This window comes from Labrus mixtus, chromosome 19, assembly GCF_963584025.1.
Source record: "Labrus mixtus chromosome 19, fLabMix1.1, whole genome shotgun sequence".
Taxonomy (NCBI): Eukaryota; Metazoa; Chordata; class Actinopteri; order Labriformes; family Labridae; genus Labrus; species Labrus mixtus.
This window is the reverse complement of record NC_083630.1, coordinates 3,603,820-3,675,908: the sequence shown is the minus strand read 5'-3', so window position 1 is coordinate 3,675,908 and position 72,089 is coordinate 3,603,820. Positions and strand designations below refer to the sequence as shown.

General features: G+C 43.5%; 1 protein-coding gene across 1 annotated transcript; it reads left to right on the top strand.

Moving 5' to 3' along the window:
• Nucleotides 1-37,847: 37,847 nt before the first annotated feature.
• On the top strand, nucleotides 37,848-45,612 carry klf6a (Kruppel like factor 6a). Its single transcript, XM_061065016.1, has 4 exons — nucleotides 37,848-38,210; nucleotides 40,200-40,782; nucleotides 41,583-41,706; nucleotides 42,770-45,612. Exons 1-4 carry the CDS (start codon nucleotides 38,109-38,111, stop codon nucleotides 42,819-42,821), a joined length of 861 nt encoding a protein of 286 aa, XP_060920999.1. The 5' UTR covers nucleotides 37,848-38,108; the 3' UTR covers nucleotides 42,822-45,612.
• The last annotated feature ends 26,477 nt before the right edge of the window (nucleotides 45,613-72,089 follow it).

Sequence of the window (72,089 nt, the reverse complement as noted above, 5' to 3'; positions counted from 1 at the left end):
CTGGGCCCTGTTTCGTGATATGTTTGGAATAAATGACCAAAAGGACGTTTGAAGGACCCTTAAATGGACAACAAAGACCTCAATGTCATCAGTGATCAGGCCTATCAGAGAATAGGCCTGATCACTGATGACATTGAGGTCATAAAATAAAAGTGCTGGTTTGGTGCTGCTTGTTATTTTAAAGGTCACATATTATTCAAAATACACTTCACGATGTTTCTCTAACATTAATATGTGTCTCTAGTCTGTCTACAAACCCCCCAATGATGAGAAAAGTCCATCCTCTCTGTCTTTTGCCTGCTCCACTCAGAAAATGTGTGTTCAAACAGGCCGTTTCGAGAGTTTCCCTTCATGACATCACAAAGGGCAAAGCCCCTCCCCCAGGTGGGTGACACTCCCACAGCTAGGTGTTTGTTCTGCCCTCTGAGTCTGCCATCTCACCGTAAACAATAGGACATGGTGGGAGAAAGCCCGAGACACCCAAGTCCTTCCAGAGAGGGGGCGTGGTCAGACACAGCTCATTTACATTTAAAGGTACAGACACAGAAACAGCCTGTTCTGAGCAGGGCTGAAATAGACTTCTGAGACTTATTTACACTGGTTGAAGAGGAGGAGAAAATGTGACCTTCAAGTGTTTGACTACATTACAGACAAACTGTACAGGAAGATGCCTTTTTCGAAACTTGAAAGAGCTTTAAAATAGTTCCTATTTTTTTGTTCCAACGGGCTCCTTTGGTAAGGAAAAGTCAGAGAGCAAGAGTTGCTGGTCTACCTTTTTCTTCATAGTTGTGCTTTTTGTATCATTGTGTGACTTTGGTGCTTTAAAGAGTTTGTTTTAATCCAAAACAATTTAAGTGTAACAAAAAAACATCCATATGTTTTATATCTTTTCACGCTCGCTGCCAAGCTCCTCTTCTGTTTATTCTCAGCAAACTTTTGTTGATGGTGATAAAAAAAAAACATAAAATGCATGTATCTGGGATCCACGCCATGAAGTGCTCTAAAAGTTAGAAGGAGGATTTTTAAAATCAATACTGGCAGGAAGGATGGCCTGTGTTGGGAAGCTGCAATAAAAGAGGTAAAGTGCTTCTGAACAAGAGTGGTCACTCACTCCTGGAGAGTCTGAAGTGAAAGATTTTGATCTAGCAGAATCTTCTAAAGAATCTTCATTTGTTGAGGCATTTAAGGCATTTGCGGTTGATTTTGTATTGATTGAAGAAATCAAAATGGGCCGATAATAGAGCCCTGTGGTACTCCATATTTAGAGCAATGCAAGATATTTTGTGTGACTCTGCACTGCATCAACCTTTTCTCGGTTAAAGCAAAGAAACTAATGATGATGACTATGATGGTTTTCATTTTGATAGTGACGATGAAGATATTAAGGATGGTTTAGATGCAAATTGGAACTCTCAAGAACAGCTTGTGGATGACGATATATTGACTTTATCATTTAAAAATATAGAAAATAAAAAACACTGCTCTGCCTCTGGTCACTTCATGTCAGCACCTGTGCTCTGCCTCTGGTCACTTCCTGTCAGCACATGTGCTCTGCCTCTGGTCACTTCATGTCAGAACCTGTGTCTGATCAGACTTAAAGCTGTTCGTTTGCACTTCCTGACGTCGTTTCCTCCTCTCTAGATCCATGATTGTGTTGTACTTACTGTCTGCATCTGATAAATGAATTGTAGAATTGTATTGAATTGCATATAAAAAGTTCCTTGTAATTATTTGAAAGAGGGGCGGGCATGGTCTTGTGCAGAAATTCACAAGAATCACAGACATTTCCTCTGGTTAGAAATTAAGCAATCAGAGGCCTATTCTCATGTTTGCTCTTTTCTGCTCAATCAGCGGACTTTCACACGTTTCACTCCAACAAAACAAAACCTTCAAACCTTTTGTGAGCTGATCCCTGTTGTCAAAAATGAATAAAAATGTTTATTTTCCCTGCTGCAATCAGCTTCAGCTCCAGAGTCAGATCCATGAGACCCACCTCCATCATTCATCACAATCATTTCAGCAAGATCACACGAAGCTTTCTTCCCACTTTTAGCTCTTCGTCTGTGCTGATTAAACAATCCTTACACAAAGTTTTCCCTGCCCAGCGTGTATTGTGAACATGAAGTGAAATTATAAACGACAGTACTTATTAAGACCTTTATCTGATACGATAGTTGTCATACATACTGGACTAAAAAAGCAGAGGTAAGGTTCATTACTGTTTTCTTCAGAGCGTTTTCACACCTACAGATCGTTTGCTCTGGTCTGGATCATGGACTAATTTCTTCCTTTGTCGCATAACTACCTCAAGTTTGGTCTGTGTTCACACGGGGACATTTGTCTGAAGTAGACAAAGTCTAGTCGACTCCTGATTGGCTGTGGCTGCTCAAAATTTGTAAATGGACAGACGACTACACAGATTGATGTCGGCTGATTAGGTCTGAAAACGCCCTTAAAAACAAAGATAGGTGCCTTTTATTACAACATTTAATTGGGCCAATAAAAATGTATTTGGCACAGTTTGATTTAGTTAAAACCTGCAGGGACACAGTGCAGTATCAAAGACTGAACAGAGCAGTGGCTCTACAACCCCCCCCACCCCCTACACACACACACACACACTCACGCACCCCTGCAGCTCAGATTCACTATCTCTGTTTGAGATGCATGTTTTCATCAGCTCCCCACATGTTTACATCACATATACATCTCTCAACCAGTGAGAGTTGGTGGGGGAGAGTTTGGCACCAGCTCAGATGTAAACCCCCCTCCTGCCTTCAACACATAACTCTCCCTCCCACAGAGAACACATTCCTCCTCCTCTTGTCGAAAGGATACCCATCTGCCCCGGAGCCAAATTCCAGCCATGTTTTCTGGGAACGCAGCGCTCGGCTTCAGTGAGCCTCCCCCTGAGAAGGCTCGGGCCTTCCCCCCACCGGGGCCGAAAAAAACGCTACAAATTATTGAGGGAGCAGACACTGAAGTCTTTATTTTAACCTCTGACAGGTACCGCTGGGCTATTATCAAGATGTTAATGGAAGAGACAGAGCTGTGTGACACATCGGGGAACAGGAGAGGCCTTCACAATGAAAAGGCTGTGTTACATCAGCCATGTTTTGACATGGTGCATTGTTGAATATTCATCAGAGGACACTTTCACTTAGCATCAAAACGACAAATAGAGGTGATTCTAACACTCGGGTCCCTTTGCGTTTAACTTCTGCAGATCTTCAGGTCCAAATGCTTCTTGTTCTCTTCTTTAGGGGCTAAAGATGAGCTCCAGAGACGTGATGTATTGGAGACATTCCTCCCAGCTGTATCAGGTAGCCATGAGAAGATGTCAGAGCTGGAGCCTGAGGGCTGCTCTGGTATGGTTCATTCTTATCTGTACAGATGAAGCCTTCTGGCTCCGACCTGGCAACCGTCAGCCCGCTCCGATGCAGAGAGCACACAGCCCGCTAATGAAAGGAGTGCAGATCAGAAGCAGAAGCACTCACATGCTGCCACCACACATTAAGGAAGCTCTCTGTGCGGCAACAGGAAACAATCGCTCATATTTACGTCCATAAAACCCGAGGACGATTTGAACGTCTTTTAGCAGGAATGATCTGTTGTTCTTTCTCCTGTGGTGAACTTGTGTTGAGTGCTTGTCACAGAAACAGAGTAACTACATGTCCTGCATGTTTGAGGTATTAGCTCATGCGTAATTCAGAGAGAAACTTCTTACATACTCCGCCATTCCCTGCCACTCTAGTCAATGCTTGTGTTTCCACAGCGAGCGCCGCGATCCATCTCCGGAGCGTGCCAGCAGTGCCACTACACTCTGCTCAGTTTCAAAAAAAGGCTGCGAGTCTATTTTCGACAGAGCACGCTTCAGGCACGGGTCAAGATGGACAGAATATGACATGGAAACTCACAGAGCATCCGGTCAATTTCAAAATAAAACACCATTTAAAGGCTTTATATGTGATTTTTCACTCTTAAATGTAATATTAATCAAGTATATCCTCTGAAAATAACTCTGTGAGTCATGACTGTCTACAATGGGTGTAACACCCGAGTCCCACTGTCTGTGATGTTTTCAGAGTTTTCAGAGTCCTATCTTCACTTTGTTTACATCGTCAGGACGGCCGGCTGACTCCTCCCCTCGAGTATAAAAGTTGTTTAATTGAGGGACTAGAGAAAAGAAGAATAACATACTGTACTCACTGCTTAACTGTGTTTCTAGATCACGCTCATTTCAGGTAAATTTACATGCAGTGTGAAGATACGAGCATAATAAAGATAACATTAGCATGCTAACCCACAATGCACCGCGAGTTGTTTTGGTTTCATGCTGGTGCTCAAGGGCGACATCTGCTGGATCAAAAAATCACATATAAAGCCTTCAAGGGACTCGCGTTCATATTTTTAATCATTTTATCAACAATACGTTGTTTGCACGTTTTTCTCTTTATTCCCGCGTCATCTTGTAGTTCTCCTGTGATGTGTGTACAGCTGATCATGGCTGTACTCTCACTCATATGAGAGCTGGAGACCGAACCCCCGAACACTGAGCCACATCCGCCCACAACCTTAAGGGCTTTCTTTTTTAACACTTACAGATTCCTTCTCAAAACTTTGTATGCTGGAACATTTCAATAATCATATGAGAAGAACTATTTATCAAGAAAAATTAAGATGAGAAAAATAAATTCAAAGAGATTGCAAATGAATGTGTGTCTTTCTTACCCCAATAATCATGTGTCCCCCCCCTCACAAAGAACTGGTGACTCTTTGGAGGAGGCCTGAGCCCTTACACTCTGTTGCATCAGTCTCTAAAACCTATAAATAAATACATTTCTATATGCATAATAAAGTCAAGAGCCAGTTTTTAGAATATTTTCTTACTGTCGGTTGGCTTTGCGATGACTTTCTGATTTCACTTGTTTTCGTCCAAGTACTCGTTAATTCCTAAAAAAAACCTGCAAAAATAAACAACGTTGCAATAAGTCTCCGCTCTACTTGGTGTTCAAATATTCAACGTTGGGATGCTTACAGAAACGGTGAGTGACAAAAACAAGAACTTTATCAGAGCTTATTTGATTAGCTGATTTGCTGAAACAAACTAAAATCCCGTTTTGTACATATTAGTGATTTGGAACCCAAACAGTCACACACAGTGCCTTGATTTAAAAGTGCTGGAATAACCCTTTAAAAATCATCTGTCTTCTTATTCCATACACGGTGCTGTCGGCCTGCTTTACCTCCTTAAAGTGATAATGTCAGTTACACTCAGTGCTTCTCATACTCGAGCAGTAGATGACGGCTCTGTGTCAGACCTAGAACAACATTTGTTTCCACACATCTCTCGTCAGTTTGCACACACTGCAGCGTGTCAGCTCCTGTTGTAAGTCTCAGGACAGAGATGATGAAATCACTTCCTGTTGTCGCCTCACTGTTTGGTTTCCCTGGCAACCGAACAGCGACATCGGAGAGGGCGACTTGTGAGCTGCGGCACTTTTGATCCCTGAACCCGGTCTCCTAATAACCCTCATCAAACACTGCAGAGGAAATGTTAGATTAACTCCTTCCTCATAATGAAAGCGTGCTGTCCAGCCAGACGCTCGCATTGATCGATGTAATGAAACATTTTGTCCTCCATCACTGAAGTCTCAGACGAATCAATCCGTTTTGAAGCCCATTAATCACAAATATCTGACGTGAGTCGCGTTTCTCATGATCATATTTGCATCTGTAAGCTTGTGCAGCATCTTTTCCCCAAACTTTAGTGTAAAAAAAAAAAAAGCCTCATGAAGCAATACATCCACTCAAACACACAATCTATGCTCAGTGACATCCATGTAGCGTCTCATACACATGGATCCATACGCTCAGTATCAATATTCACCATAGTCTCAGTGAAAACATCGTACAGGATCAATGAGTGCAGCCTCCAGGCCTGAGATGTTCTATTAACAGTTTCACACAGCCGTTTAAATCAGCGGGGAGCGGATCAATCCACACTCATCCTCTGTGTCCGTTACAGCTTCTATGGAAGTTAGTATGAACAACAGAAAACGGGCTGATCAGGAGCTCTTTTGTGGAGGGAAAGCTTGAAATAGTTTAGGATGGAGTGAAAAAATGCACAAGTGAAAGAGTTCACCATAAAACTTCTGATTCAACAAGGAGTCCATTAAGTGGTGGCAGCGTTTATAGGAGTCTTTTGTAAAGAAAGAATGCTTTTTAAATCTGAAAAAAACACTAAAAGCTGAATTATCTTTTTCATTTTCTTGGTGAAAAGTCTCAAAAATATGTTTAGAATATCACAAAGAGTTCTTAAAATCCTCATTGCTAACACGCGATCATTTGAGTCTGTACATGAAGTTCATATATTGGGCTTAGGTCCAGGACCAGGACTACGTCTAAACCAGACCTTCAATCAGCTGACAAGGTTTCTTATAATGAGCCATCCCAGTCCACCCTGTTTGTCTCAGTTCTTCGACCCGCCCCTCTAGGAACAGTCCGGGCCGCGATCAGCTCGGCCAGAATTACGCTCGAGACTGAACCCCCATCCTGAGTCTCCCTCGGCCCCTGCAGTCAGTCCGTCCTCCCAGTCCAGCCGACTGACGAGTGAAAATCGCTCTCACTCAGCATCACCGACAAACACAAGCTAACCAGCGTTTCTCTCAGGATGCGAGGGGAAAGACAGATTAAACAGGAACGCCTGCTGTTTCCACGGTGATTTCAGGTGTTGTCAAGACAGTTTGTGCGGGCACAATCAGTGAAAAAGTCCCGAGGTTTGGGAATCTGCTCGTGGCTCTGCTCTCACTGTGTGTAAACCAAAATATCAAACATGAAACATAAAACCATCCGACCGGTCGGGAGCAGCTGATTGGTCCGCGATCCTTGCTAGTGAATTTACCTTCAAGGGTTTTAATTTGCCTCGTCAAGCAACTTAATTCATGCTTTATTTGCGACATGCTTCACATAAATGAATCTGTGATGTTGATAAGACGTTGTCAGAATATGAGATCTGTAATGAGTGGTCATAACTGAAGTGTGTGAAGTCCGCTGTGACCACACACGTTGGGAAGGCGAGCTGACACACAGGGGAACTTGACTGTATGGGCCTAATGACAGTGCAGGAAGCAGCTTGTAGAAGAATAACTAGAGAGCTGAAAACAATGGACATCCAGCGAGCGAGAACACAGCAGTGACTTCAGCTTCTGTTTGTGCCGCCATCATTCCTCGTGAGCGGTAATTGCACAGCGAAACATCCTGTTTTGAGTTACCTAACTCAATAGAGGCGCTGCTGCAATAAACAATAAGAATATTTCCTCAGTGTGCGTAATGGAAGGAATAGCAGGGAAATGGCTTGTGACAGAAGAATGTGCCAATTGAAGTGAATGCAGTCGAACATCTTTTTATTCCCCTCGTATATATCCGCATTCTGTGTCCTAAATAAGAGGTCAACCCGAGCCGCTGTCGTGTTTATTCTGCTGTAAAGATGACAGCACCCAAAGGACATTATGGATGAGTTGATAAGATTCCAACAGAAAGGGGGGGAGAAAGGTGTGATTTATGCCAGGAACCTGCTCACAGGGTGGCCCGGGTCAGGGAGAAAACTGCTGGCCAAGGTTGTCTGTGAGAGCAGATTAAGTGTCCAGACTCGGCCTGTCACTGAAAATACGGCTCAACTGTGGGAGCCGGGAACTACGCCAGAGAGTCCCACACATATTTCCAGCTCTCGTAATCGTTGCACAAAAGGACTAAAACAAAATCTGACTCGAGGAAGTGATGTAAAGAAGCAGGTGCTGCTTCCTGTAGGCATGGAGACGGAAAGAGGGGATTTAAAGAGGAGGGGGGGAGGCAGATGGTGTTTCTGTGACTGTGGAGGGAAGTGGAGCTGAGTGAAGATACGAGGAGAATGGTAAAGAGCGTGGACAGAAGAGGAAGGATGTAAGTCGGTCCCGAGGGGAAGGGGGGGGGGGGGGGGGGGGTAGCGGGGTTATCCGCCGGCTGGGCTGGGCGTGCTCTATGCAGACTGAAACCATACGAGCCCAGCAGGGAGGGTCAGTAGGAGACTCTGAAAACTGCAGGAGACTGAAAAGCTCCAGTAAGACGCAGAGATTAAAAAAAAAAAAAGAAGAGTTCAGATTGTACAGTTCATGTCATGTCTGAGGACGTGTGGTGGTGTGCTGCCTTTATTACATATATATTTATAAAGAAACAGTTCTAACACAGTGGGGAAACGCATGTCTCCATAGAGTCAGAGGAAAAGTTGGATTACTCTAGCATGGAGAGTGGAAGTAGTGGCAAACCCAATTTTGATGGAAGAAAACGACTTCAAGACAAGATGACAACGAGCCGGGGATGTCTCACCTCCACATTTAAGGCCCCGTGTCCACCTAGCTTTTTTTTCCGGGGGGGGGGGGGGGGAGCGCTGGGAGTGTTAGTTAGCATGAAGTGTTTGTGCGCTGAGGAGAAAAGCGCTGCACGTCCGTCCTGTCTCCATGACAACAGCCTGTTGACAACGGCCGCTGTATGACCGACACTGCGCCGTCACTTTTTACTGCATGTTTTATATATTTCAGATATTTCAGTTTATTTCCTGATCAGACACAGAGCGAGGAGGACGTGGGCACAAGACACGATCAGTAGGAGGCTAAACTATGGGGAATATCATTAATGTGGAAAAGAGTGGCCGTGATGTTGAAAGATTTTCAATTTGAGCGCTCGGAGCAGCCGCACAAAAGCGACAAAACGCTTGTAAAAACGCTTGGGACAAACTTAAATAATGTCAAAGAATATAAAGGAGAATTCAATCGCAGGTGAGCAAGCAAGGGGGATTACTTTTTATATCCTGCGACCAGCATGAGACTCACGACTGGTGCCGTCTTTGTGCACTTCATAAAACTGCTTCACTTTTTCTCTGTTTCTCCGGTAAGTCCTTCTCTCCTCTCATGTTGATGCGATGAAAACACAAACCTACACTCGTCACAAAGCGTCAGACTATGTTGCTTCGTTCACCACTTCCTCATCCTCCTGCATCCTAAGACTTCAAAGTACAGCCTGCCATGCTCCCACATCGCTCTGAGGACCGTGATGCAGGAGGAAAGAGAAAGAGTGCAGATACTCTTCTATGACTTTTCCACTGATATACAGTGATCGACTTTTACTGGGCAGCCTCACTTCTTTCTCCCTGAAAACATCCAAATACTCCTTTAAAATTCTCAGCCCTGCTCTCTCTGGGATTTGCATAGTTACCTGACACTCTCTTATTCTTTCTATTCTCTCCACACGTCTTTTTTTTTTCTCGAGGAATAGCTGTGCACGAAAGTGTAATCAGCTTTGTGTCGAACAAAAAGCAGGTGTGCTGCTGCTAGCTGCGAGGGGAAGGAGCTGAGAACAGAGAAAAGGAGGCGGTGAAGGAGGAGGAGGAGGGGGGGGGTGAGAAGCTTCGTTTCTCACATCCATTTCACACACACAGAAAAAAGAAAACCTGAGGATAAATCCCTAAAATAGATTTTGGGCTCAAAGTGGCAGACTCCAAGCTGTTTCTCTTTGCCATACGGCGGCTGTCTTCAAACGTCTGCGATGACACAGCACGCATCCTGTTTATTGACTAGCAGCAGGAAGCGCTTTCAATGCTAACAATGTGCGCTACTTACAAGTCTCCTTGCTGCTGCTGCTGCTGCTGCCTGTGCTTTTTTTTTTTTTTAACTTCATCCCTCTTCCCCAAAAGAGAGAGGGGGGGGGGACTTGAAAACGAAGCACGGAGGGAAAGCCGTGCATCAATATTCATTCATGCAGAACGTGCATTGTCAAGCAGAAATAGAGACGGTGATGAGTGCTGCATTTATTTGTCATTTACCTCCTGGTATGCTAATATAATGAGGCCTGCACACCAAATAACCAAAGTCTGCATGAATACTGATTTCCAAATGCAACTGGAACACAAACACTGCCTTCAGGGTTCCTTTTTTTTTTTTTTTTTTTTTACATTTCCTCCAGAGGATACTTAGTGATAATAGTGGGCTGCTTTTTCCTTTGAGGCAGCGAACAGAAAATTATATTATCCCATCAGCATAAGGTTATTGCATTATGTGTTCCTTATGTACTTCAATAAGCAATAAATCTGAAGGCAGGGCAGCAGGGAAGCTGAACACGGCTCCAACAACTCTTAGTTTTATTGATGACCGCGTTGAGGAGGTTGGACAATCACGACTCTCGTTAGAGAGCGGATGAGCAGGACGGCAGGAAATATGAACGAGAGGTCAGAGAAGTACTTTAAAGTCTGCATAAGGAAGTGGTTGTGTTTGTTTGAAGGTAGGCGTTGTGTCTTTTAATATTCTCTCATTTATTTTAAACCTCTCTTGTTGTTCTTTTTACTCTTAAAAATTCAATAGCTGCATCAGGAACATGTTCATAAGGGAGTAATTCAACCCAGAGTGCAGTGAACAACATCTCTCTGTGCATTAGGCCCCGCAGCTTTCTCATTAACTTCAAATTCACTTCTTTAGTTTGAGGTCAGGTTGGTGGATTTCTGGGATTTTAAAGCCTACTTCTGCAAAAAAAAAAAATAAATAAATAAAAAATTAAATGACAAATAAGGTGCCAAAAGTCGTAGAGTCGCCCCACTGAGGGCGTCAAACACCTTACCTGATTGGTTCTGTTAAAACAAAACCTGAGTCCGTTTGTTCGTCTACGCTGATGGTGTAAAAGCTGTCAATCAAACCCCGGTGCAGACTAAACAACTGTACTGTCAGAAGGATTAACGTGCGCCTTCTCCTGAACCGTCTTGAAAAGAGCCTTCAGCGACTCCATCAACATAATTTTTTTTGAGCATCAGGGAGCGCTTCACCCCTGAAGTCCAGTCCGTTTGACTAGTGTGAGTGATCCGTTCAGATGAGCCGATCCTAGCCTAGCAGAGTTCAGATCCAGCCTCTTCATCACGTCCCGCATTCTTCAGTCACCACCACCAGGGTCCAGACTTCATAGGGGGGTTTCCTATCCTGCTGTCGACCTCGCATCATGGCGTTGTCTGTGGTGTGTATGTGACTTCCTATGTTCCTGCAGCCAGCCTCTAGTGGACACTCAACGTACTGCAGGATTTTGCACTTCTGCATCAGCTTCACCGGAGGTTTCCTCTTGGTTCAGTCACTTAAGTTGAGGAACACTAGTAGATGATTCATTGCCTTTAAGTCGCCTTCGTTAGTAGATTTTGATCCCGGGTTCTGCTTTGGACCGTGAATGTGTTTCCGTCTCTGCTGCAGCTGCGAGGTGCAAGAAAAACAGTATAATGAGGAGAACAGAGACGCTGAAACACACTTTAAACAAGCAGAAAACTGTTTTTCTTCTTCTACTACTCTGATCATTTGAACGTTTTCTGCATTAAGTGAACGCACAGAAACACACTGACATTTTAAAGATGTGTGTGTAACATCATTTACTGAACACTGGCACAGGTAGGCACCACTATCTCCGAGATGCACGATGTAAACAACATGGTTTGATAATAACATGTTTACTGGAGACAGAGTGAGTCAGGCCTCTCGGGGTTACACCAGGACTCTGCACGTCTGCGTCATCTCAACCATAATGGAGCCTTCAAGTGAAGCTGCTGAAAAAAAAACATGACACCAACTTTGACCTCAGGGTGCAGGGTCTTTGTGTCGGCTGACAGGGGGGGGGGGGGGATTGTGGCCTTGACACCTTGTTTCAGACGGGAAATTGGACGTCTTTGTTTGGAGAGGCGTATTTTTTAATCACTTTATCGAGGTTTAACGGCCATGATCGCGTCCTTTTTCCACATTTTACATGATTTTTATTCAACGTGACCCCTCTGACTGCAAATTCTTTCTCCCTCTTTCTGCTCCGGGATTCCTTCCTCAAATGTAAGATGAATGAAAAAGAAGAAAAGAAGAGCGTGGGCACATGGTTGTAATTAAGGCATGTGTCGGTGTGTCTCTCCAGGAAAGAATCCCGGACTCTCTCCCTCTCTCTCTTACTCTCTCTCTCTCTCTCTCTCTCTCTATCTCTCACTGTGTGAATGACATTGTTTATGTTTCACTTATCTCTGGCAGATGTTAGCTGAGTGAAATTGAATTCCTCAGGATGAAGGGGGAGGGGGGGGGGGTGAGATCAAGGCATGCATCCTTTTTTTTATGTCTGGGGACAGGATTTCTCCTCGCCGGCCTTGATCCCTTGATTGTCTGCTCGTCCGTGTGGTTGGCGGATAATGACAAAGGTCGAGGGTGAAAGCAGGCTTTTTCCTGAGTTACAGGGCCGAGGAGGAGCCGCTACACTGAAAAGAAAGTTACATCTTCTTTTATGAGAATCTCTTAAATCAAAATGAGACGTGCTTCTTTTCTGATCATGTTTTTATGTTTGTACACTTTGCTTGTTTTTTCTCTCTTTTTTTTGTCCTCAGTGTGATCATTGAACTAAATGTATGAAGCTGTTTGACACCAAAAGATCAGAAGTCGTCTCTTCACTTTTTACAGTGAATGTCTCATATCTGCAGAGAACCCGGCGGGTTATTTGAACTATCCTCAGGATGATTTCTAAATCAGAGTTTGGGAAAAGAGGATGCAACACTTCCCTCAGGATTTGATCTTTTAGTGACATGTTTGTCTTTTTCCAGAGTTTCAGTGTATTTAACCTCTGACTGAACTGCAAATGTGTTTGGAGCTTTTTTATATAAAATATTCCTTCACATGGTGAAGATATTTCTGAAATCCACTCAGTGTGTCGGATAAATTGATTTGTTTTTAGTCTGCCGTCTGTGTTTTATGGAATTTTGTGGATAGAGCCAGAAATCAGGAAGAGAGAGAGTGTTGGGAATGACATGCAGGAAAGGAGTAACAGGTTCGGATTCTAACCCGGGCCGTCCGCCTGGAGGAGCCTCCGCACATGGGGTGCGCACACCAACCCTGAGGCGCTGCTTGTAAAACAGGCAAGGCAGGTCACTGCTTGGGGCCCCAGACCAGTAAAGGGGGGGCCCTGAGGACTCACAAATGTAAACCAAAGCAGTGGCAGAAATGATAGTTGGAAACCTCCCTAAGGGGGCCCCATCTGACAACACTCACTCTCGTTGTAGCATTATTTACTGTGAAAATCCAAGTTTGTTAATGAAAGTCAACAAAGACATGTGAAGAGGAATAATCAGTCTACAGGAGAGAAAAAAGAAACAGAAAAGAAGAGAAAGAGGAGTTAGCAACAAGACGCTGGCGGACATGATGGTGATGAACGCTGGGTCCCAACAGACTCTAGAATCATGGAGTTAGATCAGTCTCAATATTCACAAATGCACACAGAATGATTTACAAATGTATTTCAATGCACACACAAATATATTTCATTCTATATAAATGTAAAACAAATCCACAGATGCCTGGTCTGGTTGTAAACGTGAGAACGATAGTAAACAATGGGTCCTTCAACAGCCACGGCCCAACACATCGGCCAGAATATCACCAGTTTATTGAACACCAGTTAAACCAACGACACACAGTCAATATAGCCAACACGATAAACAACTTTCCATACAGTACGACAATCACAGAGACTATTTGTGCTGGTCAGAATAAAGATGACTTAATCAGATTGTCTGATAGCTAGGCTAATCGCTGTATGCGCAGATGAACAAGTGATCACATTAAAACATACCCTTGAATCTACGCTCAAAAATCCGCTCAAAAATCCCACACACAAACACAGTGAGGTTCACAAATGACAAACAATTTGTAAATGCAGACTGAACACTTTATATATTTGTGGATTTCTATTAGTTATATACAAAACTATAAATATTTGTGTGTGAATCAGAAATACATTTGTGAATCTTATTTTTTTATTTGTGGATTTGTTTTACATTTATATAGAATGAAATATATTTGTGAATCCTTCTGTGTGCATTTGTGAATATTGAGACTGATCTAACTCCATATAGAATCGCCACTGCACCAACCACTAGGCTGCCAGCGCTCCGCCGTCTGTTTTTTTAAAGCATCCATTTTTCTTTGACTCGAGATTTTTTAACTTGTTTCACAAATCTTTAATTTATTTATTTTTCTGTCATACTGGAAGAGATTTTTTTTTTTTTTTCAATTTAAGCTAATTTTCTTTCTCTTTTTTTAGTGCTGACTTTGTTGTGATGATGTCATTCTGTTAGTTTGAGTACGACCTCTCTAACCTGAGCAGCAAACAAACAGGCGCCACAAATTTGATAAATCAGACGTCTTGTTCTTTTATTCAGCAGCACCAACGCTGGTTCAGTGTCTTCTCACAACTTTGACTAAAACACATATCACACTGGGTTTATAGTTCTCCATATTTCAGCTTTTTTCCCCCCCCTCCACATTATCAGGGCGGACGTGTAAATCATCCTGAAAGATAAATCCGGCTGTGATAAAATGTAGTCAGTCATCTTTATTGGATTCCTGAGAAGACGGCGAGATGAAATTGCTGCTCGCAAATAAAAACACGGCAGAGCCCCTGAGTGAAAGGCTTTGCTCATATGCTGAAGAGATCGCATTTATCTGAAAAAAATCTGAGCCGAGTCGAGCGTTTCCCCAAGAAAACGTTGCTCGGATGATGCAGCTTCACTTCACTGTGAAACCAACGGAGAGAGAAAGAGCAGAGAGCGATGTGATGTTGTTTGAAGAGAGACCATGAGGCTGCTCTTTTCCTCTTGTTTACCCCGAGCTGTTTCTCAACTAACTGGAACAAACATGACCATCAGCTGATTTTCAGAGGCCTCCACGAGCATGTGCAGATGACACTCATTACCAGCGCAGGCGGGGAGACACACAACAACAACAACAACAACAACAACAACAATATCTGGTTTCGTTGCTTGATTGAAATCATAATTTGCCCCCGGGAGAAGCAAAAGAGAACAATATAAAAAAGGCGATTTAAGCTGCAACAAGAGGAAATAAAGAAGTCGTAAAGTCTAAATCGAAGATGCAGAACAAGCATAGTTCTGTCTCTGATAATATCCTGAGACTCCAGGGACACGTTTGTCAGAAAGCAGCTTCAACAAAACCCTCAGTCCAAACCCTGAGTTTCCTCGTCTGACTTCCTGTCCGGGTCGATCTATTCTGTGCATCTTGGCACGTGCTTGCAGCCAGCTCCTTCTAAAAAAGACTCGCAGCGTGTTTTAAAACGGGGCAGAGCGTATAGTGGCATTGCTGGCACACACCGGAGTCGGATCGCAGTACATGATGTGGAAACTGGAGTGGCAGCGACCGGCGCCGCAACACCCACGCAGACTTTTTGGAAATTGACAGTGAGAGGCTTAGTTGTGTGTCACTCAAAGTTACCATGGCCCTAATACTACTAATACTGCTGGTTTATATTTTTTAGGATTCACAGCACGCAGAGTTGTGTTGAGGTGACAAAAACTGTTCTGTTTGTATCTGGACAGTTTAACATGGCGCACTGTGGGGATACACTCACTTTTGGGCAGCAGTAGCTCAGCCTGTAGGGACTTGGGTTGGGAATCGGAGGGTCAACGGTTCAAGTCCCGGCACGGACCGAGTCCCGAAATTGGTCTTGTAGTTAGAGAGGTGCCAGTCCACTTCCTTGAGCAAGGCACCAAACCCCAAAACTGCTCTGGAGTGCTCGCTGTGGGCAGCCCCCTCACTCTGAGACCTCTCCATTAATGCATGTCCACAGGATCCTGTTTGTGCATGTGTGTGTATTTCAGCCTATGTGTGTGTGTGTAGCATGTTCATTAGACGGAGTGTAAAAACTGAATTTCCCCTCGCGGGATTAATAAAGTATAAATTATTATTATTATAAAACCGTCCTCAAGTGGCCACTTAAGGAACTGCAGTCTTTCAGCAAACATCTTCAACTAAACCTTTTTATACAGTAGAAGATCAGACGATCTTGAAAGTGAGCTGTCATGTCTGTAAAGGTGTTTAAGTTTCCCAGCATGTGCTGCTGTTTATCATCTGTAACCCTGAACACACACGTACAGTATTTATCTGCCCTTGACTGTACAGATGATGATCGGCCCCTGAATGGAAACAGCAACAGTTGGCAGGTTCCCAACTTCCAGTGTGCCAGTTAATAAATAAAACCCGTTACTGTAATAATTCATCCTACATATCTTGTCCGGGCATCGCACACATACAGCAGCAACGAGCATGAAGGTGCCCTTCGAGACGCCGCGAATAAAACGCAAATTCTGTACATTGAAAAAAAAAAAAAAACAGCATCAGCAGCAGAACTAAACCTGTTATAGTTTCAATTTGATCCCTTGTAGCATGAAGTTGACCCCTTTATCTGTGATTGAACTGAAGTCGCAGCAGGAGTTTTGTGCAGAGACGAGTTATCATTCAGGGATTTTAAATACACAGATAATGGGGAGCGAGGAAGGCGCATTATGAAGGCGAGCGTGTGGAGCAGATGGGTGGTGCCATCACTCAAAGAAGACATTAGAGATCTAGATCAATCCTGTTATATAGGAAACGCGTATGCACAATATGGCTGATCTCCATATTCATATGTATAACTCTGTGCCGTGTCATTAATAATCCCAAAGATGGCCCATAAACTCCACGCTGGAGCAATGCAAATTCAATATGAGTGAGCGGATGGCGCCGGGCCTTTAAAAGTGTGTGGGGGGGTTTTGATTAGGGTACACGGGTGGGGAAGTGGATAAGGGGAAGATATAAAAGCAGCGTCCCCACAGGAGAGGAAGATGAATATGGATTCCCATTAGGAGGCGAATAGTTCATATCCAGGTGATTTGTTACGAGGAATCAGCGGCTCAGATCTCTGCTGCCACCACTCCTCGTTTGAGATTCCTCCAGACACCCCTCCAGATTAAAATGCAGCTGAATGAAGTGGCAGGTGGCAATCACTCCCCCTCTCCTCCAACCCTCTCCCATCACCCCCCCCCCCCCCCCCCCCAACCCACCTCCTGCCGGCTCTTATTTTATTGAAGTATATAAAAAAAAAGCTTCTCCAAGAGGATCCTCGTTGGTGCAGCGGGATTTCGGGAACATCGGTCACAACCTGATGCTAACGACGCCTGATGAAAAGGCGGGAGATGAGCACGGGAGATGAAAATGCATGCAGGTGCCCGGAGCAAGCATCAGCAATGAGATCTCTATAACAAGACCCCATAAATAATAACCAGCCGCCGCTGACAAATGCTCAGCGGCGTGCCCTGACACGGCGCAGTTTGAGGTAACGATGTTCACCTGGAGGGAGCAACACAGGTTATATTTTTTTTTTTTTTTTTTTTTGTGGAATGAAGGATGTTTCTCGCTGCAAAAGACGCCATTGACCTGGTTTCTCAAAATAGAGCCATTAAATACAAGACGACTTCTTCGAGTTTGTCAAACTTTTTTCCCCTCTAAGAATCCCAGTATCAGCTCGCCAGAAACAGCTCTCCACATTTCCAACGGCCGCTGAATGGAGAGCCAAGGTCAACATGTTTGCACAAGAAGCAGATACTGCAAGGTCAAAAGTTTATCGAGGGAAAAGAAAAGTCGCCATTCAGGCCGGGCTCCCGTGAGCGGCACAATGGATGAAGATTGAGATCGCTGCCGGACAATGCTGCTTCCCTCCTGTCTCGAGCCGCCACATCTGCTCCTCCTTTCACCTCCATATCTCTGCACCACTCCTCAGTGTTTCCACACCAAATCAATAGGAGACGTATAGAACGCCTGACTTGAAATTACCTGCAAAAGTAATGACAAAAAATATCAATAGGTGTAGATAATGTGGCCGCAAATGTCTTTACTGCCGTGACTGTAATGGAAAGCCATTATCATTTTACTGCTCAATTCCCTAACCAGTTGTAATTGCAGTATTATAGCCTACTGCAATACAGTTGTGATATTTTTATGGATGCAGGTCTTATTTTCCCAACCCTCTCCGGGCTTTTGTCCACAAAGCGTTTTTTTGTTTCTGAGCACCATCGTCTGTTTTTCAATCGTTTCCAGTGAGGAGAGAGATTAATAGGAGGAGAAAAGATGGCGTCCACAGCATTTTTTGTTTGAGGGAGCACTGGACTCTTTGTGAGACTTTTCAGTTGCTGGTGACGTTTTCAGGAAATCAAGATACAGAGGGAAACTTGTGGTCATGTTGTGCCCTAAAATGATTGAGGAGCTTGCTCAGGAGTTGTCTGTATATCTACGTTGTTTATAATGTCGGGCAGAAATGATCATGCAAGAGAAAAGAAGGCGGATAAACAAGGAGATCAGAGTGACATGGGTGTCTCTAATAACTGTTGAAGACACAAGTTTGTATAAAATCACCCTCATTTAAGAAAAACATGGTTTATTCACAATCTCAGGGGAAATAACTACACTACCCACAATCCTAGAGTGTCAACGTCTCAGATTGGTGGAGCTCGCTGTTACCATGGAAATGTGTACAGCCCACATGAACTTTGGCTGTCGGCTGCTACCACTGAAGTTGGTGGACGTTCAACACTCTTCACTAAACATACTAAAATAAAGATAAATGTAGAAAGAAGGTCGGTGTACGTGTAGAAAGAAATGCGCTAAACAATCGTTTAGTCTGGATCACAATGGATTGTGGGATGCGTAGTTCCTTCACTCCCGGGAAGAGTTATGTTGACAGACAGGAAGTGGGGGATGACATGCAGCAAAAGGGCCGAAGTCAGATTCTAACCCACGACTTGACAGACTCTTGACATAACCGCCAGGCCATCTGGCACTCAATCTCAATTGATGAAACCGTGTGCACACTCTACTTCCTGCCACCCCTGCATGTATCAGTGCACTTGTCTGATTGGTCGTAGAAGTCTTCATATTCCCTGTTTTCATGCATCCACATCCTGCATGCTCTACACAGCTGTCAAATTGAGCAAGGTGAACAAAGTGAGCTGCAGCATGAAAGAAAATACAAGTTCAGACGAATAGATAACGTAAAAATAGGCTGATTCGGGGCGCTGGTGGCACAGTGGTTAGTGCGCGCGTCCCATGTATGGAGGCTATAGTCTTCCAAGCGGGCGCCCAGGTTCAAATCCGACCTGTGGCTCCTTTCCCGTATGTCATTCCCCACTCTCTCTCCCCCCCATTTCTGACTCTATCCACTGTCCTGTCTCTCCAATAAAGGCACAAAAAACCTAAAAATAAATCTTTAGAAAAAAGAAATAGGCTGGCTAATGAAATGCAGAATGGTGGTAAAACAGAGCTTCACAGAGCTTCAATAGAGCACAGTTTTCCTTCCCTTCCATCGGTTTGCAGCCAGGTATAAATCTGCGATGTGGTAACAGGCCTGCTCTTTGTAAAGGTGGATATGTCTTTTTTAAAAAACATGTTTCAACACAAACCGATGTGAAAGGACAGTTTCTTTGTTGTTTTTGTTTTTGTCTTCCAATGACAAGTCCAAACCCAGGCCCCCTTGTGTGATGAAATGTATCCTCCTAAATCCTTCTTCTGTTTCCTGCCCGCCTCTTTTTCTTTTTTTTTTTGTTTTCAGACGGCAAGGCGGAGGTTCCTCAGCTTTTGTTGCCATGTGCACATAGATCAGCGTGTGTGTGTTTACAGTGGGCCTGCGCTGATAATTCCTCTCCAGGCATCTCAGATATGCAGGTGTGTTGTTGCCCATGTTTGCTCAAGAGTTTCCTCGCCCTTCTTTTTCCATCGCCGCTTCCCCTCGGAACGGGACCTCCAAGAAAAACAGTGAGGGAGTGAATGTAAACACTCAGCGCACAGATTGATGAGTGTGAAGCCGTGTTATATAAGCCAGTACTTTTCAGCAGGGGGGCGTGTGTGTGAGTGTGTGTGTGTGTGTGGAGGGGGGCAGTGTTTAGAGGTTGGCACAACACACTTGATGTAGGTGCTTGAGAAAGATGTACAACACAGGCCGACTGTCAAAACACCTGGCATGTTGCAACACGCTGCACTGAGCTTGAATGTGTGGTGCGTGGGGCTTCTATAGCGGAGTATTTCAGGTATGTTGCACAACATGATGATAGCTGGAGAAGCTACGACGGATGTTTGCATGGAACAAGAACACTGGAGAATCCGAGCAGCACTCGTCGGCGTTTGATTTGACTGGTTTATGTTGTTCTAAAAGCAGCAGACAGAGGAGTTCCTCTGTTTTGAGGTGAAGCCAGCGCCCGCAAGGCTTTTCTGTAATTGTTGCTCTGCCAATTAAAGCAGCTCATCAGACACTAATGGTGCAGCTTCAGGCCGATTCGGAGGCTCAGACGTCCTCAGCTTTTTCATAAGAACAAGTAATCACACGTCCAGTCGGTGTATGCAAATCCTCTCCAGAATGTCTCATTACATAATGAACCCTGCTGGAATCATTTCAGACACATTTATTTACATGATTTCTCTGCCTGTGTGGGTCTGAGTGTGATCGTCTGTTTCACATTTTAATAAGCGTCTTCTACTTATTGTAAGTTGGACTGATGTGTGTGCAACAGATTGACAGTTTTTGTTTATCCGAGCTCACTTCGTTCCAAATCGGATTCGAACCCGGACCGCCCACCTTGGAGGACTAGCCACTGTACACTGTTTACAGCTGCCTTTAATTAAACAATTTTAATAAGATTTTAAATTTTGCACTGTAACTTTTAACTCTTTTTATATTTTTACTTTATTTATTTCAATTCATTTCATTTGAATTATTTTTATTTGAACATATGTTCACATTTAATCATTTTTAAATGTTCTATTTTAATGTTTCTTTTCTTTCCTCTGTCATGATGCTTTTGATGTCTTGTGTGAAGCACTTTGAATTGCCTTGTTGTTGAAATGTGCTATAGAAATAAACTTGCCTTCCCTTACATGGGGCGGGCATCAACCACTAAGCCACCTGTGCCCCTTGTATTGAGTTTGTTTGGTATCACTTTAATCATGAAAAATATTCTCACAGTTCATGGTATCAGTCCTTCTTCTTCTGTCTGCTCATTTAAGTTGATTTACAGTCTACTCGTGTTTAGTCGCCCTCGTTTATTCTCCCAGTACTTCTGTGTTTGCAAAATGTCTCTCTCACTCTCAGTTAAATATAATCCACTTTCTGAGAAAACTCATGACCTCCTTCCTCCTGTGGCGGGATCATCATGTCCTTTTTCTTTCATTTATTCAAACATCAGAGTCATGCACCAGCCCATACAACAACAACAAAAAACCCACTATGACTCTGTTTAATATGTGATATCATTGATTGAACCGCCTGTCAATCTTTAATTTATCAATGTTTACGCTTTTTTAGATTCTGAAAAACACTAATGAGTGTATTTCCTTTTGGTTAAAATTAGCTCTTGTTTGCATTTAGAAAGTTCTGGGTCTTTTATTTAAGGAGTGGTAGATGATTAAAGAACTCTTTAGTTCTTCCTTTTGCGGGAAAAAGCCCCAAAAACAACTTCACATTGAAATCAGAGTATTTCAGTCCAACTTAAGACTTCCTGGAAGAAGATCTAAATCTGGATGTTTTCTTCTAATGAAGTTAATGTTTACAGAAAAAGAACTCCAGCCATATTAGGGATTTAGAAATGTGATCAAAGCACGCCGCCCTGGTGCCCTTCGCTCTTTCCCTCGTCCTCCACTGGTCAGCGGCGCCCATCGACAGTGTCACGGCAATGACAAGGCACCATTTGGTCTGTCAATGTTTAACCATGTCCCGGGGCACCAGCTGGCACTCAAACACACTTCACATTTCCCTCCAAAGTGAGCCTCCTGTTGTCCGAGCAGGAGCTGAGAGGGGGGGCGGAGAGAGGAAGGGGGGGGGGGGGGGGTGCTAACAGGCAAACACTAAAGGTTACCATCCCCATTTCACATCAAATATCAAGGACACCAGTAATTACCGCACACAGCTGAGAGGTTCCGACACCGGCGGAGGGTATCTCTCCTATCTGACCTTGTGGTCGCCCGGACTAAAGCGCTACGAGCTCACACCGCAGTCCGCACTACAAAAAGAGAGACTTGGAAAATGACACACTAATTACAATGCTCCCAAAGTGCACTGTGCCCTAATTACATGTCAGGATGTGTCCAGTTTCTTTTCGTCTCAAGGAAAATAGATTTCTCCCCGGGTTTGATCCCATTGCCTCGGTGCAAAACACACATCAGCTTTCTGTCAATGTTACGCGGCTTAATGCAAGTTAAAGACCACCACAAGCGGCCTCTGAGGGGGGGAATTTATGTTGAAGGTGAACTGGAAACGCAACATAAAAGGAGTAAGGAGGATTAAGAGAGAGAGTGGACAGGAGACGTTCACAGTGGTTATTAACATCCCTCTGTTACTCGGTGTTGCGTGTGGCCGCGGCTGCAGAATGAAGCGAGGGGTGTGAGGGTGTGAATTGTCGGCTTTGTGGGTGGGCACCGCTGCATGTGCTGGCCGGGCTAATGCGGAGTCAAGCGGGAGAATTTGATCCCTGGTTTGGAACTGCTGGAGTATTGTTAAATTCCTGGATTAGGCGGCTGTAAAGGGAGGAAATGTTAACAGTGCTGGTCAGCAGGCCCGGGGGGGGGGAGAGGGGATCAGCGTGCTTTACCGAGGCTGCTGTCAGAGGCTGATAGCATGAGATGACATGACGCCCGGCTGCGTTCGCTCCCCGCTGACCCACATATCACACCTACGTACAAGAAAGTCCCAAATAACTGTGCTAAAATCTGCCGTGCCTGTTAATTAATTCTCACAATGGGTCAGCTGTCTGTGGGCTCCTGCTCTGACTGCGTCAGAAATGAAGAGGTAAGACGGCGTGCTAGAGAGAGAGAGAGAGAGGTGTCAGCAGTACACAGGTTCTTTACAGGAGTACAGATACTAATGTAAACAATGACTCAGAGTATCAAAGTAGAAAGTGTCCCTCTGGAGGACGTTTGTGGTCACCTCATATCAGGAAACTTTAAATCAAAAGGACAACGGAATGAAAATGATGAACGCTAACTTTGCTCTGAAGTTTAAATCAGCCACACTCTGAAGCTGCTGCTAGTCGTATGTCGGCCATGTTGGCTACTTCACGTTCACCCATGTGGCTCAAAGTTCACCCCGTCGCTCTCAGACGTCACGTTCACTGGACACCTCTCCTCCACGCTGCAGTTTGACTTTTTGTGAGGCCACATCTGTACATGTTGAATGCACTAATGGAAGGTGAACAACTATAAAATTCAGGATCGTCTCTGTCTTTGATAACTGTTAAAGTAAGCACTCAACAAAATGTATAAATTATATAACATGGGTTTAGTCAATTTTTAAATAAGTTAGATGATTTAGTGTAACGATTCTACAGATTTCTCCTTTAAGCTTGTTGAGGCCGCCTCCAGGTCTGAACTCGTTAAGCTCTTTATAAATGGCCAGAAGCTTTTGTTTGCACAATTTAATTAAGCAGTAGATTTATCTTTAAAAAATACTTCGGGCACCAGTGGCCTAGTGATGAAGTTTTTATGCACAATGTACGGAGGCTACAGTCGTCAAAGCAGGCGCCCTGGGTTCGAATCCAGCATGTGGCTCCTTTGCCGGATGTCATTCCCTACTCTCTCTCTCTCCCATTATCCACTGTCCTGTCTCTAAATAGGTCAAAAATGAATCTTACAACACAAATCAATTAATATTAGGCTGTCAAACTATTAAATTATCATTATTAGATTTATTTTGGGGCTTTTTAGGCCTTTATTGCAGAGACAGGATAGTGGATAACGTTGAAAATCTGGGAGAGACAGAGAGTAGGGAATGACATCCGGCAAAGGAGCCACATGCTGGATTCAAACCCGGGCTGTCTGCATTGAGGTCGACAGACTCTGTACATTGGATGTGTGCTCTAACCACTAGGCGCCAACTATACATTTTTTCAAAGCACAATTTATCGCTGAGTTTCAGGAGTTAACCGCAATTGATCCTATTTTTAATCTCATGTTCGAAATCCTCTATTTTACATTGCACAACAGTTTTTATTATGCTTTTATTTTGTAAATTGTACTGTCTAGAGCGAAGCATACTTTACTTCCTGTTGAACCAAAACCTGAAAATAAGGAACTTCCGGTAGACCGAAAGTTACTACATTGACTTAACTACAGAGGAAGGAACTCGCTGCAGGATGTCAAGTAAGACTCATGAACTGATCTGTCTGAGAGGTGCAGCGGTGTCGTTTCCATCACTGCATGAGCAGAAAGACACTGCGCTAGCTTATTTACGGTGCGATTAATGCTATTTTAAAAATGAATGCATTAATTCTGGACGTGTTAACACTGACAGCTCAACTAAATACACATGCACAGGACAGGAAAAGAGATAAAACCACACCACTGATGGGCAAAAGTAAAGTTCCTCGCTGATACTTTGAGTATCTCTCCATGGATACATGTTCCTGCAACATGTTTACAGCTTGAGCAGCTGAGCTTTAAATAAGATTTCCACCATTATGGCACACTAAGAATAGCCCCCGATGCAAACCTCTATGGGAGCCGTGCATGTTGCACAAAGGAAGCGAGGAGCGAGAAGTCTCCAGCCGAGAACGATCAATTAGGAGCTCGCTCAGGTAGCCCACGTGCTGTCACGGTTTATTTAGGCTGTTGTTGCCACTGCTGTTGTTTATTGAGCCCCAGCCATTAGGGTTTGTTGGGGGAAGAGGTGGTTTTGTGCTCCCCCCCCTCCTTTTTTTTTGTTTGGTCCTTGGGGAAACAGCCATGTCTGCAGTCATTACAGGCTGTGAGTTTGAGCTGAGCAGGCTGCCTCTCTCTCTCTCTCTCTCTCTCTCTCTCTCTCTCTCTCTCTCTCTGCTCAGCCCGGGTCTGAGCTGCAGACGGGGAGGCAGTGACTCGTGTCATTGCTCTCTGGGGTATTGCCCCGGCCCTGTTTGTCTGTCTGTTTACCTGTCTGCTTCGGTCTGCCAGCTCGTCCGTCCGTCTCTGAGTGTCACCTTGCTGCAGCGGCGCGGCGGGCCTCATGGTGTCTGTCCTGTTTCGGGGCTTCAAACTGACACTGGTTTGGGGCTGAGGGCAGAGACACTTCACACACTCTTCATTATTAGCGTCAACATGTTGGGCTGTGGAGGAGCTGAGTGTTAGTCAGAGCTTGTTAGGGCAGCAGTGACGGTGTCAGGGTGGTGCCTGCTATAATAGACTTAATTTGGTTTTAGGGCAGTGCATGTTCTTCTTACTGTTTGTTTGTTTGACTGTTACCATCATTAGTATTACTCATTTAACTGAAATTACTGCTGTGGAGTTAAATTCTGAGGCACTTGAGTGTTGATTCATTGCTCTGCATCACATGAAACTATTGAGGACACAGTTTGATGCTTGTTTGCACAGAAACATTGAAGGGGAAGCATTGTGCAACATAACATACAGGCCACTTCTATAGTCTAAAATGAAGCCTCTGCATAGATTTAATGTATCGGTATAAATCAGGTTGAGATCAAATGATTAACGTAGGGTGACCATATTTTCAAACCTCCAAATCAGGACACTTTAAGTTTACAGCAAATCCACATGTATGCACAGATCGGCGACCTGCACCGGTCACACAAGGTGGTCGGTAAAGGTTTCCTACCGAGCAGCTCATTTAAGTTGGTTATCAGCAGAGTGCCTCACTGAAGCATTTCCACTCTGGGCAACTGAAAATGGACATTTGTAATGTGTGCAAAATCAGCATATTTATTGGCTGGTACTTTTCAAAGGAAGCTCTAACACTCCTGGAGCTCTATGAGAAACACTGACTTCCTGTTCAGTATGACAGCTCGCCTACCTGTGGTTATGCAGCAGGTCCTGTTAGCATGATACGCTAAGCTAGCTAAGCAACAGCTGCAAAATTGATTGAAACATGTACAGACCAATCAGTGTTGATCTTTGACTCGCAGTAAATTAGTGATGTTTTGCTATTGGTTAGAACAGAAACAGTCTTTGCAACGACATTTATTGACATATTTACAGACAAATCATTGTTGAAAGCATGGTGCATTGTTTTAGTTGGTAAAAATTGTGACATGTTAGTGTTTCAAAGATATTTGTGGGGACTGGGGGACACAGAAAACGGGAAGAGTATTCACCCTAAATTTTAACCCATTTTATGTCTACAAAACCAGGTATTAAAGTTAAAGTAGTTTCTGGTCATTCAGCTAAGCTAAGCTAACTAGCTGATGATAGCTCTATATGCAGCAGAGCTCATGTGTGTATGCTGTGAACCTTCATGCGTCGGAGTGAGTTTTCCAATCTGCTGAGTTTTGTTTAACATTTAAATGTCATGTTCTTGAGTTTAATTACAAATTGCAGCTTGCTTTTTGCAACATTTGACTTGACTCTTTTATATCTCCTTATCACTTTAGACATCATGCTGCATGCCCTGACTTCCTCTCTTTCACTATCCCACAAGTCAAATGTTGACCACGATAAGTAAAACGTCTTGGTACTCAAACATCCATACTTACTGTGTGAATGTTCTTTATCACTCAAAACAGGAAGTACAAGTAAAGAAGAAGTCATATTAAGACACAGTAAAGGGGTAGTAGCGTTAGCAGCAGGAAGTTAAGGAGGGTCATGAGTCACAGAAATAGAAAATAGAAATTAAAGCATCGCTTGGTGTCGTGCTAATATGGGAGACTTCAGACATTTTCAGGAGCATGTTCAGAGAGAACAGACTCAGGAATCACTCTGCATAAATGTCTATTTGACGAGTAATTAAGGTCATTAGTATGTACATTTTGCACTCGGTGTATTTGTTTATGTCAGGCCTGCTCCCTGGAGCTCGCGGTGGTGTGATGGTATAATTCACCACTTACTGCCCGTTTCCCGGAAACTGAAGCCTGCTGCTCGGAACAACAAGTAGCATTGGAAAGCAGTCATGAGATATGAATGAGTCACTCTCAGCCGGGCAGAGGTATCTGCTGCTGCTGCTGCAGGGAGGGGGAGGAGGGGAGGAGGGGGGGGGGGGGGCAGTGAGAGAATCTCCAACACTGATGATTATCATCTGATCGAACATGAACACATGCTCCTTTATGGCAACCTTAGTGATTATTTATCGAGCCTGTTAGCGTGATAGTTTGCTGAAATGGGAGCCGAATCCTTCAGCGTCCAGGTCACCTCAGATCAGAGTGTTCACTCGAGTGTTCGCTCTCAGAGCATGTCCATTATGTAATCTTGGGAAAGTGTGTGCTTGCAGAGTTTAAATGGAAAGGGGCTAACGTGGAAACGATTACGCTAAAGAAAACACACAATGGAGCACAACAAAAGAATTGAATAATAGGTTATGAAGGGAAACAAGGGGTTTCGGGATAGGATTTCCTTTTGATAGGGAAAGAAAACACCTAAAGTGCAGGGACAGAGAGAGGAGGAGGGGGGGAGGGGGGCTCGTGAAAGGAAATGCCGATGACACACAGATCAAATAAATGACATAACTGTTCAAAGTTCAGCAGTGTTCACCACAGAGTGAGGTCATAGTGGGCTGGCTCTGTAACTTTGGCAACAGCGGGCTGTTAGCCTGCCGGCCCACTATCTGTGTCCTAATGTACAGACGGCCGCTGAGTCAACAAAGCCGTGTTTGGAGTCAACCTTTAAAAGTCACGACCTTCGCGATAGGTGCAGGAGAGCTGATGTGTTTCCTATACAGCAGCAGATACCTAAAGTTCACACGCTGTTGATGAGCTCCCCTGACAAAAACACAATTAGAATAAAACAGCAGCTCACGGTAAAGATTTCCCAAAGTTCACTGCGTGTGTACGCTGCCATAAACTTTGCTCTGATGAATCTGGACTCGTACAAGGAAGCTGAATCTTAATGTGACGACCAGAAGATTACTCATTAGTCTGCCGCTCAAAGTTTCACTCTGAAGAGGAAAACCGTTAAAGCTGGGCGCGACTTCTGCATTAATGACTCAAATCAGTTTTGGAGTTGCTCCAATAGATTGCTTCAGCGACGAGCAGCGAAACAGGAAGCGTTAGCTGCAATGTTAATGTTACATAAGTATGTCCCCTAAAAGGACTTTTTTTTTGTCCCTGACACTTTTTTGTTGAAGAGGATTTTTATGAGCAGAAACAGCTGTGACATCGTTGTCTTCAAAGGCATTCAGACGCCGTTGGCCAAAACAGTCACTTTACATTTCTAATGCTGAGTTGCATACTTAAGGTTGTCAGCTCGGTGTTTTAAATGGTTATTTCAGATCCAACACATTATCTGTGTAAATAACAATAACCCTCCCGCACACGCACACACACACACACACACACATACACACACACACACACACACACACATACACACACACACAAAAAAAAAATACAAAATTGCTTAATCGCTTGAGGTAGGGCTGGACCTGCGTCGTTCAGTGTAAACAACAAACAAGCACTTAATGGATGGATGTGCAAATAAACGTAAAGAAGGCCTTAAGTGATGCTGCTGTTCTACCTTTCCAAACACACCATCAGATGGAGTCAGCGTCAGACCAGCAACTCCCGAGTTCTGCACGGGACAAATGACAGTTATGTGAATAATGTCTGGTAGCTTTAAGAGAGCGATGAGTTTTTAAAATCACCTTCCTCTTTGACAAAAGTCTGACTCTGGAGGATTCTTTCTGTCATGTTGCCAGATACCTAAAAGAGAAATCTCAACCTGTCAGTGACAAAAACTTTTAGAGGATGAGCCTTGATTCGCCCTGAGTTGCACTGAAAGCTTATATTGCTATAATTACTAAAGCGACCTCAAAAGTTATATTTTCCCATAAGTAAGAACCCCAAGGAGCGCGGTGGAGCCTAGCGGTAGTGTCGCGCCACCCCATACGGAGGCCAAAGTCCTCATCGCTGCAGCCGTGAGTTCAAATCCGACCTCGGCCCTTTGCTGCATGTCAGACCCCCACTCTCTCCTCCCAATGTTTCTTGACTCTCTTCAGCTGTTTGATCTAATAAAGACAAAAAAAATAACTATTAGAAAACGAGGAAGAACCCTTAAAACATCTTTAAAAACAGAAGAATTCCCCTTTAAGGTTTTCATCAATTTAATTTCTCAGTGTCACAGAAATAAAACAGAATCAAATGAATTGTTCAACAATCTCTTTAAAGACATGACGGACGGAGAAAGAAGCGTCCTCCCATTATTCCCCAGCTCGCCATCAGAGGGCCGCTTAGTAATGAGGGCGCAGCGCCGCTGATAGAGATGCATTACTCTCCGCGGGGGGCGCTGAAAATTTGTCCAGGCTTAAATAAAATGAGAATAAAAATAATTGATTGAAAATCAATGCACATACATCATTCACTCTTTTGTTAAAAGGAGGAATGGAAGGGAAGGGGGGGAGGGGGGGCGCTCCTGGAAAATCGATATTCATTCAAATCATAAATCAGAATTGAGTCGGCGCTCACGGGGAGGGGAGATAATCATTCGCCTGGTTTTGGATTACATACTCCACAGAGCTGCGGCTTGTCCAGCCTGCAAATGTGTTTAGCTTTGTTACAACACCCCCCCAACCCCCGCATCACCACATTTCTCATCCCTCACACACACACACACACACACACACACACACACACACACACACACACAAACGTTAACCATTAGATCCTCTCATTGAAATGCATTGATGGTGCTTTCAGTAGCAGCGACGTCGGCCTCGTGCGGCTGTCAGGCCACGTCTGGGGACAGATCAACATGTGTGTACAATGGGTCTTGTGGTGTCAGCTCCATCAGGCCGTCGATGAGGAGCCTCTGCCTCGCGGCGGCTCTTGACCTTGAGTAAGAAGAGTAGGACCCGTGAGTGTGAGTGTGACTGTGTGTGTGTGTGTGTGTGTGTACGCCGTGTTTCTGAGCGGATGGACGTGGGACACAGTAATCAGTCAGGACGCTCTTGTGATGTTTGGTGATGGAGGTTTGTGAATTGGTTTGTGCGCTTGCATTCAGAGCAGACCGATGTTTCAGCGTGCAGATATATATTGGGGTGGAAATCAATATTGTCCTCCTCCGGTGTGATGGAGGTTCTTCACTGAATGCGGCTGCACTCCAACACGATGAAAAACCTGAAAAAAAAGAAACTAAAAAACCCTCCATCTTTGTTTGAGGGCCCTGACCTATAAACTCTGAAATGACTTCATCATACGTCCGTGTTTGTTTGTTTACACTACGGCAAAGTACATAATGAGCCAATATTAATCAACCCTGACCTTTGGATGCAGCACTTTAAAGATGCTGACGCTTCCATAACAGCACGTTTGCAGCAGCAGTTCCAACAGAAAGAAAGACGGACAGTGAAAACTCATCACAATGCTCGGATCAAATCTGGCACTTTGAAAAAAGGGCTCGTCATGAAATACATAAAATGTAATAAATCTGGAGTAAACGATCAAAACAGTCACCCTGCTGATGTGAAAACTGGAAGACATTTCCTCTAAATGTAAAAGATCGACAATGACAAGCGCTCTGTAATGTGCTGTAAGTGAGTGTAAGTACGTAACCATGTGTTTGGTGCTCTTGTTTTGACAACAGCAAATTACCAGCGGCCATGCAGGCAGGCCGGCTGTGTCATACGGCCTTGAGGTTATCACTCAAGTGAATAGCAACAGAGTCAGTTTCTCTTTATCTGCAGAGACGCTGCCTCAGGAGGCTCTCTGTTCAAATGAAACAAATAGGCTTTTCTGGAAAAACAAACAGTGAAGGGACCAAATGTACCCCCCCCCCCCTCCCCCCCGCGCTACAAACTGAGATTCATTCAGCGCTTCACACTCGGAGGAAAAAAAAAACAAACACATTGTGCCAAAGAAAGATTTCAAGCACAGCTTTGTTTGAGCAGGGAGAGTTTTCACAGCGAGATCTTAAAAAAGGTGCTGGAAAATCTGCAGGACAGTTCAATGGTCATTGTTTCACACAGGGTGGTGCATTCAGGAGCTCCGGGTTGTTTTTCCCTTCACCGATGCCAGCTCTTGCTTCACTAAGGGGGCTACTACCATTACACAGGGTGGAGGAATGTTAAGTATTTTATTATTTTCTGCCAACCTCTGTGGGAACCAGCGCTCCCTGGCTGTTTCGGGGGTGGTATTTATCGAGGCCACGGCATAAACACAGACCCCACCCACTGATTAGAGGATGCATTCATTCTATACTTTCGGGTGTGGGAGAGAACGAGGGGGTGGGGGGGGGTGGGGGGTAAGGGGGTGGGAGGGTTATGATCAGGTTACCATGACCATGAGCTGAATGTTGCATTCTCAGACTTGGATCCAGGATCACCTATCACCCAGTTTTTTTTTTTTGCACAGCACACACGAGAATAAAAGTAACACTGACTCATAGTTTCACAGCCGGCGATGCGGAAAACAAATCAGCTGTTTGTCATTCCAGGCACAGAGGACTGATTGTTGTCTCACTTGGCATGATTTCAATCAAAACTCTCCTAAAAAAAATCTGCTTAAATTATGATTTCTGGATGTTTCTTCTCTCCCCTGCAGAGAGAGCGGAGGTCTATTACACATTTTTAATTTAGAGAAAGAGGAAAAAATGTTGAAAATCTTTCAAAGGTGTTCATTCTCTGTGCCTCGATATTCAGACACACACACACACACACACACACACACACACACACACACACACACACACACACACACACACACACAATGTATTCTTCTATTCATTGTATTGATTGTCTCCTGTGAAAACCCTCACTGGGTAAAGTTATTCATTAACCCTTTACTACTCATGTACCTTTCATCCCACCCTGATGCCAATCTTCAATCCCCTAAAAACAGAAACTAACCCAGCATGCTTTTACTTTGAAAGGACGACCTGGTTTGTTTTATTTTTTAGATCGTTTGACACACATTTTAACAAAAACAGTCTTCAGTTGTCCTAATGAATCCTATGATGCACACATGTCTGACCTCTGACCTCCAGCTGAATCCATCAGCTAGAAAGAATTCCTTTGAGAATAAACAAAGTTTTTTTTGTTTCTTCTTTTAATCTGATCCCAGATCTGTGTTTTACGATGTCCTGTGCTCACTCACTGTGCTATCTGAGTTCACGTCTCGCTCTGAGCCACTGACCTGGGAGGCAGGCAGGCTTTGTCCTCACGCAACGGTGAACAATGTGACTCCACTGCTCTCCTTATCACACAAATCCAAACTCAGATCTATCGCATGTTGCAGCTGATCGGGGTCACAGATCAGTTTCAGATGATGTCTGAAACTCCTCAGCTGCAGGACCCGATGACAGGAATGAAAGAAATACAAAAGAGGATGCAAGAAGAAGAAATGCTTTTATTTTCCTGGTTACATGAGGTGGAACTTTTCACCCCCTGGTCAAGTTTGTTTACAGACTGTCACACTTATTTATTCTGTTTGACCCTTGGCAGCATGTCACACATTTTTGCCACTAAATTTGTAATATGTTAAAACTCTTGGACATGTTCCAGTAGATTGCTTCATCCTGCACCCTTCAACAGGCTGTAAAGGCTTCAACGTGACGCTTGGGATTCTGTTCTTCATCGATTTTAAATATTTCTTTATGCATTTTAAGTTGAGTCTTTGCTGGTACCGTTTGATGCTAAACATCTTTGACATAAAGACAATGGAGCGCGCACTAGAGGTGTGCACAAAGGAGGCTGGGAGGGTTTCATGAGAGTTGCATGGTGGGAAACGTAAGATTTAAAGAGACAGCAGCTGAAATGAAGCGTTTCAGGCAGAGGCTGAAATGATGCCAGTAGCAGATAAATAAGGAGGTTTTTGGGCTACAGATCTCGCAACGCTACTCAATAGTCGTCCCAGACCGACGTCATTAATGCTGAGAGTGAGTTTAACAGATCTCCTTTAAGTTTCTTCACATCTATAAAAAGTCCAGAACTCAAAGAGAGCAAATATCTGACTTTTCCTCCCTTTGAAATTGTTTAAATAACTAACTGATGATCATAACAGTCTGTTCCTAATTGCCTGACAATCTTTTAATTGATTATTCAGCTCATGGTTTCAGTTTGAGTTTCTCCTTCATGTCCATATCGGATGCTAAATGTAACACTGAAGCCGAGCTGTAGTCTACAGGATGTATTCCCGGTATGCACATTATGGAAAACCATACATGAGACAGTCTCATGTGCACACAGGTTGACCAGAAAAACCTCCTGGAACAACTCACTAATTGGGTTGACAGTGATGCATTAAAATGGGTCATCCTGTAATTGCTCTTTCCTGTGGCTACTGGCCGGGCCGGGATTACATAACGATGATAAAGCTGCCGACCTGGCCTTCCGAGATAAAAGCTGCCATGACGGACCCCGTGCATTCTCTAAATGCTTCATCTGAAGGAAGTGATTACCGCAGAGCTGCCCGCTAATGCTCCAGCGGGACCCGACGGAGGACTCTGTTATTCATCAAACATGTACAGCATGAGGGGCTGGCAACTTTGGAAATGCACGGATAATGAGTGGGCATGTTATTGTGCAATGATAAGCATTCTGTTGCATTTCATGAGGCGACAAAAGAAGTTTCAGCAGCTCTTATAAATGGACTCAGGCGCTTCAAAGCAAAGTGTCCACAGAGTCCTACAGGGACTTAATGAATGGCCCCATTAGAGACTTAAAAGCGAGTCCTTTGCAGGCCTACTGAGGCCGGCTCCAGGCTGCACATCGCCATATGACTAAATCAGATGCTATGGCGGACAAATATGGCCTCACAGCGGAGAGTGGCACAAAGGACACTCAGTCGTCTGCAGGACATACTGCCACTCTGAAGACAATGTGGCCCCTGTGCGGGGATGTTGTTTATCTCATCAGGCGCTGGCGTTGTCGAGCTGTGGTGTGACTTAATGCTGTGAACTTATGCAATGCCTGCAGGAAGGGAGGCCCGCGAGGCACGCAAGAGCTTCTGCAGAACAGGAAATGATGAGAATAAGTTAGGGTGACGTCGTGCCACTGCCAAATGTGTGATGGAATGTAACAGGAATGAAGAGTCATTCACGAGGGAATCCAGCTGGGTATCACCAGACAATAGGTGGATTATGGGAGTTAGAGTTCAGCTTTTGTGTACCTTTTTCTGTCTTTACTTTGATTAATATGAAAGTGTGTGATGTAAGACCCCTGGTCTCAAACTCAAAGTTGAACAACTCTTCACTGACTTCATGATCGTCATCTTGTAAAGCAGTGGTTTGAAACTCCTCCTCCGTTCAACTCCCTAAGCGGTGAAGACAGATTAAGAAAATAAAACAACATTCTGTTACAAATCGTCATGTTTATTTTTGACATTTCTGCGTTGTTGTGTTGTGAAATAGCGGCCGAACACTCTCACCCCTTCAAGCCTCACAATCTAAATTTGGCAAATTGCTCAAGTCAAACTCGGGGACAAAGTGATGTCGACAGGACTGAAAACAACTCTGAATGTTGTTTTCTGCAGAATTCTGCAAGCCAGTCGTAACTACGGGCTGTAAATATTCATGTTTGAAGCCTGAGTGACGTCACCCGTCTGTTCCTGCAGGGGGCGCTGGAGTCCCATCGATGGCGGGCTCCATGCTGGAAATGCTGTCTCAGTCTAACTTTCAGTCAACCTAACAGTCAGGCTGAGAGCTGGAGCTGAGGCGGGTTTTAAACCTCCTGACAAACCGTTACACCACGCCCACCTGTCAATCAGGTCAGCTACACGCCTTATTGTGAATAACTCTTATCCTTCAGCAAATCAAAACTGATGAGTCATCAAAACATTCACCCCCCGTACAGTGTGTGTCGATCGAGACATGAGCTAATCACACCTATTTGTTTTTTTGAACCAGGCTGTAAACATGTTAATCTCTGCTGTAAAAACAGGCTTTTTAGAATGGGTGTGTATGTGACTTCCTGTGCTTCTGCAGCCAGCCTCTAGTGGACACTCAAGGAACTGCAGGATTTTACACTTCAGCATCAGCTTCAGGGGTTGCCACTTGGTACAAACCTAAATTTTAAAAACTCAAATTGTATATTAAGAGTATGCATCGTCTGAATCGCCTCGACAAACTCTTTCCTTCTTGGCTTCCTGCATTAAATCACAACCTTCACATTTATATCGAGGAACCATTTGCCCCAAGTTAAAAGCACTCTGGGTTACATCCTTCTGTTTTTAGATGTGCTACACATAAAGTGACCTGGCTCGACTCTTATGGACCCGAATATAATCAGAGCCTTTTGAAAAACCACTCTGCTTTTCCTTCACAGATTGAAGTATAAAGCAGCACGCGGTAAGATGGGGAGAATATCCTGCAGAGTAATAAAGTCCCACTGCAGAATAACTGAGTGTACAGAATCAGAAATGTGGGATCTCTTGCTGTAAAGCCTCGAGAGATAGTGAGAGAGTGAATCAGTCCAAGAAAGAAAATGTGTAATGATTATACTTCACGTCACCACTAATGAGAGCTTTTCACAGGTAGACGTCACCTGTAATGTTCTGGGCTGAGGTGTTTCGGGTCATAATGAAGCGTTAAAAGTACAGGAGTGCCTCCGTGTACAATAATAACTAAACTGGGCTAAAACAAATTCTTTAACTGTGGGGAACTACTCTGGAATATTAATTTGGCTGCGTGCTCTTTCAAGTGCAAATGAGGTGAAAAAAAAGAAGATTTTATTTTAACTACTGACACGCTGCACTTGTGGAACCTCTGCTCTTAACAGGGAGTACAACTTTGATCTTTTATTTTCTATAAGTGTAAAAACCCTGAGAGAGACGAGGAGAAGTGAGGACTAATGTTTCAGTGTGCCACGACTTTAAAAAAACAAAACAGGAATTTATGGATTCATTTATTTAAAGGTTTATTCTGGGGCTTTGTTGTAGAGAGAGGAGAGAGGATAGAGTCGGAAAACGGGGGGGTACGACATGCGGGAAAGGAGCCACAGGTCGGATTTGAACAACTGCCCGCTTGGAGGACTACAGCCCCAGTACATGAGGGCACACACACTAACCACTAGGCAACTGGCGCCCCAAATTTATAGATTTATGTCCAAACAAGATGAATTAAATGAAGAATATGTGATTTTTCACACTTAAATGTAGCAGATATCAAGTATATCCTCTGAAAATAACTCTGTGAGTCATGACTGTCTACAATGGGTGTAACACCCGAGTCCCACTGTCTGTGATGTTTTCAGAGTTTTCAGAGTCCTATCTTCACTTTGTTTACATCGCCTGGACGGCCGGCTGACTCCTCCCCTCGAGTATAAAAGTTGTTTAATTGAGGGACTAGAGAAAAGAAGAATAACATACTGTACTCACTGCTTAACTGTGTTTCTAGATCATGCTCATTTCAGGTAAATTTACATGCAGTGTGAAGATACGAGCATAATAAAGATCGCTAGCATTAGCATGCTAACACAACAATGCAGCGCAAGTTGTTTTGGTTTCATGCTGGTGCTCAAGGGCGACATCTGCTGGATCAAAAAATTACATATTCTTCCTGTAAGGAGGAGGCTCCACTTCTCCACAGGGGTCAGACACCAAACGAGCGGAGATGTTGAAACATGTAATTTCTTGAATTACTGACCAGTTTATCAGCGTCTGTAACATCTGTACATTGACTCGAGGTAATGTTGAGTTCTACATCAGAAAAAACTAAAAAAACTAAAACTGATCAGGCATTAATCATACAGATACGACTGCATACATGACAACATAATATAATAAAACAGTGCACATTTTCTTTTTAAAGATATGGGGGCAAAAGGCTAAAGGTCATACTTTAAGTTTAATGCATTATTTAAACGTTTCAGCTCCTCAGATCAGTGCATCGTAATGCTCATATCTTACATCTTAAAGCTCAGGTTTGATTGTAAAGCCCTGTGAGGCACGCTAGGAAACGAAAAGAATAAGTCAGAGACGTCGTGCCACTGCCAAATATGTGACGGCATGCAATAGGAATGAAGAGTCATATATCTCATCGCTCAGATTCAATTGTAAAGTCCAAATTTCCTACTGGGTATTAATAAAGTATTCTGATCCTGAAACAGAAAGTCTCCAACATATCTCAATACTCTTTTTATTATGAGCCATGTTTATCTGACGAGTTACTTAATAAGTGTTTGAAAATGACATATTAGAAAGTACATTTCATTTCCAGACACTCAATTGGCTGACAAATGTTCTTGTTCCATTGGCAGATTATTTTGCTTTTTACAAGACATTTAAGCCTCGTTTCTATACTTTTAATATCTTAAACGATGTTTGTTTGGACTCCTCACATAAATATGGCTCATGATAAAAAAGTGTATTGACATATTTCTGATTAGAAATTAGACAAATACACTTAAAATCTGAGTTTCTGTAGTGTAATATTCATGTTTTTTTAATATATATATATATTTATATTTAAATCAATTTCCGTCCTCAATGCTTTGAATCTTTCCTGTAAACTCACATGTGTGATGATAACAGAATAATATCAGGCCATCAGTGAGTCATGTGTTCACTGTAGAGGCTGATGTCAACACACAGTGAACTATGTTCTAAGTGTTTCAAAGTCACGCACGCACGCACGCGCGCACACACACACACACACACACACACACACACACACACACACACACACACACACACACACACACACACACACACACACACACACACACACACACACACACACACACAGAGCAGGATTGAGACTGTTTCGGCTCACATGCGCTGTCTGTGGTGAAACATGCAGCTCACAGAAAACACCGAGAAAGAGAACCGGAGTGCGAGCCTCTGCTGGGTTATATACAAGCCTATAAATAACCAGCCAATCAGCGACGAGCCGCTGGGAGTCAAACCAGCCAGTCATTACGCAGGAGGAACCAAATTAAAGCACAGGCGCGCCGTGATTGGCTGACTGTGATATCATTTGCAAGCCCTTACGCTGCCCGAATGTGATTGGCTGCGACCCTGCAGGCGTAATCCTGCTGTGACGACGGGGAAGGGGGGGCTGAGGGGCAGGGGGCGGGCTCTGAGGTTTGAATAGGGAAGTTTGCAGAGCGCAGTTGTTCCCCATCCAGTCCGGTGCAGTGTTTGCAAACACCCTGAGCACAGAGCGAGAGAAGAAGGGGGGATCACTCACTCACTGACTGACTGACTGGCGGACTCGTCTTCTTCTCCTACTGCCTCTGATACAACACATTCTTCTTCTTCTTTGTGGCATCACTGGGGATCGCTCTCCTCTCCCTCGCCGTGTTTTCTGGGGCTGTTTTCTACCTGAAAGTGCAGCTGAATATTTTTGTAAAACACGCTCGGGGGAAAAATGGATGTTCTACCCATGTGCAGCATCTTTCAAGAACTTCAGATAGTTCACGACACGGGCTATTTCTCCGCCTTACCGTCACTGGAGGAGTACTGGCAGCAGGTGAATATTTTTTTTTCTTTTTTTTTTTTTTCTTCTACATTTGTGGTAAAAGTCGGAACTGGTCGTGAAGTTTAAAAATCCCCCCACGTCGTGACTTTACGGGTTGCTTTACGCAGGTTTGCCCCCGGTGGTTAGACGGCAGCCCCGTTCATTCAGCAGTCATTCAGTCAGTGTCGTTATGAAGTTTTTGGCAGGCTGAAGTGGATCAGTGTGTCAGTCTGACAGCTGGAGTGGAGGCTCTGCTGCTGCGCCAACATGAATGAAGAGAGAGAGAGAGAGAGAGAGAGAGAGAGAGAGAGAGCGAGCAGCGTGCTGTTTCTGCTGTGATATTATCGGACACTTTTTTTTAAACTACAGAGCTGCTTTCACTCCTACATGTGTCCTCTCTAATACAGGAGGAAGTGTCATTCAAATTGCAGTCAGATAACAGGTTTGACTTTTGCAGATGTGTTGCCTTTCTGTCCTTTTTCATGGCGCTGTCTTGGCATTTTACATACATATTGATTCCTTCCCTTAAAGCATCTCCTTAAAGCGACCCTGTTTGTATCCTCACCATCATGTGTCAGCCAATGTGTCCAACTCGTGCGTGCACGAGTAGACACTGGGCCTGCTGATTGTCAGTCATTCAAAGATGATTTTCTACTTCTCATCATTTAGTCTGTTAAATGTGAGAAAGTTGAGGAAAGAGGTCGTCACAGCCTCAGATCCAGAGGAATATCTTCTTGAATTTCTTCTTTTATTAAGTAAAGAATTCAAAACAGAAAGATCTTTCATGTAGTTGGTTTTTAATGTTCTTTGAATGGATTGAGCTCTGCTGCCTCGATATGTGATGAGGAAATGACTTGCAATAACTAAGTGATATTGAAGTTTTGCTCATAATGTAAGGGTAAGGCCACAGCTCAGGACAGGAAACACTGCATGTGTGCATACAAACATTTCTTCACTGCAGCCTTTTGCACAAGGTTTTCTCTTCATGGTTAAATATCACGCTGGTGGAGTGATTGTGCAGACCTTCACGAGCCCAGGTTGGCACAGCTGCAGGGGCCGACACAGACACGTTTACTCCTCATCTACATCCTCCTCGTCCAGCCTGCCGTCTGCGAGCACCTTCTAATGAACGCTTTTTTAAAAACTTTAACGGCCTCTGAAGTCAACTGGAGCCACTTTATCTTTTACGATAGAGACTCATGAGGAAGGATGTGATTGCATGTCAGAGGTACGCATGAGGAAGAGCGGCTGAATGGCTCATGCTGGAGAGAGGAAGAGAGACAGAGGGAGGAGGGGGGGGGGGGTGGAAGTTGAGCGGCTTCCTTAAAAGGACTCTAAATTTGTTCAGTGAGTCATTGGAGCGCTGAAATGACAATGCATGTTTAGTGTCCGCCTGCAGATCTCAGGTAATGTGTTAAACTCAAGCTCTCCTGCACCTGTGTCATCAGAGATAAGAGGCTGGAGCATGAGCTGATATTTGACCTGAGGCCTCAGTTAACCCCAATCACAGAGTTCAGAGTCATAAAATGAGATTTCTTTTTTTGACATTTTGTTTCAATAGAATGAAACCAACTATGACTTCAAAAGCCCAGATAGTCAGAACATTCCCTCCTTTTTATGATTTTAGTCGACAGAGTGTGCCATCTTGAGTTCCCAGAGCCCAAGCTGAATCTGAAAAAGCAGAAGCTGGAATCTGCTCATATTTGGCATTCATTGCTTTACATTCTTATTGCTTTAATAATTATTCATCACAGCCCCAATCGGAGCCTGATCCACGATAAAAAGAGAAGTCGTTACAGCTCCAGTTTCTTGGTTACCGCTTCCTGCTGTAAGCATTTAACAAATATTACAGCACACAGGGCGTTTTGTGCACATGCATCATTTAGAAGGATTCCCCACACAGAATCCTTCTGCAGCTGTGGATGAGCTTCCTCTCTGCAGGGGAGCTGCTGTTCTACTTCCTATATTCTGACTCTGTTTTTTCTCTCTACCTGCATGCAGACATGCCTGGAGCTGGAGCGCTACCTGCAGAGCGAGCCTTACGTCTCCACGTCCGACCTGAAGTTCGACAGCCAGGAGGACCTCTGGAGCAAACTGATCCTGGCGTGCGGGGACAAGGCGAAGTCCGAGTGTGACCCCACGATGCCCCGCGCCCACGACGAGGACAATCAGGACAGCCAAATCTTGGAAACCAACAGCGTGAATTCCGACGCCAGCAGCGAAGCTTCGGACAGTTCCGAGGAGCTCTCGCCCACACACAGCTTTACCTCCAACCCCCTCGGCTCCGTCCTGGTCGGCTCTGGACCTTTTAGCCCCTCCGTTATTAGCACGCCGCCGTCCTCTCCGGAGGCCAGCTCGGAGCCCGGCGGCGTGACGAACCGCTGGGTGGCAGAACACGCGGAGCTGCACTTGCCGGTCAAAATCAGGAGCGCGGGGGTGGCAAAAAGCACGGAAAAGACGGGACTGATCTGCGGGGAGGCTTCACCTGACGGCAGGAGGAGGATACACCGGTGTCAGTTCAACGGGTGTCGCAAGGTTTACACGAAGAGCTCGCACCTAAAAGCACACCAGCGCACTCATACAGGTGAGCTCATTGTGACCGCGTGTGTGGAAGGAGGGATGGTGTGAGGGGTTTCTCTGACATTTTCAAACACAAGCGGCTCACTCAGAGGAAAGAAAACCTTCACTTTTATTGAGTGAGTGGCGACAGGAAGAGCTTAAAAGTCAGTCTTCAACCTTAATGGAACGGTCCAGCCATTGTGTAATGTAATTAAAAGGTCCACATTGCATGATGTCCTCAGCTGGAGCTGCAGTGAGTATTAGCTCCGCATGGCTGGATACCTAAACTGTGACCTAATCTATCTGGAATGTGACTGACTGAGCCAGTGAGTGAGCGAGCGAGGGAGAGAGAGCGAGAGGAGGGGGGAGGGGCTGCACATGGAAGATAAAAGGACTTCAAAACAGATTGAGTTTCACCATGGGAATGGGGTGAATGGGTGGGGGGAGCCAGGGGGCACTGAGTCAGAGGAGGCTCTGAATGGTCATTTCTTCGTTTTTTGATTAGCGTGAAATTGCTCGTGTGCTTTTTAAAAAAAAAAAAAAAAAAAAAATTCTCCTGTTTTTATTTTCTGCACATTTTAATCTTGCACCGAGCATTCTCAGCATGTCTCAGGTTGCGTAAACCCGGAGCGAGTAGTCCAGCAGGTTCAGTGGAATCTGGATCACTTATGTCATGTCATCCCGCCGTGGCCTCGGGGTGATTGATCTGAACGTATTTCAATAACAAAAGGCTCAGAGCCGACCAATCACACTCTGCATTCCTTCTGTCCCCATGTGAGCTCCATTAATCTTCCCCCCCCCCTCCTTCTTTTTTTGCCCCTGCAGGTGAGAAACCGTACAGGTGTTCATGGGAGGGCTGCGAGTGGCGTTTTGCACGAAGCGACGAGCTGACCAGACACTTCAGGAAGCACACCGGGGCGAAGCCATTCAAATGTAGTCACTGTGACAGGTGAGCCTTCAGACCACAGACACACTCATGACGTGCTTTATTCATGCATCGTTCAGATAACAAGACGTCTTCAAAGTTTGTTAACCCCTGATTAGGGCCGTGTGTTGACATGAACCTGGCTGCTCAAACCTTTATCACAATGTCTAAAATTTAATCTGTAAAGCTACTTCAAGAAAGATGACCACTGCAATTTGTCCACTAGCTTTAGCGCAAATTATCACCACATAAAAAGACCCAGTGTCATATTTACAAACTCTATTTTTATCCAATCAGAACAGTCTCTCCAACATCTCAGCTGTAAAGCAACACTTTTCATCCTAAGGAAAAGAAGCAACAATTTCCTGTTTTAGTTCAAATAATCTTTGCGTACATGTCTGACCTTACGAGGGTTTTTAATTACTGCTGCTGATGTAGCTGAGCTTGAACGAGAACTCATATGTTGATTTTGCAGAGTTGACTGACATGGCGCTCAGGATGATGTTGCTTTCTTAAACAGCTAACCTTTACACATTTTGTGTGTGCTGCAGACAGCGTGGAGAGGATTGTATCTTTCAATTCAGAACCTTTTCTGCTGCTCAATGACACCATTTTTAAATCACTCAAAGAGCTGTGTTTTCTGCATTTTATACACTGACACTGATATCTATGATTCACCGATAAATAGATTAATTGATCTTCTAGGTAATGAGCATGCAAACTTAATATTGTGATCCTTTTAAATTCTTTAACCTCCTAAACCTCCTTTATCGGCATTGGTCGAAGAAAGCCAGTATCAGTCGGCTGTGATAGTCATGAATCAGGAGGTGATGAGGAGTTCATCCACTTCTTCTTGGTTGGATTACGATGATACGGTTATGAGTTTATATGGAATTAGGAAGAATACAATCATGGGCCAAACCGCTCTCAAATTGTTCTTTTCTTTTGAAGCACAGACATTCAAAATCACTGTTGCATGAAGCCTAATACAAAACTTGTTTCATTCATTCCGTCGCCCACCAATGGCCTTTGTTTTCCTTGTGACTCACCTCCTCCTCCCCCCCCCTTCTCCTCCTCTCTCCTCCAGATGTTTCTCCAGGTCCGACCATCTGGCCCTCCACATGAAGAGGCACATCTAAAGCAGGAGGGGTAGGGGGGGCGAGCACCAACCAAGCAACGCAGCGAAAGTTTTTAAAAAGAACAAAAAAAAAAAAAAACTTAAGCGCCGTCTCCCGACCATGCAGTCTCTTGGTTGAACTGTCCCAGAGCAGAGTGGCGGGAGTGTGTTCCAGCCAAAGCATGCCGTTTTGCACCATACTGAAACCCAGTGCCTCCGGGACCTCTCTTTGGAGAAAAGGCGCTCTTGAAGGTTGTCTGTTGCAACAAGAGGACAAAATCACGGACGAGGAAGAAGAACTCTTTTTGATTCTGAGAAGGACATACAAACAAAAATAGACAAAAAAAAAGATGGAGTGAATGATTTGTATGTATGGTGCATGATGTTTTGGGGACATCTCCCGGACAGCAGATACACTGGTACTTTATGAAACTGTCTGAGGTAAGCATGTGTGCACTGTGAATGTCTGAGATTGGATCACCGGCCCCCGAGGAGAGAAGATTTTTTTTTGAGAGAAGAGATGGATCGATTGATGGATGGATAGACGGAGCGGGGCTGGCTCCAATGTTGCTGTGGACTGAGTGGGTTTCTGGGGGACGGTTGTGCTCCCCCAGGAGGTAGGATGGAGGTTCCTGCCTGTCTGTCTGGCACCCAGACCAGGGACGGGGGGGTTCTCCGAAGCTTTTGAGGCCTTGGGTTTGTGACTCTTGGACCCAAACTCCCCCCTCCCCCCTGGTCACCGTATGACAGGAGCTTTTCTTTGGTGTTTTTTGGTGCAGCTACTAAATGTGCAATGTGTTATGTAGCCTGGTTTATTATTTTTTTACAAGCTACAAAGCTCATTTGTAGTCCAATTGTATAAGCTGTGTGCTTAGAGGTATAACACAACTATACTATAACTTCAGTATCATAGACAGGTGTTGCATGGTTCTAGGGTTTGTTCATTTCATGTTTCCACTGTAATCAGGACTGCAAATAGTTTGAATAAAAGTGCAGCTAAAGTGCGAACGGTTAAATGTTACAATATTGTACATAAAGCCTTGATGATTTCCTCTTTTAGTTTTCACCCTCACTCTCATCCGGCTGGAGATTTCACCCCTGCTTCCTCATGTTCTCATTCATCATAAGCCTTCAGGAGTTGATTTTTGTACTTTTTCTTTTTCTATCTAATAATGCACTGTTGACCTTAATGGTGCCTTATGCAAGTGACTCAGCCCGGAGGCAGCGGGGGGGGGGGGGGGGGGGGGGGATTTTATTTTTGCTCCCTCTAGAAGTCACACTTGTTGTTTGGGTGATTTGACAAGCTCGATCAAGGCTCAATTACAGATTACCTCGCACCTCTTTGTGTTTAATGATGGTTGTTTTTCAACCATTTCCAGCGTTAGTCGTCTTGTAAAAGTGGAAATGTTCCTAAATGCACCTTTTCTCAGCCGATTGATTTTTTTGTGTTTTTGAATCAGAGCACCAGTTTAGTTGAAGTCAGAGCATGCAGACGAGACACACGCTGTATGTTTAGAGCACTTAAATTCATTTATTAAAGATGTTAACTACTGTGTAGTATGTTCTCAAGTCCATTACTCACAGCTGTGAGGCCGAGCTGCACAAGTAGTCAGTAGAGCATTAAAAAAGGAAACTATATTAGCGATCCAGCAGACATGTTTCAAGCTAAAGCTATTATCCTTTGCTAATTTGAGCTTCCTAAATGTGAAGATTTGCTGTTTTTCTTTGTCATTTTGTCACAAAATGAAGAATTTGGGGGATTGACTTATCGACCCAAATGATTAACCTTGAAATAATGGTGAGTTGCAGCCCAACTCTGAGGTACAAAAACAAAACAGACTAGATGAACAAAAATGGCTTTTTGCATGTGGTTTAGAAGCTCCTTTCCCCCTGTATCCCACCATCACCATCCTCTCCCTCCTGTCCCCACTTTGTCCCCGCAAGTGGGACTGAAGAAAACACTAAAGATTTATTGTAATTAACAGGCTGCAGTCGGACAGGCCTCGCCTTGTACTGCCTCTCAGTAATGAATTGCTAAAGGCTTTGTTGGCATGGAATCTGTCACAGACTGCTGACTGTGTAGGTTGGTTATTGACCAGTCTGGGGAGCGTTGTTTTAGCCGAGCTGCTACAGTGTTATGAAAACCACAGAGAGGGAGGAGATAACAGATCAAACATTGACGGTGCAGGTGTAAATTTGTCAAAAATCCCAAGACAGCATCCCCCTTTGAGGGGAATCTAGATTGTATTGGAGGTGGAGGGAGTGCAGGGACTCAGCACTGTTTCAGCTTGAACCGATCCACTCGAGTTCAGACACCTTGCTGTAAGAGTTCGATGTTGCAGCACGTTGCACCGCGGCATGCTACAACTTATGGATTTCAGATCGGCGGGTGGAGGAGACGGGATGAGTACAAACTTGAAACTGCTTGCTGCGATAGATTTGGGAGTTGCTGGCGCGGCCTTTTGTGACCGAGAGGAAAAGAACATCCATTCAATGAAAACAGAAGCCGATACCGTTCGAGCAGTAATTGAGCCTTGATTTAGCTCCATGTTTGCACGCATCTTTTACACTTCTCATCATCTTTCATCCCACAACTACCCAAACTCTTCTGTCACACACACACACCAACACACACAAACACACAGCTCTTTGTTCTCAACTGAATCTTTGTATAAAACGATAAAAAAAACACAACTTTTGTAAAATTGTTATGTTTATGCTTTATGAAATTTTTATTTGAAATTGTTTTGCAAAATTGTTATATTTCTGTATGAATGTATTTTTTATTGGAATAATAAGAAATTCTTATCTGACTTTGGCTCGTTTCTTTTCTCTCAGTTAAAGACGCTTCTCCACGTATCCAAGTACCGGAGCCACTTTACAAGGAACTTAAAGAGTCCTTCACATTTATTTCACGTGTTTCTTCAAGTGCCTGAAGACCCCTACACAGAGCAGATTTTAAGTCAAGATCACCACTGAAAGACTATTTTTCCACGTCATTACTGTGATTAGAAGGAAAATGTCCCTCTTTAAAAAAACAAATAACTTAAAGTCATTTGCAGTTTGATTTTTATCCCCCGGTTAAAAATTGGCCGAAACCTTAACGCTGTTACGGTCTAAGTGAGTGACACGCCCCCTGAACACAAGATGATGATTTTTCAGTGATATTTATGGTCTTGGTCTCACCTGCCTTAGTCTTGGTCTTGTCTCGGTCTCTGAGCACTCTGGTCTCGGGTATGTCTTGCTCTCGGTTAAAGTGGTCTTGATTACAACACTAACTCCAGCACACACCAGGATTGTTTGGATTGACCTTAAAAAGTTTCATGCATACATTGGATTCGCAGAGTGGCTTCGTTTCCTTAATAATCTTAAATAATAAATAATTTTGTGTTGCTACAAATTTTTAATTATGGGGGAAATAAAATGCTGAGTGCTCAACCAATCACATTTTTCAAAAATCCAAAACAAAAAGCTCTATCCACTTGCACATCAGGTATGTAGTACAGTTTATTTTGTTAAAGCTTAAATAACTATAATTATCTTTTATTGGGGTAATGTACAGAGGTAATAGACCACGTTGCAGTGGCCATTGGTTGAAATCTGTTCTTCCCTGCACATCATCCCCCGCTCTCTCCTCTCATCATTTCCTGTCTGTCTTCAGCTGTCCTCTCACAAGTGGGGGTATTACCTAACGTAGTTTATGTGGTCTATCAAAACACCAACATCTCTTCAGCTTGTGTTAACCACAGACCTTATTTCAGGCGTCTAACCACAAACCCATTCAAAATCCCCGTTGACTTTTAGACGTTAGACCCCATGGAGCTCAAATGCTAACTTACTTCAGGATTTTAGGACTCATTCCCATGGCGCAATATTTACAGTCTATGGTGGTGCTCTATAAGGGCAAAAAATGGCCCAAAAATAGATTTTTACGACACAAATATTTGTTTAGCTAGCATTATATTGAAAATGAGGCTTGTTAGCATACTGTGTGTTTTCCTGTCCTGGTTCCAGTTGTTGACTGTTTCCAAGCTTTTCGCCATTTTTGAAACCTCACACAAACATCACAACTCAGCAACTCAATTTCCCACTTCTAATGAAGACTTTGGAGGGCAGTTAATGTGCTCGTAAATCGTAAGAACAGTAAATACGACATTTATTAAAATTTAACTATTTTTAAATTTGATTTTTTATTTTTTTTACGAAGTTGCTACAGAAATTAAAAAATAATAAATTATCCTGTGGGCAAAAGTTTAAGAAAAAATAAGAAAAATATGGAAATGCTCATTATAATAATTTTGTTATTAATGTTTTCATGAGAAAAGGGTTTTGATGGAGCCAGAAACGTTTCAGATCGGCCTAAATTTACGTTTTAATAAAAAACTCTTATCTCCCATAATCCCCCGCGGTAAGGTCAAGTGAGGGCGGAAATAAAATCTAATGTTTACACAGCATCAAAAAGCAAATAGAAGATTAATCGATATACTTAACAACCAAAGGGAGGTGCGGAGACATAAAAGATGAAATAATGAAGACGACTTTGTTGGCTAAGGGTGAGAAAAGAGCAAACATAACGGATTTATCGTCGAAACATCCAACTTTGTGGATGCGAGTGAAGCTAGCTACAGCTTCAGCTAGCAGTGCTAACGTTAGCATGAATGACGTCACGGATATCGCAGAGGCAGATCGGTGAGACAAACATAGACAGTGAAGGACACAAACAAGAGGAACATGGTGAATAATCCGACATGGACACTGGACTTGTGAAATGTTTAACAGACAAAAAACACTTTTGGAAAGTGGTTAACTGGAGGCGGAGGTGGGCTAACTGCGATTTTGTCTGGCGCCCAAATCCTAACACACTGGAACTACTTTTTTGCTGGCGGATGGATTTTCTGCGTAGCACAACGTTACCAGGTTAGCTGTCAGGCAGTGTGCCTGGTGTTTACAAAAAAACCCGGTACAAATCCTTAATTGATGGCTGTAGGTGTTGGAGACTGATACACCAGAGGCTTAAAAGGCATGGAAAACTCATATGGGACGTATAAAGGCAAACTGTTCATGTGTGGCTAAGCAGACATCAGTGTGCTGTTTCTTCACAGGAAGAGGGCCATCAGATAGAAATAGAAGAAGAAGCTGATCTGGTGTGTAAACTATTTGCGCCTGCAGGAGTTGAACTTGCATGCATGAATGAGGCCTTTTTGTTCACCCTCTCCTGCATGTGAGGGAAGTTTCTCCACATTCAAGTTTATCACCTCAGGAGCAGGAGGTCACAGGACAATATGGAAACCTTAACAATGAGGTCAACGGAACAATAGATCCTGATGAATCTGGACTGGACTCTGATCATGTGATTGACAGGATGCAGAAAAAGGCGAACTCCTTCGAGGCTTGTTTACTACATGAAGGTAAGAAACAGTTACCATAATATACACTGTGGCTGTGCAGTGTTTTTTTCCTATTCTGGTGAAGTTACCGTAATATACACTGTGGCTGTGCAGTGTTTTTTTCCTATTCTGATGAAGTTACCGTAATATACACTGTGGCTGTGCAGTGTTTTTTTTTGCTATTCTGATGAAGTTACCGTAATATACACTGTGGCTGTGCAGTGTTTTTTTCCTATTCTGATGAAGTTACCGTAATATACACTGTGGCTGTGCAGTGCTTTTTCCTATTCTGATGAAATTCAGTTTGTGTTTTTATTGAACTTTTTCATTATTATGTAGTGGCCTGAAAAAGGCTAAATATTGGGGGTGAAAGTGTTGAACCCCTGTGTCTGTGCTGCTTGTTTCCTTTACGTGGAGTATATCATGCTGTAGCTCCGTTTCCTCTAACACTCTTGGATTGAGTTAAATCATCAGTGACTGTAGTGGTTATGTCGTTTTGTCGTTTGTGTGTTCTGTGTAGCATATTTCTCTGTTTTTGTCAGTCTGTAAGGTTTTAGCTCAACCTTTTTTGGGTTGGAGATGGTTTTGAAACATGGGGCCGGTCTGTTGCAGATGCCAGAGCCTTTTTTCCCAGTCAGCTACTGCTTGGAGTTCAATGTATCTGGTGAAAATCTGTCCTCTAAAAGTTGTTGTTTTCCTCCCTGATAGACTCAGATTGTTATTCAGACATTAAGTGTCTGACAACATTACAGAAAGATCCTATCCCTACAGAGAGAGAACCTTTGACAAAAACAGTCACAGAAAACCAGAGTTGCTGGTCTGCATTGCCTTTAAATTCACATTTTTTACATTGTTGTTTGATGCAAAAATGTTGTGCTGGATGCCTTCTAACCCTAAAACACAATATCACAAAAAACCTGATCGACTAAGACCGTGTCTCTCCCATCTTCTGCTGGGTTGAAATACTTTATTTTGACAATGTAGTGATGTGATGCTGTTTCTGGCTGCAAAAGGGTTCTGCTCTTTAGCACAACGGTCTATCTCTGCAGGGATCATTTCTGTAATGTTGTCTGACAATTAAACAATCTGAGCGTGTCAGACACTAAATTACCTTTTTTTAATGGACACACTTTGATCAGCATCCAGGATTATTTTGCAGCCCCAACAGCCTGTATCTCTGCTGCAGGCTGAAGCTATCCACTGTGGCAGTCTCAAGGTTTTTTTTTTCATTTATACATATATCCAAACATTGAGCCCAGGTATAAAAGTAGTTTGCTTTAATTAAACACTTTGTCTGTGCGTTGTGAATTCTTTAACAGCTGCTCCAAACAGCCTCACTTCTTCCTCACTTTTAAATACCATGACGGAGAAAATTGCATCTTTTGAGAAACTGATTGCTAAACTCAGAGAACCTGACACACCTCAGTCCCAGTGGCAAACATTTACTAGATTGAGTGTTTTCTCCCTTGTAGAAAAGTTTGTGTAAAACCTCACTGCAGTGCTTTCAATTCAAAGAGCGACTGACTGCTCTCTCCTTAGAGCTAGCTAGCTCTCATCAAAGCAGTATAAATAATTTATCTCCATCTTACAGCCCATGGCATTTAATTAGAGAGCCGCTTTTATACATTTGTTAGATAATTACTCTACTTGACACAGATAATGATACAAAACAGCAGTGGATAAAGTAAAGAGCCGCATTTGTGCTGCAAACTAACAAGAAAATAAGATGAAAAAGAAGCAAGACGACAGCCCTCCTGCTCCCGTTGCTTATGTTGATGACCTAGAATGGGCAGGCAACTTATTAGCTCGTCTGATTTCAGTAAAAGCTCTGTGGTTTATAAATGAAGCTTTGCCTGCAGTTGGTAATTAGCCTCGCTTTGGAGAACCTCCCAGCTTTGGAGTGTTGTTTTTGCCTCAAATGCTGCAGCCCCTTGATCTCTCAAAACTGCTGCCCCACTTGATTTCTCAACTTCAAATCTACCTATGATGCATAATGAAACACAACCGGCATTAAAAAAAGAGGCGTTCAGGGTCCAAACTCCTCACTTAACCTGCAAAAAAAATCCTGGAGGTTCAGATTCTTGTTTTGAACCCCTCTCAGACACATGATGCGTTTACTTTCCCTGCAGCTGACTCGCTGACTCACATCGTCGCCATGTGGAGTGGAACATCCTCCTGTGAAGTGGACCATCAGGGATAAAGTTTCTCATAAATGTGACACTAAGATTGCATAGTTCCTTTGATGTGTCCACGCTGCGCATCACGCGAATGCTTTCCCACATTGATAATGTAACCCAGCCGTAAACCCAAAGGATTATGGGAAACAATTCATCACTTTTAAGTTGTCAGATGTCTTATCTTGATGTCTTAAGGGGAGTGCACGAGATCCAAGGTTGTGTCATGTGACAGAGTAATAGTTTGAGTTCATGCTAAAGAAGCTGGGAAGTAACAAAACACATCAACTTAAATACTGAGGTTAAGAGACGTTATGCAGAAAATGTATGAAGAGAATGGTTCATTTTTTTTTTTTTTTTTAAGATTTATTTTTGGGCTTTTTGTACCTTTTTTAATGGAGAGACATGACAGAGGATAGAGCTGGAAATCAGGGAGAGAGAGAGTAGGGAATGACATGCAGGAAAAGAGCCGCTGGTCAGATTCGAACCCGGGCCGCCAGCCTGGAAGACTACAGCCTCCATACATGAAGTACACATGCACCAACCACTGCGCCACCAGCGCCTCCTGTTTTAATTTTCAGAAGAGAGAAAAGCCGAAGCCGAAGAAGTACGATTCTGCAACTGCGCTATAACGAAGCTCCACCCTCATTACATCTTTGTACATACGGCGTAATATTGGCGTCCCAGTCCGTGTATTCACATTGCGTTACGGCGTGAGAAAGCACCATGTGTAGAGAATCAGCTGGAGTCCCACCTACACACATACTCAGACATGCACACACACAAAGCGGGGAATCTCCGGTGTTGAAAAATGAAGACAGTGTCGAGTGTACTGGTCATACTAAACCGCCTGTCCAATCCTGGCTGCTGTATTTGTAATGAACATTTGCATATTGTTGTTGAATTGTATTAACGGGCCGACGATCATGCTAGCTTGATGCTAGGAAGTATGTCGCAGCGTGACCCGTATTTTAGTATGTTTCTAACAGCATGCTAACAGTCGGGTTGGTATGCTGTATATTTTGAGTATGTAGGCAGTATGTGGTTTCAGACACAGCCTAGGAAATCTCTCAAGATGATCGTCCACTGCAGCTTCAAAGGTCAACGGTATCTTCATTGTCTTCACAGGGAAATCTTGTATGCACCCGGAAACATACAAAAGGTATACAACACTAGAAGGGTTAAAGCCCCCTACCTCTGACTCAAGCAGACATTCAAACTGAGTCAATGTTGATTCAACAGGTTGAACTCGTTGTCCTCATCGTGTTGTGATGTTGTTGTTGTCCCATGAGCTATTATTTATACTGCATATTCTGTTCTTCTGGTTTTGACTTTAGAAAAAGCTCTGAGGTTTTTTCTGCCACAGTCTGAGTCCCAGTCTGCAAACGGCTTCAAAGGCTTCCTGTAATTTGATTAAATGCAAATTTGTCAGGAAAAATTCACCGTCTAATATCAAACTGAGACCGAAAGAGACTCCATTCAGGTTTGATTCTTACCTAAACAACGGGATCACCATTATTCTTCACACGTACTGAGGAATAATGTTTACTCTCGGTGCGTTTCCTGTGTTTTAAATCCATGTCTCATTTCTCTGTGATACACTGAGCCGGTCACCCCGAAGAAGAGCGAGCATGTTGCTCTCGATCCTTTCAAAGGCGTCCCGTGTCCACGTCGGTTGTATCGGTGAATCTCAATGAATGCGACTATCTCTCACTACATAATTGCAAAGGGATTACTATTTTATCATTCCCTTTCATGCGGAAGGCCTTCCAATTGTGCATAGTGAAATAAATCATTATCCAAAATTGCTGTGAAATAACAGACGTGCTGCAGGAGGGAGAGATTGCCTCGCCTGGGTCTCTCTCTCTCCCACACACAGACACACACATACAAACGCACACACAAAGACGAAAATGGACTGTGATAGAGGCACACAGTGAGTTAAATGAGGGGAAATAATAAGGAAAGAGGAGGTTATCAAGCTCTGAGCCTGGTTCATTCAGCCTGCCAGACTGCAAGTCATCACATATGCAGACTGAAAGCTCAGCGTCAGGCCTTTCTCTCTCTCTCTCTATCTCGCCCTCTCTCTCTCTCTCTCTCTCTCGCCCTGTGTTAATGGAGTCTATTAGGCCTCGGCCTGCAGGGGAAATAGAACTGAAATCTGAGGTCGATGACCTTCTTTATGTTCCACCACAAACCACCACTGCGCCGTAATCACCGTCATCACCGTCCCCACCATCATCATCATCGTCGTCATCGTCACTGTCATTGATGCGATCTGCCTCTGCAGCATTTTCTTTAGCGTGTTCACAGAGGCAGCAGAAACAAACACAGTCTCACTGAAGTAGAAGAGATACTTGTGTATAAAAACACAGTTGAGTGTGATTTCTCATTAAGCTTCATTACTGAAGTAAAAACTCTGAAATGTAAAAACATGTCTCTCTGACGGACGTTTAGCTCGACTGTTTCTGTGCATAAATAACCAAATGAGATGGATGTGAGTAGTCTCTTCTACTCGCCGAGTTTCCTTCTCGTCTTTTTTTTGTTTTTCCATATGAAAGGTCTGCATGTGATTAACGAGGAATCGTCTTTTCTATGTGTTGATTTAAGTACTTAAAAACAGTTTGACAAGGAATCCCATAAAAATGTCGTTTACAAGACGGGAAGTACATTTGTGAAGATTTATTTGTGGGCTTTGAGCCTTTATTTGACAGGACAGTGGATAGAGTATCGGCGAGAGAAAATGGGGAATGACGTGGGGGGGAAAGGAGCCGCAGGTTGGACTCAACCAACAGGCCTTCTGCGCCCTGACAGGCGGAACATTTTGACAAATTAACAACTCATAAGAAGAACAAACACAGATCAGCATATCCAGGCTCACCAAGCAGCAAGTGAGTGTCTTATCTTTTTACGTAGAAGTCAGTCTAGATGTTTGGCAGGGGGAAGCTCAACGATAGAAAAAAGAAAATCAATTATTTCCACTCTAATGCCTGAAAGATAAAGTGCTGAGCCTGTTTTTACGACAGAGGAAAATACAGATATTTGTGTTAAAATGTAAGGAGAAAGAAGTCCAAAATAAAATAAACATTAAAGTGCAGATAGCTGAAAACTTTCAGACAACTTTGCACCCTTATGCCTTTAATACCGCAGGTCATTCAAGAGCAGCAGCCATTTATTTCAACCTTTTTTCCTTCTCCCGCTATCGTGGTACAAAGGGAAGGACACGTCAAAGAGGTATAACCCCAGCAGTTTTTTTACTTTTCAAACGAGGCGTTAGAGCCACACGTTCCTTAACCTCCTGGTTGTGTAGCTTCCTGTTTGGTACCGGCGAGACCGCTCCTATTGGTTGTTGTCATCGGTCACGTCGTTGAACGACACAATTTGCACACAACGAGACTAAAGACCTGTGACTGTGTTTTTATTGTAACGCCAAGACGAGAAACAGACTGCTTTAAAACAGCTCAGATCGAATTTGAAGGCCGCCTTAACCCAGACGACCGAGATCACAGAGCGCGCCTCAAGACTCTCTGGTTTTCAATCTGACTTTCGACATTTGTCTGCGACTTACACACTAGGTGTAAGGCTGTATAAGTGATTTTATTTTAAGACCTTTAATTATCCAGGTAAGAACCATTGAGATCAGATCTCTCTCACCTGCTATGTTCATTAGTACCTTTGTTATCCTGCACTGCTCTTTGGATTCCCACTTAAATAATGCACTTTTTCTCAAATGAATCCCCATCATGAATTCAATTCTACACCTCATTACCATGCTGCAATTAACAAAATAAATTGGTGAGGGTCTAGAAGCGGCAACACATTGTGGCAGAATACTCAGATGTGTTTTTTGTTTTGTGTTGAAGCTTGAGAAAACGTTCGAGGAGTTTTTTCAAACTGGAAGAGCTCCTTTGAAAAATTGAGATGCACTCCTCAGAGAGAGGCCGACTCGACTCGTCTCCAGCAGCAGCAGCAGCAGCAGCTCCAGCGGAGATTGGTGTGATGACACAGTAGTGTAGTGTAGCAGCCAGCGGGGAGTCTGCAGAAAAACCTCCACCAGCTGATGTCAGCGAGTTTGACCTTGTTGCAGAACTCGCTGTGAACCAGGAAACACGTCTGAGTGCTGTGCAGAGCAACAAGGGCGACTTCAAGCACTCAGCGGAAGGAATACAGATAACCCCAAACTAAGTGCTCTGATTGGCTCGTTTGAACCTCCATTGAGCTGAATTTAGGAGCCATATTCTGCCTCAATAAAGGGATTGTTGCTAATTTTCAACATTATCCATCTTACAAAACGTAGCTAGTGGAAATAAAATATGTTGCTAATGTGTCATTGTGGTGCTGCTGTAAAATCAGTTGTTGTGGATATAGTTTGTTGCAGTGGAAAACCTGCAGGCTGCTGAAGCTCTGATCGTATTACAAACTGTCACAAATTTGAATTTGGTGCTTTCATGAATGTGTCAAGAATAAAATAAAAACAACGAGGGCTCGGCCGATATGGGAGTTTTTTAACACATTTTTAATACTTGCTTATTATTCATTCAGACCCTTAAATATATGTTCATGCACTGCATGAAGAAACAAAGCTCCCTCCTTCATTTCAACAGTCATGAGGGGCTACAGGAAAAGGTCAACTTTTTTGCAACACCATGCATTCTCATGCAGACACGATTAGATACAGGAGAGCGCACTGTTCTGTTAGATGATTGATACATAAACAGTCTTTTTCACACGGCTGTTTTCTGCATGAGTGCATGGCTAAATCATATTTTCATTAGTGATTGTATTCGTTTTTTCTTTTAGAGGTTAGTCTGAAGTTCTCAATTTAAGAGAAATATGGAGAGTTATAACAAAACATCAAACTTGGACTTTGCTGTAATGTAATTATTTCAGCCCTTGTGGAGACGTTGATGTTAGATTATAAGGATCAGTTTAATTCATCAAACAAGGAACACAATGATGCATTCAGGGACTAAACAAGCATCAGTGATGAAGCTGCACAGTGTGAGAGTATAGTAGTAGAGAACGGGCAGCAGCGGAGTCACAGAAGGCGGATCTCCTAAGCTGGAGGTAAATGAGTCCATTTGAATGAAAATCCGGGTCAGACTGGGTCACCATCATAATTGTCTGTGTAATTAGATTCAGTCTGTGAGTCTCTGGCTTGTGTCAGAGCAGCAGACACCGGCAGTGTGCTCAGCAGGACGGACAGAAATACTCTGTTAGCCTGTGGTAGCTCGGGGTCGTGTGGTCAAGAAGAGGTGAGGACAGGCGAGCACACATTCCCTCATAATGGTCCCCGGTGTAACAACGGTTTTGTCCCTGCCCTTTCCCACTCTCATTAAGGCATTCCTACTCGGTCACACAACCATACATGCAGGTTTATGTACACTAATGATGCCAGTTGTTATGGCATTGGCTGTCACTTGAAACAACGTGTTGCTATGTTGCTGCATGTCGGCGTCAGCGTGGCGACAAAAATAACTCCATTGTTACCTGTGAAACACTCGCCGTGTACAGAGCATTTTCCACAAAGCACACACAAACTGAAGAGCAGCGAGAGTCACAAAAGCCTAGGCTTTTCAATTTCTCCTGCTCTCACAGATGCAGCGAGAGGAGACTTTTATTAGCAGAAGTCAAGGTCTGAGATGCTTTGAAAAGTCCTCTTCTCTCTTCTGCAGGTTAACAGCGTGCATTTGCATTAATCACCATGACAACTGCCTCCTGACTGTGTTTGAAACGCCGAGCTGAGAGGAGAAGAAGAAAGAGAGAGAGAAAGAAAGCAGCAGAGAAGAGATGGCACAGGCCGTCATGAAAAGATGTGTTTTAATTTCACACTTTGTGAATATTTTCACTTCAAACTTGCTGTAACGGATCCCGCTGTGCTCAGAATGCAATTATTGTATGTAGGAGATGAGGTCACAGCGTGCAGGCTGTATTCTGCTTTAAAGAGCAGACCCGTCCGCTTCATCTGTTTCTGAGCAATCATAAACTATAGTGTTCCACTTTTATTTTCTGTCCATTTGTTCTTTTTTAAACTTATGATAATCGTGTGACTGCAGCATATTTTTATATTTATGTGATCTGCATGTCTTTATATACGTACGTTTTTAGCATGCGTCTATTTGGTGCAGGATGAGAAATCTCAACACTTAATGGATGGATTGTCATACATGTGTAGAGGATTATTAGTGATGACGTGTATTGCAGGTAGGGGCGGCTGTGGCTCAGTTGGTAGTGTCGGTCGTCTCTCAACTGGAAGGTCGGGGGTTCGATCCCCAGCTCCTGCAGCCACATGTCCGATATGTATGCATGGATGAGTTAATACTGATGGTCACTTTACATTAGAGGACTGCCAAGAAATTCAGCCAGTCACACAGATGACTGGAGTAGACCCTGATATATGTACTAATTCAAAAATAATCGTGACCCCAAGAATCTAAATCCAATCGAATCGTGAGACACCCAAAGATTACCAGCCCTACTTCACACAGCAGCCTCTACCATCAGTGTGTGAATGTGTAGGTGTGACCTGAGCTGTAAAATCACCTTTCGTGGTCTGAAGACTAGAAAATTAATATACAAGCTGAAGTCCATTTACCAAGTTCATTTATACTACGAGAGCAGGACAAAAAATGACAATGCTGCATAATAAGCTTCAGTTTGTGCACGAGACTTTGCACCTGAGCAGGTGCGTTTACAGGAGTGCTAGAGCTCACAATAGTGATTAAATAGACCACCACTAGGCCCCTTCGATCATCCAACATGGGCCCTCTGGCGCTCAAGTCTCCTACCTTAGAGGAGATCGTGCTTTTGCGGGCGAGGTCCCTAAAATGGAACAGGCTTGAGAGCGAGACTGTGGCTGAACAACATTCACCATAAAATAACAAACTCTGATTTGTTGTTACCTAGGTGGCTTAACAAATGCTAGCAATACTCCGTATGGCTTGCTAGCAGCTAAGCGGCTGGAAAATCCAAATAACATGCATCTTTTAGTTCATCAAAAAAAAGGAATGTCTGAAGGTAATATCCTCCCGACACCCTCGCCTGTAAACTTTGGCGTCCTGCAGTAGTTTGTCCTCTGAGAGCGCCGAGAAGAATCAGAAATATGTCAAAAAAAAGAAAGAAAAGAAAAGCAAACAAGATGAACCTCACTCTACAGAACTGAACACTGTAATCCCTAACACGCGATAAAAACTGACACTGTGGACCAAGTGTTGATATCGTCATTAGCCGTACAAGACTTAACTTTGTTAAATGATTGTTAATCACAAGAATATAAATGTGGCCACGTTAAGTCACTCATCAGGTTTTATGTGTTTGATATTTACATTTCACTTCATCATCGCTCATTAAAAACCTCGGGCTAAAACAAACGTCGTGCAGAATATTAATCCTCCTCACTCTACCTTCATCCCAGGAATTAATTTTCAAAATGCTCACCAGTGTTCTTCAGACTAGACCCTAATTAATTTTTGGTCACACTAATTAATTATCGACAGAAAAGTGAAGAGCATGTAGGAAATTCTGTAGCATGAGACGAGGAGGAGGGGAGATAAAGAAGTAGCTGCTGGTGTCAGGCGGGGGGTTGATGTATATGTTAGAAACTGTGACACACTTTAAAACCAGTTTGGTAATGCTTACTAAGGTACAAACTTGTAACGACTCTGGAATAAATATGGCCCTGTTTGTCGTCTGAAAGGTTACTTTTTGCATTTGCTTAATGGTCTCCTTTAATCTCTTTGAGCATCTGCTTCAATCCAGCCTTTGGCATCAACGCACACTTTAGTGTCTGTACAAAAAAACAATTAGCATCTGTCTTAAGGAACCCTTTTGCATCTGATTTGGTGTATCCTTTCACATTCTGTTTTAATGCCCCTTCAACAATTTCAACAAAGGACCCTTTAGAATCTGTTGCAGTCATCCTTTACAGTCAGTTTCAAGGTACCCTTTGTGTTAAAAAAAAAAGTAGAGGAAAAGTTAAGATCAAAAACCTAGGTGTAAATAATCCAGGTCCAGGCACTCGAGATGGTTAGAAAAATATAAGAGTCCTTTAATTCAATGGGCTAGAGACATTAAATACACCAACGCGTATCTGCTTGTGCCTTCTTCAGGGTGCAGGGACACAATGAGGCGAGGTTTGTATACCGATATTTTTTGGTCTTTAGTGAAGTCTTCCTCCACTTTTTTGAAGTTTTCCTTCCATGAGCACCCTTTGAGGGATACCAGAAGCACTCCTGTTGTCTCCTCTTTTTTACCCGTTAAGTATTTCCCCCAGTAGCCGTTAACTTCAGTTTTCAGTTACCATATTGTCTTTTCAAGGTGCCTTGGTTCCATAGTTTTGTTTACAGTTTCTTTTAAGGTACCCCCGGGAGTATCTTTAACAATCCTTTAGTTATTATTGCCAGTAACAGTTGCTAAGAGCTACCTGCCTTTCAGGCACCTTGGTTTGTGTGAATTAAGTTTTACAGTGTCTGTAACAAGGTACCGTTTAAAGGTCTGTTTCCTTTTTTATGAATGCATTATTCAACCAATCACTCACCTCTAACCATAAATCCACATAGTCTAAATCTGCCTGTCTACCGTGTCATCTGACTGACCACTTCCTGAAAGGTCCTAGCACCTGCTCTTTGTCAGTTGGTCCCAATTAAGCCTCCAGGAAGTGTGATGACCGTTGAAGCCAATTTTACATGGTGGCCAAAGCTGGTATTGCAGTGTCATGTGATCCTATTGGGCCCAAACATATTTATCAGCTGACATTGGGAAAGAGACGTCTATAAATCGGGGGATACATTTTTTGATGGGCTATCAACATCTCGATACGAACACTTAAATAAAGTTTTTTTAAATCATTAGGTCCTAAAAGTTTTGAAATGCAATTAAAGCCATATTCAGAGATATTTTGTCCACACGCAGAAGTCAGACTTTTTTTGCTTCACGCACCACTGAACAGCTTTCTAAGAATGAATGGGGCTCCGCCTCCAATGCTGGGTCCATTCTATAATACATCCAATGTCCCAGTATGCTGAAAATTATAGCACCTCCCTTTTTGTTGGAAAAGTAAAAAAAATAAAAAACACATTTGCAAGGTCTCCCCAGTCGCATTTGAAAAACCATCAATGATAGAATCTGTTTAGAGGGAAAAGGTTACGCTCTGCCTATTTTCAGCTGACATGTTCCCTCACATATTTCAAAGATTAATTGCATGTCCCGGGGGAACAAGATGTCTGTCCTCTAATAATTAAAGTGATTGTTTTGTTTTTCCACCTTATTCTCGAGGTCAGGGGTCCTGTAGTAAAATATAAATGTCTGAGGCTGCGGACGGCCTCCCTCGCATGCTGATGCATAATGCTTCGGAGACGACTCTCAGGAATGTTAAAAGGTTTCATAACCCTGGATCGACATTGACGCTAATGGCAGCTATTCTCTGGGAAGCAGGGAGCCTTTTAGTACAGCAGTCAACAAACGCAGGGCGCACACACGATGCTGAGTCCTCACAGCGACTCTTTCACTGAGTTTCATGTGTTGGTGTTTTAATCTTCTGACTGAGAGTGAAGCTGTTCTCGTCCTTTAGCATTTTAAGGAATTTGTAAACCTCATCAAGTCATTGTTGGAAGCAGACTACCTCACTGATTTTTTTCGGCCATATTTGAAATATGAATATAAAACAGCTGGATCCTTCCAGACCTGATATTTAAAACAAAAATACTACTTCCAATCTCTTCCTCAGGCTGGCTACCCCCTGGGCGGTTTTAGGCCCAAATTTTGGGCCCAGATCAAGCTGCCTCCGACGGAATACCCACAACGGCCTATGAGAGCGAGCAGACCGTGAAGCATCACCAACCTGAGGTTTACAGCTCACAAACATGGCAGCTAACATCAACACAACTGAGCCCCGAGCCGAGTGGAATATCGAAGAGGAAGAAGAAGAGCAGCTTGTGGAGTTATGGCAACAACACGAGTGACATCAATCGGCCTCCATATTTGTTTTTCTGCTGGTGGAGCTCTTCTACAGGATGTGGTGAACTGGTGTGGAAGCAGTTTTTGTGTTTGAATTTATTTTCAGACGCCTTCAACATCAAGCTCACTTTGGCCTCCCACCTTCTCATTAAAATGGGAAACATTTTGGCGGCACTTGTTGCTCGCACCAGATGCAAGAAACGTTTTAGTTTTGCGAGTACATCTTTATATTCAAGGAAAGGAACGGAGGCAGAAATGGAATTCGATGAATCCAATCCAAATAAAATCTAATTCAAACATCAGATAGTGCAGCGATAAAGCCACCTCATGAGTAACCAGGACGCAGCGAGGATGACTGAAGGCACGGCGTCACGTCCAATCACTGCAGCAGACAGGCAACAGGTTACTTTGCATTTTAATTATGAGAAGGTCAGGCCAGGGTTTGTTCTCCAGCCTTGTGCTTCTTGTGATTAAACATGCAGCGGACGCATAATTTATGGAGCACGGAAGGACGCTTTGACCCCGTCGCTTTTTTTTTTTTTACAATCTCCCACAAGCCTTTAGTTGGAGGAACGTAAATAATGTGAGTAATTTATGGCACAAAGATGAAGGTTATGGTGGGAAAGAGAGAAAGAAAATCAATGATTCGTGTTCAGGCGATTTCATTAAAGTCACACCAGCTCCAGGATTCTTTTAACAAGACTTCTCGCCAAAGAGAACAGGAAACGTCAGCGTCCACAGAGCAGAGTTCCCACAGTAAACCTGCAGGTTACAAGTTCCTGTGATGTTTCTAGAGTTTGTCACTCAGAAGATCTCACTGTGGTTCTCATGTGTCCTCAATGTGTTTGTTTTAAAGGGCCTTAAACACACAGAAGTATGAGGTGAAACACTACAGACGACATGGAGTATGAGCTGCAGCTTCAAGAGTTCAAACTAAAGAAGTGAATCACTTTGTCCTCAGTGAGTCGGATCATTTGTCCACACAGTTTCCTCTTTAATGAGCTCTCTATCTCAGCTCCTAAAAGGCTCATTTTGGACACCTGATTACTCTGACCAAGTTTGGAAATTTTGCTGAGCCATCAAATGGAAGGGGGCGGGTTCCCTGAGGCAGGATATGATGTCAAAAAGTGGCAAACGAAGCAACAGAGACCGATGACATGAGGACAGTTTTTGCCTTTTTATAAATGCTTGTAATTCGACAAACAAAAAATGGAGAAGATCATACAGCATGTAAACATCATTTCCCCTCTGACCCGTTCATGGTGAATTTTCCTGAGTAGGCAGGAAAAATGATATGTAAAGTTTGAGCTGTCAGCGTTCACACACGCAGCTCACTCTGAATATTTCTGTTAGTTTTCAGGAGTTTTGTGAAAAAAGTGCTTTAAGCTAAGAACTTACTCCTCTGGTGTTTATGCAGCAGCACCCTGCAGACCCCCAACAATGACAACAAAAAGACATCGACCCTTTATTCCTGGTTTATTTCCCATGAAATGCTGCTCTATTTCACACCCACAGCCCCCCGACCTCCTCCGATAAAAAGCTTATAGATGCCATTCACTTTCTACAGAACAGAACAGGCTGGCTCTGCTCCATAAGATCTAGTTCTCAGACTTTCACATTTGCATACTGTAACACAGCAGGGGGGGGGGGGATAACTCTCTCACATGGGAGGCCAAACACTGTGACATAATTGTTTGGCACATTATTAACACTCTGTGGCTGTGAATGCCGACCTCACATGCTCCAATGAAGAAGACACTCCAGCAGAAATTGGACATTTTGTTGTGTGAGTAAAAAAAAAAAAAAAAAAGAGAAGGGGTCACTTTCAAAATAATGCGTTTCCCACCCGCCCTCGAGGTAAAATGTGTCCCTCTGATGTCAACACAAACAAAAAGAGCAGCAACCTGTCGTGGCCTCGGGGGCCGCCCCTCTCTCAGACTCATGGGCCCAATCATGTCGATTTAGACACCTTCAATGACAATAATCCACTGGTAATTTTCAGAATGGCTCTCCAGGTCCACTTACATTCAGAACCACGAGCATCCTTCAGTGTTTTTTCATCAGACGGTGAAGGTGACAACGTGCTGATATTACACTCGGCCCTTAAGAGTCTCTGGAAAAAATCCCCCTGTGAAGAGGTAGAGGTGATTTCCATAAACCGGGTCACTGTGGTGTTGGGATTTAGGACCCTGATAGCTCACATGCTCTGATGGTGCTGTTGTGTCTCTCTGCAAAGCTCCGACCATTTCTGCTGAGAGGTAGTCTGGTTCTGCACAAATATAAGCAGACTTAGTGTGGAGGGAAATAAAGAAGAAAAGAAGGTTTAATAGTGGGTAGTGTAGGTATTTCCCCTCAGATCACAAATAAACCATGTTTGTCTTAAAACAGGTATCTGTTCACGATGCAGCTTCCACGATGTTTCCAAAATCCATCCAAACATTTCAGATAAACATGAAGAAGTTATATTGAGAATGGAAAGGCACCTGTGGTCCGCTTGTGAAATGTTCCTCTGCAGAACTTGTAAACTAATCTTCTGCAGATGCACTTGATTGTGATCCACACAAAGACGATCCATCAGAGCGCCGAGCTACAAAGAAACCTGATTATTTGTTTTCAAGTCATGGCTGGAACGTGAAACAAAAAGAAAAACAACTGGGCTCGGTTTGTATTTTAATTAGTTTACCACTGTTGCATATACAAATCATAATTCTGCCAACACCCCACAGTTAATGGATCCCAATAAATGAAATGTACATTTTGAAAATTGAGCAGGCACGCTTCCAGAATAAAGGCCTAGTTAATCATACGCAGACAGTTATTCATTGATTCTCCGCATCAAGTCGACTTCTGATACCGCACTTCCTTCTTATTTCCCTGCGAGCTATTCATTCTTTCTCTGTGCATGACAGACTTCGTGCATGAAGCGTCCCCTTTTTTCTCTCGCTGACATTGTTTGCTTTTGTCGGTACGTATCCTGTTGTTTTGTTTTGAGGGTGTAAAGGTCTTTGGGAGAGTGAGACAGCCGTATCAACCCTGTTTAGCATAAAGCTTGTGGCTGGCCCCGTCCGCCGCCTAATGAAAAGTAGAAGATAGGCTGTGCTTGTCATGCTTGGCTGGCCCTGTGATCGGCAGACTGTGGACAGTTACTCCGCCTGCATGCCAATTAATCTCAGCTCTCTGAATTTCCCACCGTCTCTGTTTTATCCTCTGCTTAATGTAAGGAGTCTGAGGGCTGCTTTCAGACAAATCCAAACAAAGCATGTTGAGTTTATGTGGCTTTATCAGGACATTTTACAGCTTCACACAGATTCATTTTGCATGCCTGGACATTACAGACTAATGGTTTTATTGAGCTGCAGATGGAATATAAGGCTGAAGGAGAGCCAGCAGAGCAGGATTACAGCTCTCCACGCACTGTGAGATGCCTCTCAGGATCATATTTTCCACCTTTTGATATGGTGCATTGGTAAAAGGGCACTTTCAGCCGTATTAGCATGCTGCTCAAGCTGCCGCTGAACATTATTATTCTCTTTTATTTATATGTCAAAGCAGTGGGAGGAACCTGGATCCCAGCTCGGGCTCAAACGCTCCTGGCCCCGTCTCAACAGACAGCCTGAGTGTCTTTAAACGGCCAGTCATCACCATCGGAGGGCAGATAAAGATGGATTTCAGATGAAGATTCATCGGCTGAAAACAGACCTGAGCTTGCTGTTTCTGGCCGCTCATCATTCATCATCGGATACATGCTTACACAGAAATAAATAAAAACAGAATCAGAAAAGCACTCGTACAGCTTTTTTACAAATCAACAGAGAGCTGACAGAAAAAAAACCCGTTCATCATTAATAATAGACGTGTTGGCTAAGCTCACAAGGCAAGTGAGGAATCCAGGTTACAATCTATGGGATGAATATTTCATCGCTAACATCTGTCTGTAGATTCTGTGCCAGCGTGTTTTGAAGTTGTTACAAATGAACGTCAAACGGGGAAGTAAGTGAACAAGCCGTCGAGGGACTGGAACAAAGATGTAGCAGCGCTGAGAGGAGAGAAGAAGATTCACAGGAATAGAAAAAAAAGCCAACAGCAAACAGTTTTCCTTTTGCTCCTCAAACACATTAAAAATGCACTTTGGTGGACCTTACAGTATCGCTCTTGCTCAGAGAAAAACAACAGGGTTTCAATCGGGGGGTTGAATTTGTCCCCTCATGTACCCCCCCCCCCCTCCCCCCGTCATTGGGGCTTTGCCATGGCTTGGACAGTACTCGCATTCTTCCACAGCTTATCCCAGGACTCTCTCAATTAGACGCTAATAGGCAACCACACAAAAAGACTCTTAGAGGAGGGGACACACTCACTTTGCTCACATCCAAATTATTTTTGCTTTTTTCATGACTTTGAGAGGAAATCCCCACCTAATTGGCCACACTGTCCCTTATTTCCTGTTTGTGTTCATCGCCAGGGCTTTTTGGATTTGATTAATCTTTAAAGAATCCCCCCTCCCCCCTCCCCTTAACCCCCAGAGTCAAAAGGGAGCATCGAGCTTCTTAAAATCGGACTTGACTGTTCTGCTTTGTAAGCCACTTAAAGCCACCAAGCACAGGTCAAAATGTCAACCAACCCGTTTTTTAAAGACGAAAAAAAAAAAAAAGAATGGCCAAAGCTGAAAACTGCAGTTCCTCAAATGGCCACTAGAGGCTGGCTACAAACGCGAATCAATCACCTTAAGCCCCCATATTAAAATGTCAGACTTTACAGCCTTGTATTTAAAGCATTTTGGTCTCTAGTGCTCATTATCTCATTCAGGTCAAACACACAGGGGTGGATCTTTGTACAACTTCTCTGCTTGAATCATATTAAGGCTGAAAGTTTTGCAAAATTAGAGGTTTGACCTCTTAGACTGGTTAGCAAGTCAGTGACTAAACCTTTCGGTTGTGTTGTCGATGCCTTCGGAGAACTTTCAATGCTAATATCAGCTTCGACCAAGAATTCAGTGCTCCATTTTTTTTCTACGAGCAAAATTCTAGTTATATGTTTGCAGTAATAAGAGAGTACCTGGGTTTGCTCAAAGCTGTCTTTTTAGCTCATTTTGTTTTCCAGTTGTTGATTAACAGGATGTTTTTTGGCTTTCCTCTGGAGAGAAGGCAGCGGCCATAGCTACGAGATAAACGCACATTTACCTTAACTCTGTTCACCTGAGCTGCAAGTAGATTACTGTTAAAAGCTTTTTAAGACCAAATAATGAACACACTCTGCTGTTCAGCTCCCCAAAATATACTCCAATGCTTTGGAAAAACACAGTTACAGGCTATTCAATCTGCTTTGAAGCTTTGAGGACTGTAACTTTGATTAATATGTTGTTAACAGGTTTGTTCTTTGCTCTCATGTATCCTGTTTTAACCGCCAGGGGTCGTGTTTTTCTTTCATGGATGTGTCTCTTTTTTAAGTTTGCCTGATCCGAGGAGAATGGCATTTTGTTCCCATGTGGGCTGAGGAAGTGACAACGAGCTGAATCTTGAATCTTCACCAAACGATGTCACTTCTGCAGACAAAAATACCAAAACTCAACGCAGTGCTCCACAAACCAGTGGGTGACGTCACAGTGGATATCTTCACTTTGTATATACAGTTGATGTTTTCAACAGATTACTCACATGCTCGTTACAAGAAATACAATCGACTTAACTTTTCATACGAGGTTTCCTCCTGACAAACGGTTTCTTCTGCGTTGTTCAGTCAAGAGAAAGGAATAACAGAGAGCATGAATACAAAGTGCCGATAGCGCAGCAGCATACTGAGGAGAGACTAAAGCAGTCGCCACATCAGAGCACGTCCATATGAGAGGAGTTACTGATCAGGCTGTTTCTTTAGCTTCAGAGAATATGGCAATGGATCAAACGCACACACTCTCATAAAGGAGGCGAACCCCCCCCCCCCACTAGCATCACTACCACCATAGCCCAGCATCACCAATAACGCCCCTCCCCAACAAGGAATAAACAAGGAGCCGAGCCAGCCCCATGGTACTAATGTGAGAATGACTTGTATTAATGCAGAAGGAATGGGGGGGATGTGTTCTGTGTTTATGTTGAACGAGATGGTCTTTGATAAATTAATCATGCATGCTTACAGCGGCTACAGAAGTATGGATTTCAGTGTGGTTCATTCATTCGTGGTGATCTGAAATGATCTGTAAAGGGGAGTTCTTCTACTTCCCCCCCCCCCCCCCCCGGTGGGACGCGGCCCGATTCAAGGCTTGTCACAACCGAATATGTATCCAAATAATAAAGTGTGTGGTGTCACTACGATCATTTTTTACTGCCACCCATCGAGTCTGAGCCTGCACAATCTCCAAAGTAAATATAAAACGTGTTCGATATTTATGACTCCAGTTCTGGCTGCCTCCGACTTAATACCCCGAATAGCCAATGAGAGCGAGCAGATCGGGAAGCGTCACCAAACCGGATGTTGCGTCCTTTAAACAGCAAACAAAAACAGCAAACGCAGCAAACAAAAAATTGAAGAAGAGAGCAGCTTGTGTAACTATGGCAACAACACGAGTGTCTTTTATAACGTCTCATGAAGACAAACCACACAGCCAGTTGACTACAGCCATCGTCCTCCATCCAGTTTCTGCGAGATCTCGTGTCTGTGGAATCTTAACTAAAAACGACTGGTGTATGGTCTCGCGGTCTGGTCGAATAGTATAGTATGTGCTTTTGGAGGATCGTAATGTTAAAAATCGTTTAAAACTGTCCATGTGTTTGATGTCTCAAATGTTTAAAAATCGGTTCAGATTTGAAAAAATCGTTGTGTGTAGCCAGTTTAAAGTCTTTATATGTGATTTTTCACACTTAAATATAATATAAATCAAGTATATCCTCTGAAAATAACTCTGTGAGTCATGACTGTCTACAATGGGTGTAACACCCGAGTCCCACTGTCTGTGATGTTTTCAGAGTTTTCAGAGTCCTATCTTCACTTTGTTTACATCGTCAGGACGGCCGGCTGACTCCTCCCCTTGTGTATAAAAGTTGTTTAATTGAGGGACTAGAGAAAAGAAGAATAACATACTGTACTCACTGCTTAACTGTGTTTCTAGATCACGCTCATTTCAGGTAAATTTACATGCAGTGTGAAGATACGAGCATAATAAATATCGCTAGCATTAACATGCTAACACAACAATGCACCGCAAGTTGTTTTGCTTTCATGCTTGTGCACAAGGGCGACATCTGCTGGATCAAAAAATCACATATAAAGCCTTTAAGGTAAACTTCTGTCTGTCACTTTTTGTCTGGTGGCTTTGCAGAGAGTGATAAACAGATGTTAATAGTGTTTTGTCTTTGACAGTAAGGTCTGTCTCTGTTGGGATCCTTTCTTTGATGTTGTCAGAAAATGTGAATAACAATAAAGCCAGTGAGTGGAAAGAGAGAAACTTTGGTGTATGATCTTGGATCAGACGGAGTTACCCAAGAGGATGATGTTGCAGCAATAAGTTGTCGACTGAAGCAATCTACAGGATCAATCCATCAACTCTTCATATCTACAGGTCCTTTAACAATATGCCCACGGTTTAAAAACCCTTAATGAGCTTTTAAAATGTTTGCATTCAGAGGTGTTTTTGGCTCCATGATGTCGTCTCTCTAAACCTCCTCCAGTGAAGAGGTGTGAGCAGGTAGCCGAGCCGCCTGAGCCTCATGAATGTAAACAGAAAGTTCTCAGTGTTACGTGAAACAGCATCAACCTTCACCGCTGCATGTTTTCTCAGCTTATCTCTCTCGTCTCTCTCTTTGTTTTTCAGACTCACCGTGTTCTTGCCCCGCGTTACATGAAGTCATGTTATTTTGCTCGCAATCAAATCCCGAGACACTTCAGCGTGGTTGAAAACAAAGTCAGTGAAGGTCATTTCTGAAAAGCACTGAATACCACTCCAAGTTCAAATGCAATGAAAGAGTTCCTTCCCCTCATCTGCATCCTCTCAAGAGAGAGCGAGCGCTTTTCTTTCTCGAGTGCCGTAGCGGCCACAAGGACGACTACAAACAGCTGCGATTTAAATATGGTTAGTTATACAGGCGAGATGTAGAGCGGCTCGGGAGGCAGAAATCATCTCAGCAGTGGAGACAAACATGAAAATAAACCCCCAAAAAACTGACTAATTTCAGCAACAATCAAAAGGAAACGTTAGAATATATTTGAAATGGTAGACGGGCGTTCGAGTGACGCCATTGTTAGCTGCGTGTGGGGGGGGGGGGGACAATCCACAATGACTGAGGAGAAAAACTGCATGAATCCTAAAAGTAATGAATGTTAAGAATCCCAAAAAGAGAACCCCCTTGTAGTTAAGAAGGAAGATTTGATGTTGGATTTTAATGAGTGTGGCACTAATGTAAGTCTCCATCACAAACCTGGGACGTTATCGGCTTTATATGTTGAAGAGAGATTTCTGTTGAACAGACATACACTCATCATTTAATTTAACTTTTTGTAGACTAACCGGTTCACACATGCATGAAAGCCCGACCTATAAGATAATTCATGTGTTGATTTTTATCAGAAGTCCCTCACGGTGAGAGATTGTCTCGATATTACATTAAAAGGACGCCATTGAAGTGACAGTCTGGTGTTTCCAAGGCGATGGACGAAGAAAAAGACGCTATGATGACAGTTTGTGCTCCCTGTGTTTTGGAAGTACTCGCATTATAAATGAAAGAGAGTGGAGAAGAACATGCAGGACAACACAAAAGAGAATAAAGACGCCTTGTTGTGCAAAGGAAGTCTGCAGCAGTCCCACACTGGTCGCATGTTATAACCGTCATCGCCCTCGCCCACTTGCCCGTGGAGTATTACCTGCTGTGTTCTCACATTGGGGACTGGCTCCACCCTGACACCTGATCCCTCTCATTAAATTATCACTTAAAAAAACCGCTTTGAATCAAAGACGTTCTTCTCCACAACCAGATTTGCCTCCCAGACTCGGCCACCCTCCTCCCTAATCCGGGCTCAGCGCTGCGATGGGCTGAACCAATGGAGAATGTGCCGTTAAATCATGTAACAGGTAATCCAGAATCGCTTTACACCCAAGTCGGCTTTAAAGAGCTCCCAAACCGGCTTTGCTGTTTAGCCACGGTCCTGCACCCCCCCTCCCCTCCCCTCCACTCCTCCCCCTCCTGTTTTCCTTTCAGTGCATGCTGGGAACCTGGAGAAGTAATTACATCACTGTGACTCTCCTTTTCAGCTCGTCCGATTGGTTTTGTTGGTTTTGTGGGAATCTGGATGCAGGAAGGAGAGGCCTGCAGGTGTGTTGATAATCAGGACAGAAGAACGAGGAGATGAGAAATACTCTGCTCGTGCTGCAGATGTGGAAATGTTTACATGTGTTCTTCGGTCTAAGATACTGGCTAAAATGATCTTTTGTTATCAGTTGGTGTTGAAGCTAAGAAATGAGACGAAACCAACACCAGAGTTTATTAAGGAGGCGTTGAGATCCAGTATGGACTAAGACCAGACCAGGGTTAGGGTTAGGGATGAGAGTCCTACTACAAAGTACGAGGCACCATACATTTTCTTAGTTATTACTACGACTTGTTTATTTATTTATTCTACTCTTTTTTTTTTTTTTATATTGCTATCCTATTTTGTGTATACTTTTAACTTTTTTTGAAGAACTGACTCAGGGAGAAATGCACCAAATACCAATGTACCTGTACTGTCCTGTACCTGTGCAAATAAACATCTATTCCATTCTAAATATGTTGACCATGCAGACTATAGGATCTATTCAAATTTGACCTTTATTCTACATTTCCATAAAGATATCCTCAGCTAAAAAAAAAGAAGCCAAATTCAAGCGGACCATCTTTTTATGAACTCTCATTTTTCATTTTTTTCATAACCACCCTGCTACACCAGTTAGTTTTACCGCAGTCTCTGAACCCTTCAGCAATCGTTGTCTATCATCGTCTGACAGAGGATATATTCCTCTGGGCACGGACAAGGATTGGCGGCCTTGAGTTGGTGTTTGTCATAAGTATGAGAAGATGATTATCCTTTGTGTTCTGGCATTTAAAGTGACAATGAATGAAAACAAGCAGTCGAACTCCGACTGTTTGAAGGAGAGGTCAAATATGTTCAGCCTCACTAACTGTCTGTTAAACCTTTTGTGTGCGACTGTAACCCCCATCAGGTTGTTTACATTTTTAACTCCACCCCCCCTCCCCCTCCTCCCTCCACACGTCTCTAATCCAGACTTGTCCATTAGCATCAGCTCCCAAACAGCTATTGTGTCCCCCAGCATGTGTTTCACTGTGCAGCATGTTTGCTGCTAAAATAAACCCAGCAGAGTGACACTGTCTCTCTCTCTCTCTTTTGTTCCTCGTTCTCTCCATATTTGTGGCGCTGTTTCTTGTGAAGTGGAGTCCCCGTGCGACTGGCTGCTGTCTCGGTGTGAACCTGCTGCAAACAGAAAGGGCCACGGTGTTATTTATAGAGCAGGCCTGCTAAGACTGATGCTATAATGAAGTGGAGGATGTGTTGCAGAGATGCAAAGCACTCCTCTCACTGTATGGGGGGGGGGGGGGGGGTACAGTGATAGAAAAAACACCTCTTTATACGAGCTTGGTGTTAGAACACTAGATTTGTATGTAGGGTAGCAAAGCGTCCCGTATTAGCTGCGGCGTCCTGTATTTCAAACTCAATTGATTTGTCCTGAGCGGGACGCCCCTTGCCCCGTATATTGATGTTACTTCCCTGTAATCACTGGACGACACTTCACTGATCCTAGATTAGATCATCAGACACAGCCAGTATCCCATCATGCACCAATCACATCCATCAAGTGACACCTGTCATCCAATCTCTTCCCCCCCCCCCCCCCCCCCCCCCCCCCCCCCCCCCCCCCCCCCCAACGTGCATCAGGTATACTTACAGCAACAAAAGCGCTGGAATAAGTTTCGTTCATGGATGATGTTTGCTTAGCTTGTGCTGCACATGGAAGGAAAACAATACGGATAAACCGACCTAAAAGAAACAGCGACAACACTTAATAGGAAGCAAAGACGATGTAGATGCAGCCGGCCAGCGGCTCATTGAAAGCATTTTTGCACTTTATGCCACGAAGGTGAGCATGACCTTACACAGCACGCTGCGACAGAGCTTCACTAGAAGGCCTCGCTAGCAAATAGTGTAAGCCTTTTTATTGTGATGAAAGATAACTTGAAGCTGTCAGGGTCAGAGAGAAATATCCATACGAATGGGAAATAGTGGGTCATGCCTTTCTTTTGAATTTTAAAACCAATGTTTTGCACTCTTTTTTTATTTGTCAGGCTACAACCTGTGATCAGCAGGAATACACTAGATGTTTGAATGATACAAAATACAAGCTTGTGTTGAACATCACTGAGCAACTACTTCTTTAATTCACTTTAAGCACAAGAAGAAAAACAAAGACAACTATCAATATCAATCCATCAATAAATAAATGTTTGTTTATAATAGCAACAGGTTAGGACACTCTGCATATTGAGGAGGTCTCAAATCATTTCAGGAGAACTGCTCCGGATATTCTCCTGACCTGGCTGTTCACACATGCACCTTACAGCGGGAGACTATCCCTATCAGACAGGAGGGGGTGCGGGGGTTCTCCTGTCAGGATTCAGGAAAATAATCAGGAGTTTTCTGCAAGTGAGAAAGTCCTAAATGTCCCAGCATGGATTCTCCAATGAGAATCACTTGGTAAGGTAGAAAGGTCGAGCAGAACCAAATATGGGTATGGCCAGT

What these genes read in the sequence shown, in the direction of transcription:
- klf6a (XM_061065016.1), top strand. Translation starts at nt 38,109, where the DNA reads ATGGATGTTCTACCCATGTGCAGCATCTTTCAAGAACTTCAGATAGTT. An exon ending in TGGAGGAGTACTGGCAGCAG is followed by an intron (nt 38,211 to 40,199) that starts GTGAATATTTTT and finishes ACCTGCATGCAG; the next exon opens with ACATGCCTGGAGCTGGAGCG. An exon ending in AAATGTAGTCACTGTGACAG is followed by an intron (nt 41,707 to 42,769) that starts GTGAGCCTTCAG and finishes TCTCTCCTCCAG; the next exon opens with ATGTTTCTCCAGGTCCGACC.